The sequence below is a fragment of the Astatotilapia calliptera genome, chromosome 19, assembly GCF_964374335.1.
Source record: "Astatotilapia calliptera chromosome 19, fAstCal68.1, whole genome shotgun sequence".
Taxonomy (NCBI): domain Eukaryota; kingdom Metazoa; phylum Chordata; class Actinopteri; order Cichliformes; family Cichlidae; genus Astatotilapia; species Astatotilapia calliptera.
The window spans coordinates 22,151,415-22,216,260 of record NC_137440.1 but is presented as its reverse complement, the minus strand read 5'-3'; the positions used below and the strand labels follow the sequence as shown (position 1 = coordinate 22,216,260).

Genomic DNA, 64,846 nt, shown 5'->3' with positions numbered 1-64,846 from the left:
ACAATACACCCACTTCACTAAAAATGGCATTCAATGGAGTCTACACCCTTTTCAGTCCCTCTGGGAGTAAAATACTTTAAAAGGACTGTCCCTGGATTAAGACACAGACCAACTGTTGTTTTGTCTGTAAGAGTATATGTGTGTGTGTCTATGTGATGGTTCAGCAGGAAAAAGCTCACTCAGAATCATACATCAAACATTATTATTTGATAAATGTTTTCTAATGGTTTCCAAAAAATATTATCTAGTTGTATGTTTTGAGAATCACAAAGTTTTAATAGTTGCCCAAATAACTCCTTACCAAAACTACCCAAAAAGGCCCAAAGCAATTAATTAGGCATCACTTAAAACCTACAAATATGACAGGTCTAAGCATTAATATTAAGTTGTTCCATTGATATAAACATCCGAATGTTCCTGAATGAATTATTAAAATGCACCATATTAAGATAGGACTTTGTTAAAGTACCTTTATTAAGCCTAGTTCTACCATGTAGCATCACTTTTTGCACCTTAGGGACCTTAGGGGTGACAATGGGGACATGCACATATATAGACAGAGGGCGATTATTAGTATGTGCTCCTAATGGTGAAAAAGTGGCATTAGAATTGGGAAAACCTTTTTTATTATCTCAAGAAGAAGAATCCTTAAATTGTAAGAAAAGTTCCCTTTTCTAATTGTTAACATCTTTTTTTCCCTTTGTGTTGTGATTAGCAATATAAAAATATTTGACTCCAATATTTGAATGGAACCTTTTGTAGCATCACAAGAAGGTTTCTGGCTCAAACCTCCTTGTCATCTTAATCCTTCCTGTTGGTTTCCTCCCACAGTCAAAATATGTCTGGTTCTCTGTTTTACTCCTATGATGGATTATTGACTTGTCCAGGGTGTATTCTACTTTCACCCTATGTCAGCTTCTACCTATAGGCAAAAGCCCAGACCTTAAATTAGATAAATAGTTTTTTAAAAAAAAGGATGGTCCCTATGTCACCTTGTTTTTCAAGGTCAACCAATTTAAACTTGAAAATGTAATAATTATATTTATGTTTTTAGTAATTGAATAACTTGCAGTGGGAAATTTTGAAGGTGATTGCTATTGCTATGATCTTTTATTGTGGCTGAACAATGGGACAGGACAAAATGCTCATCACATTCCCAGACCCAAAAAAGGAACGAAGATAAGCCTTTCCCACTTGTCCTCTCAGTCTTATCAAGAAGATAAAGCATCTCTATTAAAACCTCACAGACCACTCAGTCTCTTCGAGCAACATAAAGCTTATCATCTACTGAGACTCTTCAGTCTTACCCCTGTCCCCTAGCAGAGCTAAACATAGGCTACTGTGTCTGAAATAATCACCACTCTGAAGCGTATGCTGTGGGAACGTTTCAATAATTAATTCAGGCTCAGGCTTTTTTTTCCTTCTTTCTTTACTCAAAGACGTGCACATGCACACCCGACAGATCACGTGCCGTCCCTAAGAACAGTCTGCACTCACATTTTCAGAAACTACACAGCTGTCTGACGTCCTTCAAATGATGTGCTTGTGTATTTAAAATAGCTTCAGAATGCCACGATCTAACCTAAAGGTCGTCTCTGTCACTTGTACTTGATGACAGAGATGGCCTATTGTGGTCTTTGGCTGTGCACGGTCTGGCTTTTCTGTGGGCTCCTTAGAGTAACAGATTCGGCACGTGTCTCGTGTGAAATTATGCGTGCAGTTGCATCTGTGGCGTTTTAATGTGTGAGTTTGTGTGGGGGCGTGGGACAGACAGGAAGGAAAAAGGAAGGATCTAAAGGCAGCACCTGCTATGTTGGGGCAAAGGGCTTGTATAATATGTCTTGGGGTGCGTAGTGTTTAGGACAGGTGTTCTGCTGGAATTCATAAACACCTTCCTGCTGGAGGCTGGGTCACTGCTCTGTGCCTGCTAGTCCTGCTAGGAGAGTTTGTTTCCCACTGACACCAATGTTATGTTTTCCACATCCATGAGCTGCACAGATCTGCTAGGGGGTGAGTTACATAAATGTTATCATCAGAGGGTGTATGAGGTGACCATTACAATACAAGGGCACCAACTTGAAATGCTTCCTGCAAGCAAATCGGAAAGCACTATAAGAACATCAAATACAGGTCTCTTGTGTTAGTAGGAAGTTAGTGCGCACAAGGAAATATAATCCAAGCCCGAGACTGTGAGGCAAGGGTTTCACACAGTTCCCAGTCAACTGGTGATTGTTCACGACTTTTAATTCCTTATTTTGTGACTGACTTCGAGTTTTTAGAGAAATGAATGTTCTGTAGTTTCTGTTTCACTCAAGATCTGAAACAAAAATGTGATGACAACTGTGAAGATTCTTGCATTGTCTTTCTACAGGGAGTGCAGAATTATTAGGCAAATGAGTATTTTGTCCACATCATCCTCTTCATGCATGTTGTCTTACTCCAAGCTGTATAGGCTCGAAAGCCTACTACCAATTAAGCATATTAGGTGATGTGCATCTCTGTAATGAGAAGGGGTGTGGTCTAATGACATCAACACCCTTTATTAGGTGTGCATAATTATTAGGCAACGTCCTTTCCTTTGGCAAAATGGGTCAAAAGAAGGACTTGACAGGCTCAGAAAAGTCAAAAATAGTGAGATATCTTGCAGAGGGATGCAGCAGTCTCAAAATTGCAAAGCTTCTGAAGCGTGATCATCGAACAATCAAGCGTTTCATTCAAAATAGTCAACAGGGTCGCAAGAAGTGTGTGGAAAAACCAAGGCGCAAAATAACTGCCCATGAACTGAGAAAAGTCAAGCGTGCAGCTGCCAAGATGCCACTTGCCACCAGTTTGGCCATATTTCAGAGCTGCAACATCACTGGAGTGCCCAAAAGCACAAGGTGTGCAATACTCAGAGACATGGCCAAGGTAAGAAAGGCTGAAAGACGACCATCACTGAACAAGACACACAAGCTGAAACGTCAAGACTGGGCCAAGAAATATCTCAAGACTGGTTTTTCTAAGGTTTTATGGACTGATGAAATGAGAGTGAGTCTTGATGGGCCAGATGGATGGGCCCGTGGCTGGATTGGTAAAGGGCAGAGAGCTCCAGTCCGACTCAGACGCCAGCAAGGTGGAGGTGGAGTACTGGTTTGGGCTGGTATCATCAAAGATGAGCTTGTGGAGCCTTTTCGGGTTGAGGATGGAGTCAAGCTCAACTCCCAGTCCTACTGCCAGTTTCTGGAAGACACCTTCTTCAAGCAGTGGTACAGGAAGAAGTCTGCATCCTTCAAGAAAAACGTGATTTTCATGCAGGACAATGCTCCATCACACGCGTCCAAGTACTCCACAGCGTGGCTGGCAAGAAAGGGTATAAAAGAAGAAAAACTAATGACATGGCCTCCTTGTTCACCTGATCTGAACCCCATTGAGAACCTGTGGTCCATCATCAAATGTGAGATTTACAAGGAGGGAAAACAGTACACCTCTCTGAACAGTGTCTGGGAGGCTGTGGTTGCTGCTGCACGCAATGTTGATGGTGAGCAGATCAAAACACTGACAGAATCCATGGATGGCAGGCTTTTGAGTGTCCTTGCAAAGAAAGGTGGCTATATTGGTCGCTGATTTGTTTTTGTTTTTGAATGTCAGAAATGTATATTTGTGAATGTGGAGATGTTATATTGGTGTCACTGGTAAAAATAAATGATTGAAATGGGTATATATTTGTTTTTTGTTAAGTTGCCTAATAATTATGCACAGTAATAGTCACCTGCACACACAGATATCCCCCTAAAATAGCTAAAACTAAAAACTACTTCCAAAAACATTCAGCTTTTTTTTTTTTTTTTGCCTGTCCCGTTTGGCTCTTTTACCATCAGAATTATTGTCTAAAGGCAAAGAAAGATGCCCAACGGATTTACTTTACCAAATTGACCATCCCAGCCTTGCCGTTATGGTCCATTTGATTCACCTTTTATTGTTTATTTTATTTTCATTTGCTGAATACGGGACAGACTTGACTGGAGGAAAGAAGGTGAGAAAGAAAGAAAAAAAAAACACAACAGAATAGGCAGAGAGAAAGAAGAAGAAAAAAATGCATATATCGATCACCTGGATCACCTGTTGAGAAAGAAAAAAAGAAAACAAGCAGAAGAAAACGAGAGCAATAGAATAAACAACATCACAATGATTTATGGGAATACGACAGTAAATACCAAATACTAAACATTACCGTTAAGCACGCAAGATCGACAGCACACAGTGCGCTTCGAAGTAGGAGCCAAAAAGGGTGTAGTTTGTGTGTGTGATCACCCGTGTGTACACCTGTGAGCATGGACGCGCTTGTTTTTAAAAGGTTCCTTCATGTAATGATCTGCTAGAGGGTGTGGGGGGGCCACAGCCCCGTCCTCCAGGGCATGAAGCAAGTATGGAGGAGATCAAAACTCCAGACATCCAGAGGCCCTCAGAACATAAGAGACCAAGAAAGACCATCAGAGGGGCAGCCGCGCCACTGTCCCAGAAAGAGCTGAGGAGAGTCCCCGATGAGGGGTCACTCAGCAGCCGCGGAGCAGAAACCAGGGGGGGTTGCAGTGACGCGCCCGTGAGCTCCGCCGGCAGCCAGCTGTGCCTGAGTGACCGAGCCCCAGGCCGAGAGACCGGGGGCGCTCCACCCCCGAAGTGGCCCGAGCGAGCCCCAGGTTCCAGGCCCTGATAAGCGGCTGCCAAGGAGTGAGCCGGTGTGTACCTGGACGCCCATCCCCGGACACAAAGAACCACCAACGCACCGATGTCTGAGGGAGTCCGCCACCGGCAGGGGAAGTGGTGGTGGGGGAAGATAGGCCTCCAGACCTTGGAGGGCTTGAGATGTCCCCAGGGAGGTGGCGTCTGATACCCAACCTGACATATAGACACAGACATACAGGCACACACAGATACAAACATCCATTCCCACCCTCATGCTCTCATATGCACTTACTCCACACTCAACCAACGTGGAGACAGACATAAAGAGACGCTGTACACACAATCACACTCCCCAAGCGTACTCTACGAACCGGGTCTAGGTACCCTTTCCCCTGGAGGGGGGAACTGCACCCAGACCCAGGTGGTGTTACCCTTTTCCCTGCGGTGGGGAGAAGCAGACCGCCCCGACTAAGCAGCAGCCGGGAGGCCCCACACTCCAGACCCCAGTCAGACGGCCAACTCTTCCTCCTAGCCCCCCGCTCCAGTAGGCCGCAGAGAATGGGGGTGGGAGAAGACTCCAAACCTCCCTCCACCCGCTCATTATAGTGTTGATGCATGTGTGTTCTAAGGTGCATTTAAAACCCAGGAGGGCATGGAGCTACCTGCCAGAGAGCAGCAGGTAAGCGCATAGGCCCTCCTGCTAGCCCTCAATGTCTACGTGTATTTAAAATTGAGAGGTGGGCAACGACGCCGGGGGTGAGGTGTACACCCTGATGGTAATTTGGATTCCGTGTAGCGTGCCCACCCCCAAGATCCTATATGTATGTGTAATGAGAGTGTGACTAATGTGAATGTCTAGGTTGTGGGATAAAATTGAGGCAGAGGCAGCCAGAAGGGGACAGAGGGGGGGTTGGCCTCCTCTGCACCCTGGTGACATACCCCTACTCCAAGGTCCTGCATGTGTGGGTGGTTGTGGTGGAGCGGGAAGAGGGAGGCAGCTGGAGATGGGGAGGGAAAGAAGGGAGGGGCAAGTGACCCCTCCCTGGGGCCAGCTCCCCCGCTGACCCCAGTAGGCACCCCCATACTCCGCGACCCGCCAGGGAAAGGGGGCCCAGGCCCATCCGGACCGGGGCCCAGTGCAGCAGCGCCGCCCGGCCTCACAGAGCCCGGGACAGTCCACCCAACCCCACCACAGAGAAAACTCCACCCACCCAGTCATCCACTCATCTTCCAGACTACACAAGACAATAGACGCCCAGGTTGAGATCTTCCTCCACCTCTCCTGTATCTCCCCCTCCTGCAGAGAGAGTTCCCGAAGAGAGGAGAGCTCCTGCAAGATGTGACGTCCGTCAGCACAGACCCTCCCCTAGCCCCGCTACACGCAGCCACGAGGAAACTGTCACATAAGAGCCCCTAATTGGCTACCCCGAGTTGAGCCCCCCGAGGAAGATGCCTCCGGGGAACCCCCCGACGCCCTAAGCCTGTCCCTACCCCCACACCAATCACAACAGTGAAGTGACATAAACCTTGATGATAAAACCTTACTCTAAAGTGCTGTACGGAAGTCTTCATTCACCCATTATTTCTTTATAATTAGATAAGAAGATAAATGGGAATTAGAGACATCTGCAAACACAAATTTCTCCAGGTTTTTTGAAGGACATTGAAGATTCATTGGATGTTGGCCTTCCTTTTATTACGCTCTCTGTCAACACACTACTGTATTGAAGTTTGTGGAGGCGAGTCCTTGACAGATAGTGTTCCATCGTGTGTTTTTACTGCATTTGTACTGTGTTTGGTTCATTGTTATGCTAAAAAACTGAATGCTAGTCAGCAATGATCGAGATGGTATTGCATGGTGGATCAAAATCATTCTGTGCTTTTTGTGTTCACAACTCCAACACCACCAACTAAATGCAGCCTCAACCATGTTTTACAGATGGCTGTAGACACTCACGTTTGTAGCTCTCTCCTGACCTCCACCATACATATTGATGGCAAAATTTCAACTTTAAGACTTGCTGCCACTGATTTTTCTTGCATGATGTGGCATGCCTCACCTTTTTCACCCTTTTTCCTCTTCCTTAAGATTGGCTTCTTCACACCCACCCTTCCACTGAGACCATTTCTGATGAGGCTGTTGATTTATCAACAGAAGGGCCAGATGGTTACTTAAGGACTTTACTTTTGGATAGTCTTCAATATTTTTAGTCTTGTTGTGCAGACACAACACTGGCTCATCCGTTTTAGAAGCTTTGATGATTCAGAAGTCAGTGGCAAGTGTTGATCTGAAAATAATCAGGTATGAGGACAGGAATGAAAATGAGTGAAAAAGCATCCAATTATCCAAAGAAAAACATTGACCTACCCTTTAAGACCACATTAAGTAAAAAACAACAAAATCTGGCGCTTTGAAAATAAACAAAGCAAAATAAAGCAAAAATAAATCAATAACGGGTGGCTCAAGACGTTTGCACAGTACTTATCATTGTGCGATTTTTACTGCTATGAAGACTAAGTTTTGACTTGAAATGGCTTAATACTTAGTAGCTCTGCTATAAAGCTATTGATGCATTCCCTTCCAAAGGGTGTTTTTTTAATAAAGACACTTTACTGTGTTCTTGTTCAGTCTATACTAACATGCTTTAAGACCCTTAGGACCACCTCACCCTTCCCTCTCTAACTGTTGCTTTCTATTTCTGGCTATCCCTGTGGGGCTAGACTCTTGATCTGCTCGGAAAGAGCATTGCGGGTTTGAACCAAACACCAGATCAGAATCATGTTAAAAGTAAAACTGGTGGCCTGAATACGTTCGCTCCGGTCTCTGTGGCATTACCCACTCCTCAAAATCATCAAATCACATCACACCACTGTCAGGGGCACCTGTTCCCTCACTTGTCATTCAGTTTTGGCTCCATATATTTTTTGACACTGAAATGAATAAAATCAAGTTCTCAAACTTTGGTTGTTTGTAGTGCATAGATGCAGGTAGTGGGGATAATACACCCCCTCTTTTATCTTTATCATGTGTTCAATGAGCCAAGGGTTTTGCAGAACACTGCCCTTCAGTTTCACTCTCTTAGTCCTCTTTGTCTCCAATTCACTCCATAGAAAACTTGACCTCTCCTCTCAGCAGCTTTGAGTGCATGCTGCAGCTGAACGGGCAGCAAACCTGCAACCACAGCACACAGCCGAAAGGTGAACTGTAACGAACTCATGTTCTCTGTGAAACCCCACCAGATGATCAACTGTTTAACTGCAGAGTGCACAATTTTGCTACCATTGAGAAGCCTTTCCAACCGTTAGTCTAAGGTCTTTTAAAAACAGTGAACTCATAGATAAGGAGGGACCGGTTACAGGCATGCTGACGGGTGCTAATCAGCTGGGACACAGATGTGGGAAATTTCAGTGTGTCTGTTCCTAGATCAGGACCTGTTCTGTGTCACTAAGCAGATAGACCAGGCAATAGCAATGTGTGAATGTGATGATCTCAGTTACTCCCAAGATTGGAAAGAGGCAGACACTCTGCCGGAGGAAGTGATAATCTCTTGAGTGTTTTAATAAGTCATCATAAGTGAGGGCAACAGCTACATGTCATCCTGGGCTGTGTGAACTTCTGCTACTGCTTTCCAGCTCAGCCTATCACTCTCAGTGGGCCTAATTTGTCATGAAGCCAGGAAGCCTTCTAAAGGGAAAGCTGATCCACCCAAGCCACGTTTCAGCAGCATCTTCCTTTGCCTAACAAATTCCTACGAGTCACTCACTCTGAAAGAAAGCATTGTGATTCATCCAACCACTGCCTACTCCTCCTGTGGAAATAGGGAAAAGGAAGTGGGAGTGCGTTTGCCCCAGTGGACTGGCCCACCACTTGCCCAAAAGCATTCCCGCCTGAACATGACTGACTATGGCAGACAGGCTGGCCCATAGAGAAGGCGGTTGCCTTTAAGGACAGCTCGTAAGACTTAAAACTCAAAATCAAGCTTGAAAGATTCTGAAGCTGAAGCATGTTTTAAAGAAAGCAGATTATACAGCATGTCATTTAGCCGTGTTTAAAGTTAAAGTGTGCATGAGAGACAACAACCCCCCTTATCTTAATTAAATACAAGTTAATTAAGATATGATAACTGGGTAAAAATGAGAAGAAACAGAAAGCATATGAAGGGAAGCAGCTGAAACAAATAAAAATATAAAAAAAATTAAGGGAGATTCAGCAAGGCTGATTTCCGCAGGCAGGTTCTTATAAGGGATCAGAGCTGTGATCCCTAAAGCATGCATCACCTTTTGTCTTTGCTTTGGCTACAGGGACGTCCAGGAGACCCAGAGGATTCCAGATTGTGCAAAGCTAGAAGCTGGGTTACTGCCTCTTTAGTAAGATAAAGGTAATCAAGAAAATAAAGCTCCTTAAAAGCATCCGCATAGTTTTTCAGTAAGCAACTAGGTAGCTAAACTCAATAGTTAAAGTAGGATTTTCAGATTTCTAAAGTAACAAAGCCTCATCCCAATCCTGACATCAGCAAGAGACAAACTTTTCAACACTCACACATTAAACAGACACATTGTTTGGAACACAATTTAAAATCAATGGATTTTACTTACCATGGGAAAAGCTTCCCCAGACATTCAATCCATATTCATGTGACTAAACAGGATAAAGATGTTGACTAGTTGCTGTTTTGTTTTGTTTTATGAAGAATTATGTTGCCAGAAATTGTAATACAAAAGCACACAAGCATCAAAGTGCACTTTCAGTGACGAACAAGTAACATTTGTCTAATTGTCTAAGCTCATATAGTGTAGGATGCAACGTATAAGTTCTGCAAATTACACAATCAATTTTCAGTAGAGCTTTTCGGAAAATTCACTGAAAACTTCGGCGTTTTTACCAGTCTGTCGTGAAATTGTGACATTTCCCACCATTCTTGAAGGGGGCATTAGGAGTGTTTTCATAGCGTGGGGGGCGGAGCTATGTAAATGACGAGCCGTTAGCTGAATAGATGCTCCAGCTTCTGTGAGCGGAGCGGGGCACTTGCTGTTGAGAGCAGAGCTAGAGGACGATTAGAGAGTAGAAACCGCTGCGGACAACCAAAACACATCACTTTCACTCGAACCACCACACTCAAAAATGGCCTCAAAGTGTCCTAAGTGTGAGAAGACGGTGTATTTCGGTAAGTGATTCCCGGTTTAAGGGATCCAGCGTGTTTAAATTACTTTTTGGCTCGTTAGCTAAATATACTCATCACAGCAATCAATGTAATTTTTATTTTTACATTAATCCTCTTAATTTAGAAATCCCATGAGCGGTGCTTTGAATGGGATATAAACTATTTTTGATATTTTTCAAAGTCCATTCATTGGAAATAAACAAACATTTGACCTAGCACTAGCATTTACACTCATTTGCTAAAAATGGCTGATTTTTAAATGAGGTTCTGAATGTAAACACGAACTGGGTGTATTTTGTTTGAAGAATTTGTGAAACTGTAGCTAACTGTATAACTTAATGTATAATGATGTGTAAAGGAATATCTCCTTCAGCTAAACCTCCTAACATGTCTTATTAGACTAAAGGTTGCTGACAAAGTAAATGATTCACAGAGAAATACTTTGATAAACCTAGAAGCTGACGTGAAAGTGGGGTTAGTGTAAACAAAAGACCCAATAAGTGCAAACAAAGTGCAAACATTTAATAGATTTTATTTTTGTACACTAAACGCTTCTAACTTATGTGAATGGAAACATGCCCTGTTTACACTTGTCTACACAAGACTGGATGAATGATTTATCTTATTTCAACACTGATCTGTGGCATTTTTAATTTGTTGTGTTTGGTAAACATCCAAGCCTGGCAGTTGGCTTTGGAGAGTTGGCTGATGCAGGCCGTTGCCAAGAGTGCAGAAATGCCATATGCTGAGATTGCCCACTCAAGAGAGGAGCGGAGCAACATCATGCTGCGTCAGTGGGATGAAAACCTGAAAAAATGCATCTTTCACATCTTTGTAAATAAAAATATGAAAACAAGACACCCACTTGAGCGGTGAGCTTCGACTCGGTCACAGTGAGAGTGATCGCACCTTATATTCATTGCAACAGATGTTTACAGTGCAAAGTAATCTACGCGCAGAGCGCTGGATTAAAGGAGAGCATTTACATCTGAAAGCTGCACTTGGCATGCTCACTCCTCAGTTTGTTTTTATTGCTGTTATGCAGTTGAACTTCTGAGTATTTCTGTGTTTGTGTTTGACTGCATGCTGGGGGAAAAAAAATCTTGGGTACCGATCTGTTGTACACTTCACAGCACACATCTGAGCTGTTACGGGGGTCAAAACCAATTATGTTAGTGGATGGAAGTCCTCTTATGTAACACGGGTGGCAGTGAATATCCCAGCTGCTGCTCATCCTATGGGTCCCGAGAGTCATCGGCATGGAATAATATCAGCACAAATAAGATTTATTTTCCTCCAATACAAATTTTATGCACCGTACCCGTAATGCGCTGCAGTGGGTGAGTCACAGCTCCTTAGTGATGTGTGATGTTTTTTTATGTAACATGTTGAGATCCAGGCTAGCGGAGTTATTTTTGGTTGGGGTGTGTTATTGGGTGGAGAGCAATGAAGATGACGGCGTAGGCCTACTGGAAGCCAGTGCGTACTAAATTAACTGCACTCATCCAGCGAAGGAGATCAGGGGAGGTGTGAATGGAGGTATTATTAAAGTTTTAGCCATTTCAAGGGAGGCTGTGAAAACTATGACGAGACAAGGGAGAGGTCAGGGAGGGAGAAGAGTTTAGCTGCCCACAGGCTGAGCGTCAACGTGTCAGTGATGAAGTTCAGATATTGTAGATGAGCTCAGTGGCTCCACCTACACACGCCCTCCTCTCAGCCATTTGGTTTTGCAGAGTGATGAAAAATGCAGAGCAGAGATCAATTTTCAGCTCTGCAAAACTGTTAAAGTCAGAGGGAAAGGCATGAATGGGGGTGTAAAGTGGAAAATAAAAACTCTGTGCTTTAGAAATGCACCGTGACATGTGTTGTTGATGGAGAAAATTGTCTATTTTCCATCTTATTTTGCTCTACCCCTTTTCTTCTTTTGGTGATGGTTTGTGGTGTGCTGTATAGATGGGCCCACCCTGCTGTTCCCCACCTGGTCTTCTTGCTGATTGGCTGAGTCCCACTGTAGGACTTTGGGGGTTGGGAACATTATTTCAAGTGGCCTCGGTGAGCCGCAGTCTGGGATGGAAATTCTTTCGGTTTGGGGAAAAGGAGATTTTTTTTATTATTATTTTCCTTTCAGTTTTAAAGGACAGCTGTCTTCCGGTGGTGACAGTTCAATTTCATTGCCACTCGATGCACATGTTGGAACGTTTTCTCTACTTTTAAAGCTTCTGCAGCCTAAAAGCGCAGGCTTATTTTTAAGAAACCCAAATAAGCAGTAGCAGAAAAAGGAAGCTGCTCTTGATGCTGGTATTAAAAGAATGCAAACATCTCAGAGATGGTCACTTCTTAATTGCAGGGCTTGCTTACTAAAATTCTCAGCGTCCACATTGCGGTGACGCGTCTGTTAGTTCCTGTGGTATGGAGATGCTCATAATACACGGGGCACTATTTGCTGACACTGTTGGCGTGTGAAGGAGGACAAAACGGCTCGCTGAGCTTGTTTCGAGCACCCAAGTTCAGCCGAGTGATGCAATTCTTGTTCATAACAAACGGGAGCAATGCATCTTTGTGCAGCTAACTGAACAAATGAGAGCTTAATGGGAACTAATGGTGTTCTGCTGCGAGTTTCCCTTTTCTCTCTTTCATTCAGTAGTCTTTCTCACTCTGGCTCTCTTTCCTCTTTTTTGGTCAGCAATGCCTCAGGCCCTGAATTCCTCTTCCCGGTTTATTTTTTTCTTTAAACTACAAGGACCGGGGGAAATGGGGTGAGATGGCTCGCCTTTATTTAAACTGAGACTCTCAAAGTGCTTCATGCATTATAATGAGAAAGGACATCTCTATTCACACAGGGCTCTTTCTGTCTCTCCGTACATTTGTCCTTCTAGTGAGACCGAATACTTTCGTCTCCTCAGTCTGACCACAGAGACCAGGGCACTGTTTCCCACACACCATCTTTTTTTTAAACCCCGCTTTTACCCCAAACAGCTACACAATACCCCTATTTTTTCCCCCTCACCTCTTCTCTGTCGACGCTAGAGTACCCTGTTTTCCACTTGGCTGCCCAGTGGGCTGTGTGAATGTGCCTTTTCAGTTATGTAACATCATTTCTTGAGTTGTTGCCTCTTGTTCAGTGCCATTGCATAACCTATCAGCTCCTGTGTGCCACTCAATGAGAGTCCCTTTTCTCTGCCTTTTTGAGGCACAAATATGATCCCCTAATGGAGATGGCATTAAGCTGGGTGCTGACAATTGAGCTCCCCACTACCCCACCTCCCCACACAGGTCAAGCCTTCCAGCAGTGCGACCTGTTACATAACGGCACAGAGGAAACAAAGGTGGATGTGTGCATTTCACCCAAATAGCTTGCTCATTACATTCGTTCTAGAGATTGCATTATTACAACACACCTTCTTTATATTTTTTTACAAATAGATTTTGTTCAGCAAGCACAATTTGTTGTATTTATGTTCTAAACGTATCGCTATGTTGAAGCCCTCTATACATAGAGAGTACATGTGCAGTCACGTGGCAGGTTTCCAGTAAAAACTGGAGGCTGATAAAACACAGAACACTAGGTGATAGATTGTAAATCATATAGATATGAGGTATAGTTGGATAACAGGTTTTGTTTGTGTGAGATGGAAAAACTGTTAGAAGTTCAGAAGCAAAATATGATAGAGTGCAAGAGAAACAGGCATGATGTACATGAACCATGTGACTTATTTGTCACTCAAGGTTAATATATCAGAAAATCCAAGTTTGTCTGAGAAATTCAACAGTTTTCAGTAGATTGAGTTTTATTTGGAGCTGTTTGAAAATAATCTTTTTGCCCTGTCTGCAACCAGCTACCAAAACACCCACTGTTTCTATGACAACAGTGGATCGAAACATGAAAGTTAGCTTTCGATAGCAAATCGGTAAGTAAGTGGGCTAGACTTGTAGCTGCTTAGTCTTACCTAGTTAGACCATCACTAACACACTAGACTGTATATAAAAGATGGCGATAACCCCATGATGTCACCCATTGTTTTAAGGCTCTTTTGAAGCCATTAGCATTTTGCTCGTTTTAGTGTTTTTGGTCATCTCAGGTTTATCTGGAGCCAAAAGTGATGATATTTACTAATTTATATGCTTGTTAGGTAACAGGATGTGTTCACACTGCCTATTGGTGCTAAATATAAAAGACCAAAGATATAAAACATTAGAATTTTAGCCTGTGTAACAGGAGTACAGATTTCTTGGATGGGCTGTTATTACAATTAACCATAGAGGAAGCCATATTTGCCATATTTGAAATGCTCTAAAAGCCTGGCACACAGCTAGCATCAACCTCCCAGACAAAGTGGCCGTGCCCCAATCATGCTTAAGTTTAGCCCTAATATAATTGAAAGAAGTCATTTTAACATGGGTTTATATGGATTGGCTTGATTTAAATCGCTGTAGGAACTGCACATTTTGCCAGTGGATATCAAATTTCTTTTTTTCTGTTCGTGTTAACCAAAAAGTAGCCACTACAGATACATTTGCTGCCCCAAATGGCTAATGCTGGTGTTATTGTGGATGTTACCACTGGGTCCTTGTTATTAAAAATCACATGTCAATTTAAAAGTGTTGTGCACTTTTAAATCGAGGCACTCCAGTACACCACACTCTTCTGTTTTAATACTCCACTTTACACAGCTCAGATGATTTCACTTAGCTGCTACATTTTCTGCCTCCGTCATATGATGTCTCTTTCCCTCAGGGCTTCATTATCAAAATTACCTCTGGCTGGAGCTAAAGAAATTTCAGTGATCCTGCCTACACTTCTGAATGCATTGCCCGCTACTCTAAGCTGTACATGCAGAATAGATCTTTTAGAAAACCCTGAAGCTGGGCTAAGTGTCCTGACTGGTTAGAGAAGAAATGTGGTGTAGGGGTAAGCATGCGTAGGGGTTTGGGGAGGGTGAGCATGTCACTGAGACGGACTGCGGTGAGGGTGCTTTGCCTGCGGCTCCTTTGACCAGCCCAGACAGGATGCGAGTCAACTGCAGTCCATTTACGTCAGTCAACAGGATTCACGCGGTCTGCCTTTTTTTATTCACAAAGGGAGGGGAGAAAGGGAGAAAGCCTGGGGAGGAAACCTCGCCTTGGCTGAGGCGACAGACGACCTCCAGAGTTAAGTTTTGCTATGGGGTTGCATCAGCCAACAGGAGACTCGTCCAAAAAAGTGTTTCCTACCCTCTCTTTAGCATGGCTCTCCACCCTGCGCTGTCACTGAGCACCACAGGGAACTGCAGACACACATTCATCCTGAACAGATCAATTATGATGTTCGACACAGCAGTGCCAGGGTCAGCTTAGTTTTAGTTTAAACAGATATAGCACTGGACAGTCTTAAAACTATTTTCTTGTCAAGTGGGGATGGATTTTTTTTTAACAAATTATCCCTCAGAGCTTCCTTCCTTAACATGATTGTAAATTTTAAAGAAAACTTGCTGATGGCCACAGCTCTATCAAGTTAATAGAACAATTTGATTCCACTTAGGCAGGATAAAGATGCCACAAATGAACACATTCCTTACTTTAAAACGCCCCCAAAGTCACTTGTGAGGCTTAATTCCCCTGTGGGTGCAAATGAATGGCCATTGTCTTTAAGTTGAGTAAAAGGTCACAAGTCCTTGAGGGTATTTGTACTTTAGAGAGCTGAACAGTAAGAGGATGCAGAGGAGGAAACACAGGCTGCTTATTTTTTTCCTTTCTTACATCCCTCTGTGTACCCTTCACGCTTGAGTCCAACGTTGCCTTTGGGGCCCTTTACTCTGCCAGTCAGGTGTGTGGTGCTTATTAGGACATGCAGTCATCGTGCTGCTGCGACAAAAGCCAAAAAAGCGAAACACCCGCGTGGACTCAGCTGTCACTGATGGATGAAAGGAATGAGAAAAAGGATGGAGAGGGAGTATGTGTGTCTGTGTGTGTCTCTGCGTGCACACGCGCACGTGTGTGTGTGTGTGTTTTGGTTTGTAAGTGTGTTTAATAGGGCTTTATTGTGGGAAAAGCTGAACAGATGGGTCCACATTACCAGAAGGTGCAACAGAACAGAAGCCAGGCAGCCATGAGTTCAAGATATTTACAATAACATCGGTTACATCATGACCATTACGAAAGACTTGATCGCTTAATCACTTGCAAAAATGTAAATAAGCTACTAATTTGATGTCTGCACGCTGCGTCAAGCTAATTCAGAGCACTTTCAAACCGCCGATTTTTATATACCTTTGGCTTTGATGCTGTAGAGTTCTCTTAAACATACAAACCAGGACCCGGTACAGTCATTTTTTTTTTTTTTTTTTTAAATCTCATTGCAGAAATGAGCTCTAGCTGCATGCAGAGCTGTGGCCCTGTTGTCTTCCTCTTTGTCAAACACATTAGATTTTCCCCCCACTGCACCCTGATTGAATTATTGAGTGATAAGAGAGCACCCATATGCGATTCCAGAGCCTGCCCTCCCCCCCGGCTGACATTCCTCCCGCACTGCATGGTGGGATCAGCTGGGTAAATGTTTTTCAGTACGTCGAGCCCCTTTATCTGTTATGACTCCGAGTTAGGCAGCAGACAAATTTCCTCCTGACCCGGGGTGAGTACATCAGGCTGTCGTCAGCTCTGGTGTCTCGATGCAGCTCCTTCATTACTGTTGACAATCAAGCAACTGTGATTAAGTCATTTGGAGAAATGGCCCCTTAATGCTTATTTCCTCTGAAGACCCCTTGTTAAAGTCCTGTTGCTTAATGTTCTGTGCAATTACCCGATGTTTGTAGACCATTTGCTGCAGGCCTTCTCCGGTGCCTCTCCCTTTATAGGCTGAGGAACTTTGTCTGAGCATAACAGCGTTCGGCCTTAATGCAGTCTGGTGCATAATGGCATCTTGTAGCTGAACAAACAAGGTAAATCAAGTTATAACCTGCTTAAAGTTCTCTGAGGTACTACTGTGTTTGCAAGTGGAGCAGATATTCTTACCAGCTGAAACTCAATCACACAAGTAATTTGTTTTCAGACATCCTGAATCTACTTGATGTTGAATTGCTGTTTTTATCCTCTGCATTAGACGTCTTATGATTTCAATTTCCCGGGGAAAAGTTAGACACAAAGTTAGAATAATGATGCTGTGACTCCTAATAAAACAATAAGACCAGATTATTGGGTTGGGGATCTACTGGAGAGGATGTTAGTGCTGTAATTTCTTTATAAATGGGTCATGGGTTGTGCAGTACTGTATCTCGAGTTTTGTCTCCTTTACTTTGACTAATGCATAAATCAGTGAGAAGAGGGATCAGCAGCAGGCTCACTCGGTGATTTAAACCATATTGACAATGCAATCAGGGCAACCGAGCACGGACTGAAGAGCTTAGACCAGGAATTTACAAATGAAGTTAAGCAGCTTACAGTGGTGCAGGTATCATATGGTTATAGTGATGACCTCCGTCCAGCACTTTTTCTCATTTAAAGCTCGGTGTTCCCGCAGTAGCATCATCTCTGTCAGGACTGCATCTGCATGGAGAAATTTATTTTCACTTCTAAGTTCAACAAATTAAGAGATTTTGTTTTTTATGCTTGAATGCAAATACTTTGCAGTAAATAACTGACGTCTGGGACACGAGGTCGTTGCCAAATACCGAGTTCCCACCCTTGAGATATTTTGCCAGGCTATTATTGCAGCTGTCTTTGGTTGATGCTTGTTTGTGGGCCTTTCTGTTTTTATTTTCCTTCTTCAACATAAAAGAGTAACCCAGTTCCACTGGCAGCCTTATGTTACAGTCGCACTGGGGAAAGCGACCAAATTATTGTGACCATGTGCAATGAACTTGTTGCCTTTGAACTGGTTGTTTCAAAGATGGAGACAAGGTCTGCGACCGTTCAGTCAGTTGGTGTCTTCAAAATGATGTTGGTGTGCCGAGATGGCAGTAAAATGGCAATAGCACGGAGCCAGTGTGCTATCAGTTTGGGTCACAATAACTACTTACAGAGTTCAGAGGTCATCCAGAACGTCAGTTAAAAAACAAATTCAGAAATTCAGGCTACGTCCACACTAGCCCGGATAGATTTGAAAATGGCGTTTTCGTCTGAAAACGCTCCGCGTCCACACTAGCGTTTTCAGTCGTTTTCACAGAGTTGCACGTCCACATTGAAATGGTCGAAAACGCTTACGTTCCAGTACTGCGCATGCGTGAAACGCAAGAAGATTCGACCTGCCTCATTTCTGTTTGCCGCTTATTTACTTTCCGGCTCTTTGAAACGTCGCGGCAGAATGTTGAAGAAAAGCACCGAGTTTTTTAAATGGACTAACAATGAGGTGGAGTTGTTGCTGCGAGTAACACAAAAGTACAAAGTTGCAAAAGCGAGTGAGAGTTAAAGAATTTGAAGAAAAGCTATCTGGAGCATGTACATACTGATATTAAGCTTTAATAGGGCTGTCAAAACTGAACGCAAACAAAACTGCTGTATGATGCCCTCCGCTATTATCTTAGTTTTATTGGTCACACGACTGGATCATATGACTAACACGTGTCATCGTTTTCAAAAGTCTGCATTTTCGCTGTCCACTCTGCAACGCGAAAGCTTCGTTTTTGAGAGCGTTTTCAAAATGGTGCGTTTTCCTTGTGCGAAAACGGCATCTCAGTGTGGACTGTCAGTGTGGAGGCCAAAACGGAGAGAAAACGATGCGTTTTCAAACGAAAACACATCAGTGGTCAGCATGTTGAATGCCATTGTTTAAAGACAGGTTGCCTTCCACCAGGCAGCATGTCCACTGTAATTAAAAGCGGTCGCCCAGTGGTTGAGGGTGTTGCTCAAGGTAAATCTCTTATATATGCATTCATAAAGCTGTTATTGAAGCCTGTTGGTGTCGGTGTTTAACTCGCCAATGAAATCTTTCTTGCACCAAAGGCTGATTTTTGGCACTCCTAAAGGTCTCTTGCCGATGGCCTCATTTCTTTGGACCACGTATTAAGTTTCTTAGATCAGCTATCAAATGCAAGCTCAAGACTTGGTGTCATGTCACTATATCTTATGTCACATTTAATTTAGTTGCTGTGTTTTGGGTTAGGCAGCAGTCACACTCATTAATATTTGCAATCTACTGTGTGACAGTGGTGTTTCTTCACCCCGCTGTTTTCAGCCCCCGGCTATTTCAACGCAGTTAGAAGCCATGAATTGTTGGCATTACTTCAGCTATAAAGCAAAAGCAGAAAGGAATGTCAGGTGAGGTGCTCCACCACTGTTCAGCAGTGATTTCCTTAAGGACTTCCATTGTTTACATCAAGTCATGGTGGAATCCTTTTTTTGTGTGTGCTTTTGAGTGAAGCAAATCGCATGTTGTCGTGAGAGAAGACAGTCTGGCTAAAAGGATTTGGCACATTCTCGTCGGTGTTGACAGTGTAAATGTGAGTATCCGGAGAGGAGCCTGCTTGTTTACACAAGTGGGTGCATTTACCCTAATGTTGTTGCCGTAACCAGGTAGAGGAAAATGCGATGGCATTTTATTTGCTTTATTTGCACCCACACTGTTACTATTTTGGGATACTGAGACCATCTATCGTCCCTTGGCGCAGTCATTATGTAACTTTTATTTATTTATTTTAAATGTGGGGTTTTTTTTCTCCTTTTCTTTTTGACATGCTTGTCAAATGACATACCCAAATCCAAATGATCTAGCTTTATTTTAGTGTTCGGGGGATGTAGATCCCCTCTACCTCCCCCCACTCTATAACTCCCCCACTCTATATTCCCCCATCACATAACAGAGAGAGACAAGCTCACTCCTCTTACAACAGCAGCCGGCTTTTAAATCAGGGAGCCTTCAAACAGTGGACAGTCACTCATAGAGGAACAAGGACATGCTGGCGAGGCTCTGACGTCCGTTTCCATTCATACACTGACTTCAGATCTGTCTGGAGGTGTGTCTGTATTCATGAATCTGCCCTGGCAGGCTACCTGTAGCCCATTTATGCAGCTTATTTTAACACTGAATTACGTGTCAAGAAGTAGATTCGTGTCCTCAGATTTATGATGAAACAAATCAAACGCTCATACAGACAAGGCAGAACCCTTATTGGTTGTATTTGCACTCTCTTCAAACATCATCTCAAGATACTGTAAAGATGTGAAAGAAACCTGAAAATGCATGCGCTAATCCTGCAAACAGGTTAAAACAGGTTAAAGGGTCTTTCCTGTGAAGTATTGCTAGAGTTAAAGCTGAAACATCAAAAGGAGCTACAGTGTCCATGCAAATCTTTCTGTCACATGTATGTGCAGCAGCTACACATGTATCATTCTGCATCCCCCTCTTTCCACTATTCTCCAGGGCCTTGTTGTTGCCCTTTTTGTCTCATTGTTGTAACGGCCAGTGAAACTGTTTGTAAGTGGAAACCTCAGCAGGGTGTAATCAGATCTCCCAAAGCGATCCTTTCCACACCAAAGTCCAAATCTAATTTTTGTCATTCGCATCAAATCAAATCAAATTTAACTTGGTTATCCAAAGAACAAAGTTGATTTAATCAGACGAGCCCAAAATATAAAGACGCTGTAGAAAAATTAACAGAAGACGGTCGGTTCAAACAGCATTTCCAGAAGAAAGGCAGTGCATCATGACCTGAGGTGTGCTATTGCTTCCAAAATGAGTAGGACACACAGATACACAAGGCTCAGAACTTACTCTTTTGTCATATGGAAGTTTGCAATCATTGCAAATACTAATAAATTTTAGTGATATAAAATTTGTGTGTGCTCACAGCTGCAGACTTTTTTAGAGAGTCAAAACATTTTTGAGGTATTTCAATCTGGTTTTAAAGCACTTCACAGCACAGAGACTGCACTTTTGAGAGTTTTTAATGATATCTTATTAACTGCTGACTCTGGGAAGTCTGTCTTACTTGTGCTTTTGGATCTCACAGCAGCTTTTGATACAGTAGATCACAATATTTTGATTTATCGTCTAGAACATCATGTTGGAATTAGAGGCACTGCCTTGGAGTGGTTTAAGTCATACCTCTCTGATAGAAGTTTTTCAGTCTCACTTGGTAAATTTCATTCATCTTCCATCCCCCTCCCATGTGGTGTACCTCAAGGATCCATCCTTGGGCCCCTTCTTTTTAGTATTTATTTACTTCCCCTTGGCCATATTATTAAAAAACATAAAGTCTCATTTCATTTTTATGCAGATGATTGTCAAATTTATCTACCGATGAAACACAATGACCTTAACCCCCTCAGGCCTATTTTAGAATGTCTTAAGGATATCAGAGCATGGTTGGCTCTGAATTTTTTAAACTTTAACGAAAAGAAGACTGAAGTCATTATATTTGGGCCGAATGGACCTGGTGTCCCTCCATCTGACTTGGGTCCTCTTACATCGTGTGTCAAATCAATTGTCACCAACCTTGGAGTAAAATTTGACACAGCTCTTAAAATGGACAAACAAGTAAATACAGTGGTGAGAAAAAGCTTTTTTCAGTTGAGGCAGCTCTCTAAAGTAAAACCTTTTATTTCTTTTTGTGACTTGGAGAGAGTTTTGCACGCATTTGTGACCACTCGCCTTGATTATTGTAATGGACTTTATATTGGTATTGATCAGGCTTCACTATCACGCTTGCAAATGGTCCAGAATGCTGCTGCTCGCCTGTTGACAGGGACACGCAAACGTGAGCACATTACCCCTGTTCTTGCCTCCTTACACTGGTTGCCTGTCCATTTTAGAATTCATTTTAAAATTTTATTGCTTGCTTTTAAAGTTTTAAATGGCCTGGCTCCGTCTTACCTGTCAGACCTTTTACACCAATACACTCCACAAAGGTCTCTCAGATCATCTGACCAGTCACTCCTTGCTGTCCCCATGTCGAGACTGAAACACCGAGGAGACCGAGCTTTCGCTGTTGTGGCCCCCAAACTATGGAACAAACTGCCCCTCCATATTAGGCAGGCCCCAACACTTGAAATGTTTAAATCACTTTTAAAAACACACTTTTTTTCAAAGGCCTTCTAGGAGTGTTATCAGAGCCAGTTTGTAGTCAGTTTTTAGTCAGCTGTTGGTCATTCTTAATCTTTTTACTTTCTTAATCTTATTCATTGTATATCTTATTGTTTATTCTACTCATGTTGATTTATTTTTATCTTCTTTTTCAATTATATATTTGTTTTGTTTATTGATTTCATTGTATGCTTAAAGTATGGTTTTAACTGCTATCTCTGTTTTATTATTGGAAAGCACTTTGGTCAACTTTGTTGTTTTTAAAAGTGCTATATAAATAAAGTTGGATTGGATTGGATATAAAAATAGACAAGTGCTTTCAGTACTTTCCTTGTTTTTTTTTTTCTCAAAGTCGAGAGTCTTCGTATCTTAAGTCTAGTTTTTATTATTGTTCAAATTGTTGCTGACACGTGACCACAGTGCTCTTCTGATTTCAATTAGATGTAATAAAGAAATGCCTTCATAAAGCAAAAACTTATAACTTTAATGAGGTTTGGTCAGAAGACAATCTGTTCCAGCCTGAGACAGTGCTGCTATTGTGATTGTCATTAAATGCACACAACCCGGTAAAATCATGCATTACACTAGTAAGCAGGGCTTCCATATCAAAGTATCCTAGTGGAAGTTTGCGAATTCAGACAGATGTTTTGTCAGTGAGCTTCACCTAGCTAGCCAAGCTAACTCCTGTAGTAGTTCATCATATGTAGCAAAAGGACTGTTTCACGACTCAACATCTCAAATTTCTTAAGTCCTAAAACAACTTGAATTCCTGGTTTTATAGCACAGGAAGAAAACAACATCAGAAGGAATGAATGCATGCCCGATGTGCATATGTTTGTGTTTTTTCCAGTCTTGGGTATGTAAGGAAGCAGATTCCCGTATCCGGCTATTTGTGCCCTGCCTTGATAAGGGAAGGTGTTTCCTCTGCTGCCTCTGTGACTCCTTAGGGCTCATTGTGTTGAAGCAGTGGTGATTTATTATTGGAAAGTGTATAATAAGGCTCCCTGGCTTGTCTACAGGGCCAGTTCGACTGGATGACTCGGGGGAGGGGGTGGGGGGGTAATGGAAATGCAGTTGGAGGACCGCATCCAGCAGGATGGGTATACTGTAAATTGGGGGATGGGTGTTTGTGTGTTTGTGGGTGTAACACAAAAGAATTGGGTTAGATGTTGGCAACCCCCTGCTGCTAACGCTGGTCTGGGACTAACACAGCTGTCCGTCTATCCTTCGGTGACATCATCACAGCATCCTGTGCGGTACACAGGCATTCCCACTCTCCCCACCTCCTATACCAACCCCCCACTCTCCCCTCATCCCCAGTTGGCATGTTGACAGGTTTTCAATCGGGCCACAGAGATACAGTACGAGGTTATTGTGGAGAGTGAAGCAATGAGGGACGTCATTCCTCCAGGCGATGACTGATTGAACAGCACGCACAAAGCCCAACACAGCTGATGGGGAAAATAAAAGGCTGTTGTTTCAAGTAATCTATATAAATGTTGTTTTATGCCCGTGGTTGCACTCATGCACTTCTTCTTTCTTTGTTTTTTGTCTTTCTTGTGCAGCTGAAAAGGTGTCATCACTGGGGAAGGACTGGCACAAACTGTGCCTCAAATGCGACCGCTGCAACAAGCTGCTGAACGCCGGGGGCCACGCTGAGGTCAGTAAGAGCTAACGGTGCTGCTGTGTGCTGCTGATCTACATGCGTGCAAATTCTTATCTGGTTCTTCAGCTAAGCATTTTCCCCCATCGTCTGTTAATCTCTTCTGTTTAGTTTTCCATTAAGTGTTTTGCTCTAATGGCTCACAGAAATTCATGAAGTGCCACAGTAAAGTGGCCAATTTTGGCATGTTAGAAGTTTAAATCAGAGGACTGTTTTTGCTTGATGAATAACAAACGTGGGGTTATTATTGCCAAACAGCTTACAGGAATAATCTGGTTTTCAAACTGATTAATATGGAAGAAAGATTATTTTGTAGTTTGCTTCACATTTGTGACACTTCTGCTTTTATTTTTATTTGTTGCTAAAATATAACTTTCTGCTGGCAATGTAATTGAATTGGGGGGGCTCTGTATCTGCAGGCGGGACAGTGATATGGCACTCAGCACTGATGTGAATTACTCTAATTAAAGTTGTCCTCTTAATAGCGACCGATAAGCTATTTATGAACTAGTTTTCTGTTAATGCAAGTTCCATTTCCAGTAGTTAAGCCTTTTTTTCTGCAAATAATAATGGCAGCACAGTACAGGTGGCCAGAAAGAATCAAGTCTGCAACATTACTAATTGACACAAGACGTTTGGCTTTTCCACAGGGAGTTTTTGCATTTTGAGGGAAACTTAAAAAAGGTGTCTTAACCTCAAATATTTCAAATCTCGTTAAACTTAAAGAATACAGTCTTTTCAAATAGAAGCTTTGTATTTGGGGGAGTTTATTTCACTGACCTTTTGTAATTTTTGCAGGAAACTGCTGAGGGGATGTCCCTTTTCCTTCCTTGTTTTATGTCTGGTTGCATCTGTCAATATGTTTTGTCCCCATGGGAATTTGACCCTCTTTAGTCCTGCAGGATGAGTCGCTTTCAGATCCTTCCTCTCAGTCTTGTGTAACCAAACCACTCTATCATGTCTCAGCATACTGTAGTTTCCCCTGACTATTCACGATCTGGCACCTTCACCCTGGGGGTTTTCTTATCTCGCCCTTTTTATTTGCCTTTCATAGGCCGGCCAACAATTCAATTTCACCTTCTTGGATGTCACTCAGACACCTTTTTGAGTCTCTCGCTTTGGTTAAGGAGGATATGATCTCAGCCTCTTTGTACACAAAACCAATTTCCCTGCAGACCGCAAAGGATGCAGCTCTGCTGTTTTAATCTCTTTGTGATTACAGTAATGTAGTAGTCACACAGTCTCTCTGAGGCCTGCACTCTCTCTGCCCACCATCCTCTCCGTCCTCCCTCTCTCTCCATGGACGGCATCCAAACCCGAACCAGTCCATGTGACAGTTCTTTTTTTTTTTTTTTAAATGTAAAGGGACTGTGGGATTGCCTGGGAGAGGGTTTGATGTCATCTAAAACCTGGTATGCAGAGGGTTGTGAACTTCTTCTTTAAAAGGAGTTAAAGGGACAGGATGAAGCCCAGTGCGGTCAGTTGTCTGTGGGCTAAAGGAAGGAAGCAGCTCTCTCTGGTTCATGCAGTGACCAGCAATCAAAGAGTTAATGGGAAAAGTCTCCACATTGGACCTTGAATGTGTGTAAATGTGGCAAATTTAGGCGCTGATGAAATGAATGAGGGTTAACCGAATGGAAATTAAGCAACTTGCAGTAAAGAAGGTGAAACTGTCTGGGGGAAAATGCTGGAAACCTGTCATCCTAAAACACCTACAGTGCAACATGTGCTGTGTATAAAATGAGGGGAAATAAAGGAATGTGAGAAGTCTGAAGTTAATCCACCTTCCTTTTACTGTTTCACATGGCACCTCCAGTCCAGCGCAACAGTGAGAAGTTGTTGAGGTACAGAGCATAACAGGAGGATTAAAAAAAAGGTCAGGAAAGAATAGAAATTTGAGAAGAATAGATGGAAAAGACAGATTTAAACTTCAGGATGTAGGAGTTGAACTGCTGGGAACAGAGTGGGTCGTTCTGCTATGGATAATCCAGTTTCAGGGTCTCTTTGGCTCTGGATGGGTAATGTCTGGTGCCATAGGAGGACTCTGTACATGAGGCTGTTAACAGTACACTCTTGACAGAGGAGCCCTTTGTTTTCTGAGAAAGTCACTTACTCATAGCCTGGCATCGGCACCCCTACCTTCATGGATCTCGTAAGTGTTTAACAGGAAGCGTGAAAGGAGTGTGTGGCTGCTTTAACAGTAGCTGATCCTGTCCCGGTTGATACATTATTAAAGCTGAAAGAGCAGGCTTTTTTTTTTTGCTCTTAGAAAAGGAGCTCATGTGGCCAAAGCAGAGGGGATTGTGGGTATGTGCGTTGTTTAACGGCAAATGCCTGTTTTTGTGGGGTCTTTTCTGTTTTTTTCACCTCTACCACTCTGAGCCTGGCACCTAGCCTGCTGAATTACTTGATTCTTCTCATCTATGGGCATTGAGCTCTGGACCAGTGGCCACCCTGGCTCTCAGCCCTGATCCCCTACCCAGGCTGGTCACATGCTCCTGCATTGACCGCCACATTCCCAGCATGCATCAGCAACAGGCCATTTTTGACTAGATTTTTTTTTTTTTTCTCCCCTTCCTCAAGTGGAAACTCACAGCGCTCCCACATATGCAGACACATGGCTCACTGTGAAGTGTGGCGTGAATTTATCAACACAGGCCTGTTGCTTGGATACGGCCACTGTCATCAAAGTAACCTGTGACAGTGACATCATCATTAGGAAGAAGTGAGGTGAAGGGGGGAAATGAACAGGAGTCAGCTCCATTTTTGGATATAGTCACTCCATCTTTTCATACACCTAAATAAAAGACCAAAATTAAAATGTGACATCAGAAAGGAGTGTCAGAAATATGACTTCTCAGAAATGTCACGCCCAGTTTTCCCTTTTGCGTCAGTATATATTTTTTTGTCCTTTATATGGATGTTGTATCAGTTTGTTTCATCCATAAGTCATGGTGTTTTTCTCTTTCTCCTGCAGCATGACGGAAGGCCCTACTGCCACAAACCATGCTATGCTGCCCTCTTTGGGCCAAAAGGTGAAGTGCAAGTCAACTTCACCTACTTGAGTTCCTGTCAGGTCTTTGTACACCATGTTATCACGTCTTAATAAGCACATAAATAAGCAAAAAAATGAAATAAATAAATAAGATATATGGAAAATTGGTTGATTTATCAGGAAAAATAAATCTGTTTTGTTTTTCCACATTTCTTTGCATTTCTGTGTTGCTGTTACTGACCTCGCCACCAAAGTCCACCCCTCACTTCACTCTTATACATTTGCAGGTGTGAACATTGGTGGAGCAGGTTCGTATGTGTATGATACCCCTGCCAACAACAACGGGTCTCCCACCAGCGTGGATTCAGCCTCCAAAGCTGAAGAGAAGCGTGCTTACGCACCCAAGGCACCATCAAAAGGTAAACAGGAAAGTGTATTCATGCTGCAAATTTGTGGCTCTTTCAGCTGGTAGGATTTTTGGGGTTTTTTCTCCCCACCCGATGAAGATTTGGGTGTTTGCAAGAAGCGGCTGACTCAGTGATAAGAAAGTCGGTGTGCAAAGTCTCTTGAGGCCTGAAGGGGATTTTTTTTTTTTTTTTAGATGTGTCAGACAAGAGCAGATGCAAAAGTATTTAAATAGTGTGGATTCAGTTGTTTGGCATTTCTGTAAACTTTCATTATGTGAGAGCTACGTTTGGGCAGTAGATGATATGAAGATGTGAACTCGTATCATTTCAAAATCAGGAAAGTTGAAAGAAGGTTTTAAAGTTTCTTGAAATATAAAGAGGAAAGTAGTTAAGGTCAGGTGTTGCATGTGGAACAAGGTGTTGCATGTTGTCTTTGCCTTTTGACTCCATCTGCTGTTTGCAGCAGACCAAATGATTGGCTCCTGCAGGAAGATGTTTAAAACTGGCAACCAGAGTATCTAAATCAGCAGCATTAGTGTCTTTACTCAATATTGTTCCCTTGAAGTGTGTAAAAGCTGCTTAGCACTTGGTCCATTTTTATTTTTATTACCCCATGTTATTAGTTGACTAAATTTTACACCTGGGAAAACAGGTGGTCATTTATTTAACCGTTCCCCTTTGCTTTGCCACTATTGTAATGTGCCTGTAATGTGTCAACAGCTGGCAGCATCACCACTTTTTCTGGGGAGGCCAACCTGTGCCCTCGGTGCAACAAGAAGGTGTATTTCGGTAAGTAGTTTCACGCTTCCAGGAAACGGGGTATTAAGAAACGTGTCTGAGCAAGAAGGTGTGAATCTGCGAAGTGGTTGCTACAGTGTGTCACCAGGGTTGTATACATTTGTGTGTGTTTTCCACCGTAGCCGAGAAGGTGACATCACTGGGCAAGGACTGGCATCGCCCCTGTCTGCGCTGCGAGAGGTGCAGCAAGACTCTTGCTGCTGGCAGCCACGCAGAGGTGAGAAAAACGGGTGTTTTGGCGGAAGGAATTCAGAACAGAAAAGTGGAAAAACTGAAGAGTTGAGAAAAGAAGTGTCGAAAAGAAAATGAGGCAAAACATCTTGAATATGACAAGAACGTACTCTTTGTATTCCTAACCTAAAATCTCTTAAATTAGCAGGTTTGCTACATATAATCTGAATTGTCAAGTTTGCCCTTAAAAAGCTTGTCTCACTGGTTTAAAAATATTAGACAGTCTTAACAGTATGGCAGTTAATGCTTTACACAAATAAAGAAGAAATGATTTGATATGGGGGCAGCACAGTGGTAGGCACCATCGCCTCACCGTGTGTGGTGCTTGCATGTGCCTGCGTGGGTTTTCCTCCCCCACTCCAAAGATGTGGGTGTCTGAACTGTCGGGTGTACCGACAACAAGTAGATCTGCTCATTTGCAGAAGTAAATTAACTAATCTTTCTAAAATAAAGCAGAAATGAGAGCTGTCACCCTTTTTCTTATTGCTATGGTCGTGTTAATCTTTCTTTTCTTTTCACATTACAGCATGATGGCCAGCCCTACTGCCACAAACCATGCTATGCTGTTCTCTTTGGGCCCAAAGGTAACCGCTAGGGGGTGCTGTCAACCCACCAGTTATCAGCTACACTTGAAGCAGAATGTCTGAGCTGCACATGTTACACATTTCAGTTGTTTCATCATAAGTTTGTATGCTTCACAGAAGCTTCCTCCACTCCGAGGTTAAAAATACAGGAAATGCGTCGCAACCTGTCCTGCTCATGTCGTAGCTTTGCCTCTCCCTCTTGATTAACCCCTGACTCCCGCTGCTGTGTCCCTGTGGTTTTTCCAGGTGTGAACACTGGTGGTGTGGGCAGCTACATCTATGACAAGGAGCCCAGTGCAGTGACCCAGCCTTGAGCCTTTTGTCCCCTCAGCCTCACCTCTTTTCTCCACTCGACACTGACCATCAACCACAGTATTATTTGTAGCCTCTTTTCTCTTCCCCACTTGTGTGTCCGTACCTGAGACAACCAGCCTTCTGCTCCAGATCTTCTCCTAAGTCTCTGCTTTTCCCCTTTGCGCTAGCTGGATCAGATTTAGCTACACAAGGAATGATTCATTGACTACAAATGCTGCCTAGACATGTGTTAAATGTATTTGCTGCAGGAGCACAAAACACATCAAGCATTCCCACATTAATGATATTGCACACCAGCAATGTTTACACATTTCTAAATGTATATGAACACGATAAATGTCAATAGATTAAAACATAAATGTCTTAAATTTTCTAATATTTTACCCACAAAACAGCCTGACCAACAAATGTTTTTGATCATGCATGCTCATTTTAAAGAAAAAAAAACAATCAGAATGGGATTCTCAGGTGTGCAAAAAAGTGCATTGTGGGTAAGGGAGGTGCAGGTCTTTACTGTGACGTGCTGACAGCCTTAGGAATTTCACCCCGTGGGTGCTGCAGACACAGGTGGTGCTCTGTAGCACGTTGCCAATAAATCTGTGTTTTACAAATGCCATATTTTTAGTTTGGCCACCTGACAACATTCCTCATGTGGAGGGAGAAAAATCTATTTTGTTTGGAGAAGAGGGGAAAAAAGTCCCGATATGATGTTTAGAAGGTGGGAATGTGGATGTCGGAGCCGATTGTTGATGATTTTTCAGAACTGAGCAAATAAACTGTATGTCAGAATCTGGATAATAATATATGATGTGCTAATACATAACAAATGTTCTGACCCAGTTATATACATGAAGTCTTAGTGAAGTTTAAGGAAGGTTGGGCTGCAGACAAACCTGTATTTATTCTTTTCATTCAAGTCCTTTGAGTTTCAAGCCACTGAAGCCCTCCTGGGGCTGATTTTGTGTTTTCTTTTTTGAAGGAGGTCAAATGAGGCTGCATAAGCTGTATAAATCTCTACGATCAAGATTTTTATTATTATTATTTTCAAAGAAGTAACCCTGCTGTTATTTTTCCGAGAGATGACGCATTATTTGAAGTATTATATTTCTTGCCATTAATGAACAAAGTAGCGTAGCTTGTAGAAAGAATAAGACTTCAGACAAGTCATTCTGTAAGAATGTGCATCCTAGTATTACTGTATGACTGTTACTGTGTTTGTTTATTACCTGTTGTACATCGTAGGGCTTAACAGACCCTGCAGGGCTCGCTGTTCGTAGAGCCGAATCGCCCTGCCGCATTCATCTTTTTAATCCCTTGGATAAATATTGCAGAAAGTCTTCATTTGCGCGTGACAGATTCTCAACTCCCTCTTTCTGTTCATGAATTGCAATAAACAAAACACTACACATGGTGTGAGTTTGTGGTATTTTCGTCTCGTTTGTTCTCCTAAGATGGATTATGTAAGTTTTTGTGCTTTTGCTTCAGGGGAGAGTTATGTGTCTGCTTTTAAATAAGAGCCAGGGAGCGTCAGTACAGGAAAATGAATGCAAAACATTATTAAAGTAAATGAATCTGTTGATAACCTTCTCGTAAGTAGTGTGTAGAGTTTACGTAGTGTGGTTAATGGCACAATAATTTAATGTGTTTTATATTAAGGAAAGACATATGAAGCACATCTGCTAGTTTAATTGGTGACATCTGTGTTACAGCTTAGTGTATGTATATGATACTGTCTGTATCACTTTACTTTCAAGTCTATTATTTAGCATGGATAAGCAGTATAAATGTGTACTGAATGGGTAAACCAGTGTAGCTGGAATTGATACAAAGCAATTTTAAGCATTATTAATGTACAGAAACAATTGTTTTTTACTGTTTTTACTGCACAGTCTGAAAGGCCTCGAGTATTATCATCACCGTGCATGGCAGGGGGCGTGACCGCCCATTTTTGTGCGTGTGATAACTTGAGAGAGATGTCACCTGGGCTTGCCCTCTAATAGGTCAAGTTCAGAGGGCAAGTCTTTTGAAAAGCTCGTGAATGAGATAACTCAAAAAGAAAGTCGGGAATTTCAAATTAATACCATAGGTGCAGCTACTGGGAGGCTGAGCAGTAGCACTGGTACGGGCCAGTATTTTTTCCATTTGTTTCAGTTTGGCCTTTAAGGCCATGACAAAAGGATTTTTGTCAGTTTAAGAACATAATTTATTAAACTAACGTAGACATATACAAAATTAATGAGCTGTGCAAATCAGTGAGATCAGTGGTGCAGGGTGTGTATGGGTGTAGATGAACATGAGGCAGAATGGAGTGCCAGCCACAGCTTTAATGTCCGGGAGCAGGGAGCAGGTGTTCCCAGTTCATACCGATGAGCTTTTGCTCAGGAGGAAGCTGGAACACGTGCAGTGCAGAAGATATTTCTATGCATCAGCATGCCTGCAGAGGGAACGAGTTAACAGCTTTTCACATTTGAATATGTAGTTTTCAGCATGTCGAAACACTGTAACTATTATTCTTCCCATATTTACTTGATATTGGAGTCATTGTCCATGATGCAAATCTCCTGTTTTGCTACATCCCACGGGTGCTCTACTGGACTGGGATCTGGCCCTTTGACATCATTTCAGCTTCGTGACATGATGTGTTATCCGGCTATAAGCTGTGCTAATGCAGGGACGGACATGGTCGGCAACGATGCTCAGGTAGGCTGGGGCATTTAAAGTACGCCTAACTAAGGGGCCCAAAGTATGTAACTACAATTCCTTTCGCCACCAGCTACCTGAACTTGAACCTGAATTCTAGCCTCAGTTTCCTGTTCTTAGACACGAGCGGCACCTCGTGTCTGCGCAATGTTTATTACAAGTGTGTTCAGAGATGCTCTTCTGCATACCTGGGTAAAAAGAGTCATCATTTTTTGAATTTGCATTTAACCAGACAATTTTCTGCAAATTGAAAAAATGGTTGTGTGGGATAATCCCAGAACCGCTGCCCTGATGAATGGCTACCCTGAGGGACGGACACCTGAGCAAGGTAGCGTACCCACCCACTGCTCCCCGGGCGCTGCACTGGTGGCTGCCCACTGCTTCACTGGGTGAATGGGTTAAATGCAGAGGAGTAATTTCCCTACGGGGACTAACACATACACATTATTATTACATTATTATTATTAGAAGATCAGCAGTTTCTCAAACTGTTCAAACCTTTCATGGTAACTTTGACTATGCTACAGTCAAAATTACTTAAATTACCTTTCTTGAACTTCAGCAAATCATCTTCACTGCGTCTGTGCCTAATTGCATTGAGTTGCCATGTGATTGGTTGATATGTTCTGCATTAGCAATCAGTTGCAGAGATATACTTAATAAACTGGCCACGAGAGTATGAAGAGGATTTGGTTTTCTTTATATTGTTAGGTATTGTAGTTAGTTTGCCCCTGTTCTGAAGGCTAGAAAGTGTGAACCCAGCACCATGCTGCAATTATGAATGAGTGAGCTATGAGATACGCTACATTGCTGGAGGCTAATACTGAAACTAGTCACAGTATCTAGATACCTTGCTGAAGAAAAACAACATGCTTGAAATGACTGGAAGATGTCAGTTATATCTATCACACACACACATTTCCAAACTTGGTGAGTGAAAGCAGCAGGAATGTCTTCACCCTGCTGCACGGTTTCAGCCTTACATCACTTTTTAACAAGTTTCACAGTATTATAGGTGTGGTTGCATTGCTGCTGCATGGACATGCATGGCAGCACAGTTGCAGCTTATGTCATCATCAAGTCAAAATACAAACTACCAGTTTCTTCCCAGCATTCAGTCACATCTACTAACACTGTGAAAACATCTTTGTATCGTTGGGCTGAACCGCACCCTGAAACCTGTGTGGTTTCCTGGATACCAAACACATTTCTGTATGTACAGAGTCACTGAGCCACCTACACTGTTTCACATCACTGACTACAAGGTCACATGCACCTCGGATGGACTGCCACCTTGTGATGGAGACTGCCAAATAAAACCATCTGCTGCAGGCAAAATTAGACACTCAGGAATTAGAGAGAATACAGTTGTCACCACTCATACAATATACTAGCTTCAGAAATACGGATTGTGATCTTCACCTCCGGTTTAGAACTCGCTAAATGTGAAAGATCCACCGTAGAGTGTCTCATTCAGTGCGCGTAAGTCGTGAGCCAGCACAAAGACTTGCCAAAAATCCACACCCATGTTTTTTTCTGATTTGATATTATCACCAGGATCACAAAAATGAAAGAGGAGCGCCCTATGAACATGTTTAGTTATAGAAAAGCCGACAAACCGGGCAGCGCTAAAATAGAGTCTAACCTTAAACCCTGAGAGAATTGGCAAGTAAAGAGATTTCTTGTGAGAGGTGTCAGATATGGGAGTATTATCTGTTAAAGTAATGTGTCTCATAACTGCTTTTCCAATAAGGTGATTTCAATTCCTCCTTCTCTCTTTTCCTTTTGGACCATTTCCTTTTCATTGAGGGGAGCGAGCTTTGTCTCACATCATAAAACAATATTTCCAGCAGTTATTCCCTAAATAGATATTGCATACTTCCACAGGCCTAACCCATCCACCAGATGTCCAAAGGTTCCAGTAAAGTGACCAAAGCAGCCATACTGTACAAGTATGTAGGCGTAGAGGTCACTCCAATGGATCAGGGACAAATCTGTGGAGACGTCTTTGTCACTTTCCGTGGACGCCCAGTCTTGCAAACGTAAAGCAACTGCTCTCCATGATCAAAATGTGTTTTTTAATTTAGCTTTGTTGCAAAAATACACAACCCTGAGAGTCATTTAAAACGGTAAATTGCTTCCTTTATAGCAGGTATTGTTTGTATTTTGACAGTGGCTCTATTTTTAGTGAACCCAAGCAAGACACATATAGACTGCATGTGAAAGATGCATGACATCTCCTGCTGGTTTAAGTATATTGGCTGCCTTTGCTATGAGGTGACAATTTTTAAATGAGAGGGTGGAGTGTTTAAGCACAGTTAACATGTAACACCCATATACTGTTTGGACACAACACACAGACACAGATACCTGCTACATGTGTCTAGTATCATTGACTGAGACTAATAAGGACTATTCCCAAAATGGGCCGCTCATAAAATACTTAAATTTAGCGCTCTGTCATTAAAGTACAAACTTCTTTGGATGGTCAGTACCTCACAGTCGAGTGGAGAATCTTATTCATGAGTGACAGGAAGATGGGACCAGTGGATTGGTGCAGTGATTTCCTGGTGTTTCTATGTCCCAACCCTTACCTGAGGTCATGAGATCTCTTTAGTGATCAAAAGAGTAAGGTAGTGAAAATAAGCTGCGAAAATGAGATAGGGTGAGGCCCATAGATATCTGAGGGATCTCAGAGTAGAGCATATGCTCCAAAAGAAGCCAGTTGAGGTAAGGATGCACAACTGGGACAAGACCCCAAGACACTGGAGAGCATTGCAGGGGAAAAGGCTGCTTGGAATAGCATGATGAGCCTGCTGATCTCACTTTAAATAAGCAAAGATAATACATGGCTGGATACTCTATTAACACCACAACCATAGCGGTTGAAGATGAGGCCAGGCAGAAAAAGGCTACAACTGTAACCACACCTGTCAACCACACCCTAACTTTAAACCTTTATGGTATCCTGATGGATATGTAATATAAAAAAATAAAACAAATCACCCTTGTACAGTAAGTATGGCAGAAACTATCCATGGAGACCAAAAATGTGTTTTGTATCCAGCTGTAAACATGCTGTTAAAGCTGTTAGGTTGGGCGTTTTAACATCAGAGTCTGTGGGGATTTGCCCTGTTTTGGAGCCAGCCTCAAGTGGTCGCTCCAGGAACTAAGTTTTTGGTTTTGGGCACTTTTCAGTTGTTCAGTGCAGCCCTGGAGATTTTTTGCTTTGCTGTGACCAAATCCAGAGCTAAGGATGGAAAACTCCAAATAAATAATAATCCTTTCAAGTCTGAATAAGTGTTTATTGAATCAAATATATATAATTTATATAGCAAGAAGCTGGTTAACAAAAGAGTTTTTCAGGATGTCTTCAGTGACTCTTAGGAGTCGTGTGTCAGTCTGACTCTGATGCCGTTAAACAGCTGTTCAGCGCTCCTCTGGCTCGCATCCACGTTAGATTAACTTCAGTCCCAGTGAAGTGGGTGACAGACTGCATGGGAGTCACAGCTTTGTTTCCCCTTCGGTCAGGCAGGCTGAATGAATTATTGAGGCGCCTTTTGGTAATTACATTTCAAGTTTTTAAATGCCCTCTGATCTGCTGTGATATTACAGGGAGCAGTTACAAGATAAGACATGTTTACTTCAGTTCTGGTGTTTTTACCAAAAGACTTTGCTCCAACCAAAGAACATCTGATGGGAGGTGCGCAAAATAAGCATAAAGTCATATTAGAGGCCCTGGCTTTGCACCATGGGTTTGGTTTAACTGTACAGCTACATCAGATCCTCTGTATTAGTAAAAGGCGTCAGAGGTTTAATTAGCATTGTCCTTTTCATTACAGTGACGGTGCTATCTGTACACGCTTCCACTGCCTGTGACGGTTTTCAAAAGACGCTGCGAAAGCTTTTGTTTCAGTTTTCATGTTTGGCATCAGCATCGAGTGTGTTTGTGTGATGCTAATGCAGAGGAGCAGATGTCAGAGTTTAATCACAGCACAGCCATTCGGCCTCTCCCTTCTTCTGCTCATAACATCCTCCCTGTGGCTGCCACAGCTCAGGCCAGCCAGATGGACCCACATTGAAAGTGAGATGACACGATTGCATTCGATGGATAAAAACGAACCCCAGAACCTCCCTGCTACCCCGATAGACCAAAATGATATGCTGTTTCTCCATTGCTGCCCCCAAGCTACCTCACAAGAACAATCAGCGAGCACAGGTGGGCCGTCTGCTGTTTCAAACAGACGAGTACAGCAGCGCAGAGACACGAAACCATGGCGAGCTGCCACTGTCTGGGCCTAGAGCCAAGGCCTTCCCTCTCTCCCTCTTCTGTATTGTTCTCCCACTGTTCCCCCAGGGCCTAGCCCAGCCTGCGATGAAGGGATTTTTATCATGCTTTTGGTAAAGAGAGCTCTATTTTTCACAGATATCAGTGACTCAAAAAGACCAGCTGCCTTTCTAGGTCATATTACAGTTCGTGGCAGGGGTAATTGAAGGCTGGTGGCAAAGAAAATGAGGATAACCTTGGTTTTGGCTCACCTTTTGTTTACGCCATCAAAACATGACACAGATTAGTTAACGAGGTATGCAAAGACCAAAGTCCCTTTGGTTGCAAATCCAAGAGCAACAGCAGAGCCTTTGCTGGCATTTATCTCATGTGTCAGGTCGGAGAACAGATAAAACAGAAAGTGAGATTGGAAAAACAGACTCGGTGCTGATATTGGAGGGATGCTTTTGAAGCCCTGGCTGAACTTCCATGTACCACTCCCACTTTGACCTTCCCATCAGTCCTTTCTGCAATATCTTAAGCAAATAGAAACCCAGTGAAAAGCGTGCTTTTGTGTGTTTACTGATGTCAGTAAATGGGTTACATAATGTTCAGCCACACCCTTCAGACAACCAGGAAGCAGCTGCTAAACCGCTCACATGAAACGGCCGGCTCCTCATCACCACATCTGTCCAGAGTCTTTTCCCTCTTTTGTCCCCTTTTCCTGTTTTTCTTCTCTTTTCAGTTTTCCATTGTGCACATTTAATTGAACGTACATACCTGCATGAGCTACAGCAGGGTTATTAAAAGGATCTAATGAGCGATGAAAAGAATAAAAAGGATCTCGAGATAAATAGGGAAAGTTGGGTAGCCTCCTGCCATTAAAAGCAAGGTTGACGCTCCCTTTGGCTTTTGGGTTTTTTGGCGTGGTTTTTTCATTGTTTTGTTTGTTTGTTTTTTTAAAATCCAGTTGGAAGCAGAAGTGAGATAAAACAGAAAGATCTGGTGGGTATAACAGGTTACAGGTGGACTTCTGAATTCAGACTCACTGAAAAGAAAGAAGAGCAATGGCTATAATTTCTATTTTAATAGCTGTACAGCTAACAAATGCAGTAGAATCAAACCAGATTCCCATAAAGTCTCTCAAGACATTTTGTCTTCGCTGGTTTTTTAGAAATGCATTAATTAACTGGAAACAACAGAGCTGCACTTTACAAAATTACTTTTATGCTTCTCAATTGAGAGTGGAGCGCTATTAAAGCTACACTAATCAACTCTTTTTTAAAAAATTTTAATTATGTGTATAGCAAAAAATGTTGCTGTCAGGGATGAAACCTCTTACGTCTCTGCCTCTTTTTATCTTATTGTTTGTTTTGAGGAGGTCCATCGGCCTTCATCTTCTTTATGATCTTGCCACAATTGTTTAAGCAAATACTTTGATAAAAAGCAGCCAGATGTAAGTCACAAAACTTCACAACACCATGATTGTTGGATCTGTAAATAAGTTTGTTGTATCCATCACAAAGAGAGCCACGGATGCGAAAAGTGTCTGAATCTTAAATATCTTGCTTTAGTCAATTAGTGCTGCATTCGCTGCATTAAATGGGAAGGCTGAACTTCCTGAAATGTGTGTGACTGAGTGTCTGTGAATGCATGAGCAGTCACATGTAATTCCCCTAATTCTTATCTCTAACCGAGCTCAGATAAAACAAAGTGCTGACAGTGGGCCCTGAGCCCCTCTGAGCACACTCACATGCTCATAAAAATCAGTAGCACATGTGGAACAAGAAGGCAAATATTTAACCGCCATGTTGATTTTGTTTTCATTCATCTTTCTGCACATGTTTACATTTTCATCATACGTGTCCTTAATAAATGTAAAATAAGCCACACTGTAAAGGCATCGGTCTGTGTCCAAGGCCGCGCCCGCTGACGTCACAGCGGCTTTCCTCATTGTTGAGTATATTGTAAATGGGGACAACCTCCTTGTGTACAATGGACTCAGTGTGCATGCTGCCAGACTGAGCTGGAAAACAAACGAGGAGGGGTGCTTAGCTAAAGCGCTGCAGAGTTTGTGTCGCTCGTGGAGGAGGACGAGCGATGACTGGAATGTGAATGAGGGGAGATGATAGGACAACAAAGACACTGAGGACAGGAAGAAACAGGAAGAAAGCTCCAAAACTAGAATAACTTCTCGAAGTAAAAACTGAATTTAAAAAATAAAATGCATAAAATAAACAGCTATCATTTTCTTTTTTTTAAAGCTTTTGTTCTTTGTTGCTAAAAAATTAATTACAAAGAAGTATTTTTCTGCTGTGAGGTTACTGCCACTATTTTTTTATTGATCGAGTAGCTGTGATGTTTGAACTATTGATTCAAAGTCTACACAGGAAGTGAGCCAGCTAATACGCCTTCAGGGTTAGTCATGAATCTTTAACATTATCTGTGATCTTATGACCTGCACCTTGTGTTGAACACACACACAGAGACCAAAAATCTGGGTGGGGAACCACGGCAGAAGCTAGCTGGTCTACTTTCTGAGCATAATTATTAGCATATAGAGCAACCCAATTATTAAAAGAGGAATTAAAAAATGTTATACACAAAAAACAGATTTTTAACATTTTATTATTGCTTTAGACACTCGCACGAACACCAACACTAGGCTGGACCCTCTTGTGCCTTTAGAACTAGCTGAATTCTTTGTTTTTGTACACAGATCCAACAAGGTGCTGGAAATATTCCAGATTTTCTGGTCAATGTTGACATGATAGCATCACAGATTTGCTGCTGCAGATTTGTCAACTACATTCCACGATGAGAATGTCTTCCACAACATCCCAAAAGTGTTCTAATAGTTTAAGATCTGTGGACCGTGGAGGTCATTGGACTACAGTGAACACAATTTCATGTTTAAGAAACCAGTTTGTGACGTTGTGGATTATCCTGCAGGACGCAGCCATCAGACTGTGGCACACTGTGGTCATAAATGCAACTCAGTTAAAGCGATGTGTTTGAACGATGCCCGGTTGGTATTAAAGGGCCCAGAGTGTGCAAAGAAAATATCTCCCCCCACCAATGATGATCCATGCTTTCATGTTGTTTACAGTACATTCTAGCCCTGCTATCAGAATGTAACTGCAAGAAATTGACACTCATCAAACCAGTCAATGGTTTTCCAGTCTTTGATTGAACATTTTAGTGGGAGTTCTTGCCTCAGTTTCCTGTTCTTAGCTGACAAGTGCAGCACCAAATATGGTCTTCTGCTGCTGTAGCTCACTGCTTTGAAGTTCAGCCATGCTCTTCTGTGTACCTTGGTTGACTTCCGCTATCTACATGGCATTTTCACCCAGACTAACTGCATCACACTGGATGTTTTCAACCATTCTCTGTTAACAGTGAGGTTTGTGGGAAAATCCCAGCAGATCGGTAAGTATTCAGACCAGCCCATGTGAAACCAACAACTATGCCACATTTAAAGTCACTTATGGCGCTATTCCCTACTTTAATGCTTGGGTTAAACTCGGGTTGTCTTCATCACGTCTATCTGCCTAAATGCATTGAGTTGCTGTTGATGGGCTGTACAAAGTCTACTAAAATGCCTTAAGTGGTGGAATTACAAAGAACTGAGCACACCACACCTCTGTAGCCTACGTCCAGGCTTTTAGCTCTTGCTTGTATAATACACCCACATCTGCATCCCGAGCTGTAGGCATAGACTTACACTGCGGGTAATGTAGGTGCCAGGTTTCAACAAGAAGGAAGAATGTAGGAAATAAAAATGACATCCATGATGCGTCTCACAGCTTCACCAGAGTGCAAAATCAGTGGAAAGATCTCAGTGTTATGAAGTGTTTTGAATCCTTGTACAAAGCACATAACAAAAAAAGTTATGTTTCCACACAAATGTGGAAGGAATTCATATTTCAGCATCCTAGCAGTTTCATGCTGTTTTAATTTAGAAGTCTGTTGTTTTCCATCCAACTGTACTCCCGTCTCGCTGAAAACAAAAGCGCAAGATGCCAGATGAAACAAAAACCAGAGCAAATAACGTGGGCACTGACAGGATATGAATTGTGCACGCTCAGCCTGCAAAAACCCCAGCTGTTGCTCTCATATTATCTCACAGACTTCTTCAGTGGTCACAAAGTGTTCCCACATAATCAAAGTCCACCACTGGGACCCTCCAGAGACCATCACTTGGGAAAACATTCTCTCCGCTTTCGCCCTTTATTTGCCTGGAGCAGGAATCGAGGTCTGTTTGTGTTATCGGGAGGCGGTTGCCAAGGAGACCTATGTTTCTCAGACGAGCAGCATTCCAAGTTATTTTGAACATCTCTTACTTTTGCACCGTATCCTTTCTGATAAAGCATGTCTTCATGCAAAAATATGCATTCAGAAATTGCTCCGTTTTCTCTTCGGTGGTGGACACCACTTAGGAAAACATAATCCAGATGCAAGCATGTCTGATGATTGATACGTATTTGGACTAACATGCTATTAGTGCTTGATTATTCACCAGTGTGTGGCTGCACAAGCTTCTTAGCACTGCCAGAAATGTGGCTTAAATATCCCCCGACCAAAGGAACCTTTATTTGATTTGGCCCAAGCAGAAATTGGTTAGGGAAAACCAACAGATTTTATTCTTCCCTCCAGGCAGCGAGAAAGCAGCTCGCCTTAAAAATAGTCTTTGTTTTGGAAAATGTCTTTTGGTTGAGCATGGCTAATCAGTTTTGCTATAAATGAATTTTGGTACACTGTATACTGTATATACTGCTGTACTGACAATAAAGCTCTAAATGCTCAGTTTCAAATGTTGTAATCATGTAATGTAATAATCTGTCTAATTAAATATGCAGATCCAGCTGAAATAAGATAGCTAGGTCATATGGCACACAGCTCTGGCTGACCACACAGAAGCCACACCCACCTGCTGTTCAAATGTTCTCCTTGTGAGGGGCAGCCAATTGGAAGGAAGCTGGCTTAAAAGGGAACTGCAGTGATTTAACTGGAAGGATGCATGAAGGCCCGTCACATAAATGAGGATTATTTTGAGAGTAATTGTAGCTATTCGAAGTTTAAAGTCCTACATTATCTGATATGACAATAAATCTGCCCTCAACCTAAAAGCCTTCTTCCTAAAAACAACACTATTTTTTTTTATTAAACTTAAGCCATAGCTTCCTAACCCCTGCATTAACATTTCCAGAAACCATTTTTCACATCGAGTGATTGAGTAATGCAGTTGTTTGGAGACCTCAAACTTCGAAATCCTCTGTTTTCATTATGGAAGCGATAAAGTGGTCCAATGTTTACCAGCCCTGCTTCAAAGCTAAACTCTAAACTCACGCTCAGATTTTCTCCTACAGCCCAACGAGATGCTTGCTATTAAGTCACTGCTTACTGTAGATGTGATTTTAAGCATGAATGACACTGCTGGTTGGAGATTTAAAGCAGAAGCTTGGATGCATTGATTACATTTTTTTTTATTTTCCTCTTTATCATATATAAAACCTTTCCAGCTCCTAGAAAAGGAAAACACACATGGAAATTTGAACAACTGAACAACAGATTTGAACATTTATAATGAGCTAGATAGTAAATATTTGGTAAGACCACCTTTATTCTTTAGCATAGCCTGAACTCTTTTTGACCAGCTTCTTGTCATTTCTTTAAGTATCTTGCAGGAATATTTCTCCAGGCTTCTTAAAGGACATTGAAAGCTCTTCTTTGGCTCTTGGCTGCTCAAAATAATCCCACACTGCTTCAATAATGTTGAGGTCTAGACTCTGGAGATGCCAATCCATGGCTGACACTGTTCCATTGTATGTTTTTTTGCACTGGTGGTGTGTTTTTGATTATTGTCAAGCATTTAAAAAAATGAAGCTGACGTTATTTTTCTGTAATCATAATTCTAACAATTTTGACGAGCTCTCCACTTTTAAAATGCAGTCCCAAATCATTACAGAGATTCCACCGTGTTTTACAGGTAGCTGTGGACATTCACTGTTCTACCTCTCTACTGAGCTCCTGCTTACATACTGATGACAGTTTGAATCAAAAGCTTTCTATTTGGATTCATTACTCTGTGAGACCTGTTTTTGGTGCCTGTATGATCCTTGAATGATTCATAGATTAGTGTTAAGTGGCTTAACAAACAAAAAAATACCTCTGAAATTCCAAAGTACAAGAACTGGACTAAAAATGGGTGAAATAGAAAGTCTGGCTCCTTGGAAACAAAACATAAATAAATGACGGGTTGAGATTTTTGCACAGTACTGTATCTGTGATATCTACACAAAGCTATGGGCCAAGTAGGACTCTGCAAGTGCAAGTTCCCCCATGTGACTGATGGGGTAAGGGGGGGGGACTGCCATTTACAGTACAATCTCTCAGTAAGAAAGTAATCCTTTGACTCTGTGTCATGCCCTCAAGCAATGCAAAGTAGTACCACCCTTCCAATACAGCAGTCAAAATACAAAACAGCAATGCGAGAGAGTTCCCAGATTCAAATGTGTGCGACAATGTCGCTGATGAACACACGCACAGTCAAACTTTCCTGAATGCAAACCATCATGAATCTATTTGCATGTTAAGCTTCTTCAGAATCCATTTACATCTACATCCACTTCAAAAAAACACCTCATTATCTGGTGCTCTGTTCAATGCAACATCCAGATCTCTCCCCAAAAGAGGCCCCTTCCTAAAGTGGACCACATCACACAGGGGAATTGCAAAGTCCGCAGCACAACTTTGTAAACGGGGTTATCTTTATCCCGATGGAGCCGAATGAAAGGAACGGTTCGCTGGAGGTGAGCTATACTGCTCCGTGTGCGGTCAGCCTAAAAGCTGAAAATCGAGGCCTTAATGGCAAACACACTGAGAAAAAGGTATTTGCCAGGAGCATATGAGGATTTCTGCTTTAAATCACATAGTTCAGACCCGCCCTTGATTTACAGCCATGTGCAATGGGCTGAAGACAACAACAGCAGTTATAAACAGAAGACCGCAAAGATGGCCGCCCGCCTTACTCGTGGAAATAAATCTTGCAGCAGGGAGAGCAAACAGTATACACAGAGTCAAGTTTCACGTTTCTATAAATTCTGTCACATTGAGTACATTTCTAAGGATTGCAGCCACACAGAATCACTGTGTTTGGAGATGGTTGTGCTCAGGATAAAAAAAAAGAAAAGAAACAAAAAGAAACAAAATGTCATATTAAAATAATCCCAATGTTTCCATTATTGCTCTGCAGCCTGTTTTTGATACACTCAAATCTTTACCTTCCACTGAGTTGCACATAAACTCCGTAGTATAACATTTCACAGTTGCTGAACCAGATTTATGAGAGTTTATGGAAACACAGACAAAGACATGAGCGCTGGATGATTAATGGCTTTCTGACTACAAGTCGACGTCCGCTGGCATTCACGGATTCTTTCTCGAGGAAAGCCTGATTAGTTTTCCGGTGCAGAGGTATAAATATCATGAGATCTTGTTGTTTTAGTTTTCCACTGGCTTGGTGAACTCTCCAGTCACACGGAGCATACTGTACAGTGGTTGTAATACCAGCATTCAGTCATTTTTGGCCTACTGCTATTCTAAAAACGGCACATGGGAAAGTGTTGCCTACTGGTGGTGGTCAGAGGGCCCGGTGGCGCCAGTGTCCGGCAGCCTCGCCTCTGTCAGTGCGACCCAGTGTGTGAATGGGTGGATGACTGGATGTGTAAAACGCTTTGGGGTCCTTAGGGACTAGTAAAGCACTATACAAATACAGACCATTTAATAGGTTTAATCTTTCCTCCAGGGTGACAATTGATTACTTTAAGTACCACTTATGGCCTTAATGATGGCGATCGCTGATTGCACAGCTGGTTCATTGGGTCATAAATACATTAACGTTGCTTCATTATTGTTCGCAGACTTTTAAATATCTAAATACGCTTCGTACTATTACAGCTCTGATGCACTATGAGCTTAATAAAGTATCGCACTAACTTTTTCATCATCCAAACCTCGGTTATTGATTGTCCGTGAAGTGAGATGTGTAAAATTTATAGCTTGTCACCAGTCACGACAGCCTCTCCTTAACATGAAGTGCAGATAGATGGACAGACATATAAGCACAGACATATAATTTAGTCCGCTTTGTGAATTATTAGTCCCATGATTGATCTGAAGTGGGATTTAAGTGGCATTTACGGGATGAAAGTGAAACCATTCAAAGTAGTTTGGTTGATGATTGCTTACAGTGTTCAGGGTTTAAGAGTACTTTCAGCCTGGGCCGAAACCAACCGTGAAGCTTTAAAAAGAATCAAAGGAAAACAGCTGTGTGAAGAAAACTCCGTGTTAGGAACGGTGGATGAGTGGCGCGACTTGGATTGAGCAAAACCTGCTAACCTTGCGTGGCATTATTCCTCCTTATTGAGGAAGCTTTGATGATTGATTGCTTTCTCTGTTAGTTCGCTGCCCTTGAATAAGATTTAGGGAACCACGCACTTTCACATTTGTGCAAATAGTTAAGACTGGGATCAAACTGAAGGCTAAAGAAAACCTAGACAAAGAAAGAAAGGTTTCAACTAATTGTGCTGACTGTTGGAAGGGAGAACAACCCCTATGATGAGTAAAACACACTAGAAAACACAGCACAACACAGCTCGACAAACTAGCAGCAAGTGTGTAGCAAAGTTCATTCTGAAATGGCAAAAAAGGAAAAAGATGCAGGACCAAGTCACTGACTTGACAGATATATTACTTAATTGCGGATATTTAATAATTTCCCACAAAATTAAGCACAGACATATCATATGCATTGTTACTGATGGTGTTCTGTTTTTAGCTGGGCTCTTGCTGTTGTTCACCTCACCTCTCTTTAAGGAGTCATGCTGCAAAATAGAAATCAGGAGTGTTTTTTGATCATCGTGGCAGAGGCAAGAGACAATGAAGTCTTCACTAGCCTTGAACGCATTTTTGGCACTTTTACAGAATTTGGGCATTTTTGCAGTGTGCTGCACAAAACAGGATTATTGAGCTGTCTTTTGTCCAAGTCAAAGCCCGGTGATGCAATGCACCACGGGTCCACCTACTGTAAACTTTAAAAAGGCCAAGAAACAGAAAAGAAAGGGAGCTGGTCAGCTGGAAATGCTTTCAGACTTGTGAATGTTTTGACTGCTTGCCAAGTCTACAATGAGGTGAGAGTAGATCCACTGACTTCCTACAGACTGACAAATGATTCCCGATCAAGAAAACACAATCCCCGTGTTTGCATTAATGCTTGCCATTTATATTCCAAATGATATAAAAGTCTCCCTCTTGGCCTTCTCTTACCTTTAATATGCCCTGAGCTGCTGATATAAAACTGCACGGCTTGGCAGCACAGCTAAGCGTAGGCTCTAATGAGCAGGAATCTTAACATATTTCGGTGGTACCAGAAGGGAAGTTATGAACAACTGCGAAGCTGTCAACAGGTGCTAAATTATACAGCAATGATCAAGAGTTATTTGGCATTTTGAGGTGAAAAGTGGTTTGATCTACAGTGAAGATGGAAGCTGCTCGGCTTTTTTCAGTGGGAAATGCCTTCTGGGCAGAGACTTCATGTGCAGACTGCAGACAGTAGAGGTTACGGAGGCCAGTGAACAAAGAGGGGATTGTATTGTTTTGACCGCGTATTGAGATGGATGGAGAAACCAATTCCAAGCCAAATAGAGAGTAAATATTTAACCAACACTCACTTCTAATCAGCTGGGGAAAGTAGGAAACCACTGGCCTGAAATCCTAAAAGTAAGCAACTGCTGTATAAGTGATGAAAAAAAAGACCAAACTTCCTTTATTTATGATATTATTACTTAATTCGAACCACACGTGGGTGGGGGATAGCTGTGTCACCCGGTTTGGTCATCCATCACTTGTACAGTACGTCAACAATGGATGGCTTGCAATGAAAAGTGGTTCCCCACAGGATAATAATTTAGCATCCAATCTAAGGGCATCATCAGTTCAAAAAGTAACAAGCAAATATCAGCATGGAAACACAGACTAGATGTAAGCATTATCTTATAAACCAAATCATCTAGTTATAGGACAGCGGGCCTTTTAGTTTATACGTTTATTGTGGGGATAATTGAAATTGCCCTTTATCACATGCAACATACAACAGGAGATAGCACAGTAAAGCTTGCAGAAGGGGCTCGAGCTCTGGATGGAAAGTGGGTCATTTTAGAGTGCTCTTGGATAAGTTACTGTGCGCAGGATAAAAGTTTGTATCGATGAGCAAATGCTTGTGATTTATAGTCTAAAAATGCGCATGATGTACTCATACTATATGAGTACAACTAGTTTTTTACAATTTAGCAATGCAAGCATCCGCTTGTTCACAGTGAGTTCCCAAGATAATTACAGGGCATTACACTGACCTTTTGTGCATGATCGATCTGCAGGGGACATTTGCGTTCCCGCTTGCACCTCTGTTGTGCATGCCTGCACTGCATGAGTGAGATAGCCATAGTAATGCACAGCCTCAAAACTTTCTGCCACGCCTACAAATCACAGCAAATCAAGAATGTGAGAGGGGAGACGCAGTGTTTCAGGCACTTATTACTAGTAGACAACATTCATAGTGTATTTGAATGTCTGATGATCGGTTCGGTGAGTTCAGAAACCAAACTGTCCTCAGACCAGCACTCAGCAGATGTGGCTTGACAAGTATTCGTTCATCTGGCAAGAAGCATACTTGTTACATATTTCTATCACCAACAAGCTACCTCTTAAGTATTATATGAAGGGCTGTGAGGAGAACTGAAACACAATATAAAGGCATGAGATGAGTGAGTGCTGCTAAAGCAAGAACTCCATAGAAACCCATTTAAAACATGTGGTATTGTTCCACATTCTCACCGCTGCTCCATCTTTCCTCTGCTGTGCTTTCATTCAGAATAATATCCCACCTTGAGCTGTTTTATATAAGCAATGGTGGAAAACTGGAGTTACACTTTTTTAGAACAAAATGCTCCCTAATTTGATTCGACATACCTTCCTGCTAGTGATCGTACAGCTAATGAGTTCCAGGAACAGTAAATCTGAGGCGTTACTGTAAAAGTGAGGTTTTAAAACTGTTACTGCTATCATCAAACTAATCGTAACCCCTTTACTGGTTGATGAATATGATAGGCTATTAGTGTCGGTGAATGGTCTTTACAATCCTCAAAACAGGTTTTTACAATTAAGAATGAAATATATTTTTGCTCCTGGTCAGTGAGCAAATCATGTGAAGCAGGTTACTGTAAAATGAACAGGCAAGTATGCGCAACAAATCTTAAGACTCTCGGGAAATCCGTGAGGCTATAGTCTACTGTAGTTTCAAAAACAGATGTTGATGATTTACAGACACTCCCTGGGTAAAATATATTCTGTGATGTTACTAAGCAGCAAGCTACTTCTTTTATTGGCACATACATCCTGAATTTATTTATAGATGTATAATTAATAGTTCCCAAGTTTAACTACTTGATTTTTTTTCCTTTATTTTTGCCTGTTGTTTCCCGTTTCTACTACACATGCAGTCCAGCGCTGGAGCACATTTGACAAAAAGGCAGTACACCATAGAGACTTAGAGAGAAAACCCCAACAATCAGATGATCCCCTTTTGTTAGCATTTGGCGATGGTGGAAAGGAAGAAGTCCCTTTTAACAGGAAGAGAGGATTGTTTTGAGTCTAATTTTAGAAGCAGAGAGGATGTCTGTCTCCTGAATCCAAACTGGGAGCTGGCTCTATGGTAGACGGGCCTCATAGCGTCCAATTCTACTTTTAGGAGGATCATTTAGGATAATATGATGCTACAGAGTCTTTAAGATTGGATGGGGCTGCATTATTAAAGACTTCATATGTGAGAAGGATTTTAAATTTAATTTGAATTTATGATTTTGCTTTCTCTTCCCTGTCAGTACTCTCTCTGCATCTCTTCTGGATATAACTAGAGACATTTCGCAACAACTTGATAACAATAAATTACAGTAGTCCAGCCTAGAAGTAATAAATGCATAAAACTTGCTTTTAAACATCACTCTGAGACTGAATGAGTTCTGGAAACCTGCCAGTCAGAAAAGAGAGGAAAAAGTTTACCTCATAAGCCCTTGTAGATGGTCTTATTTTCAACTATGTTACATTTTTAAAGTTAAGCAATCCTTATGAAGAACAGAGTTGACTAATTCACTCTCTATGAACTAAACCTATTCCAGTATTTTTGCATCTGAACCTAATAATAAAATAGTTGTATTCCCTTAATTTAACCAACAACTGAACACCAAATTCAAAAAATTATCGCAGATGAGACGGTTTATTTTGAGGCTGAGGTTTTAGGTTTGTTTGTGCCTCCTTCTCTGGCTCGCAAAGAGGAAACCTTGGGAACAAAATTTGGCTGGTGCAACATCGTGATGATCTCCTGCAAAACAGTTCACCTTACATAACACTAGCATTAAAACATGAGAAAAATAAGCAATGTCGCAACAATGTTACTTTTACATTCTAAAAAGTTACAAAGTTACAAAACATAAGATTAACTCGACACCAGTCAGTAAAATATTTTGTATCTTCTTTATGTTGTTCTATGATGTAACTGCAGCATTGTAGAAATGCCTGAGTGTCATCTGGTTATTTTGAAACTATTTTGTCACCCACTAGTGATGTTGCAACCTGTAAAATTATGACCACAGGCAGCACTAGGATTGAGTAATGTGTTTTTAGGGAACACTCCTGTAACTTCTTGAGCTGTGTAGAGCTAGTTAGTAGTGGTTGTAATGTATTTGATCCAATTTCTGGCTAATCTAAGGTCACACTCAGTGTTTATTTCACCACAACCAGCCAAAACATTGAACTAACTGTTTTGGCTGGTTGCTGTTTGTCTGTTTAAGCGCTTGCTCAGACACAAAAAAGGCAAATGTACGTGATACTTTCACACTGTGTAACACTGTACTCTCTTTCATGTCTTTAAAAGGAAACGATCTTTTAGCAGGCTCAGAAACTTGCTTCTTCACTTCCTGTTATTGAGGAACTCACAGTTGCCATGGCAGCGAACACAACCATCCTAACAAACAATTACGGTTGCTAAGGAAATTGCAGCTTACCACAGTGTTTATTTGTTTGACCTTTCTTTTCCTACTAAATTGTTGAACTGGTGCCCGGTCCCAGCCTTAATGACAGCGGTTTACTGTAGCACACTGAGTTGAAATGACTGTTTTAAATTCATTCAGTCTGAATAGTCTTTACTGGAACCTTTTTTTTTTCTTCTTTATCAAATATCGCCTGCATGTTTCATCTTGATGATGTCCGTTTTGGACTTTCCGCCCTTGACATTTCCCACGATGGACCAAATGCTTGATCTGTAGCATTCCTCAAAAAGCAGGCTTTGCACACACATACATATGTGTTTGTGTGTGTGTGTGTGTGTGTGTGTGTGTGTGTGTGTGTGTGTGTGTGTGTGTGTGTGTGTGTGCGCGCGCACATGAGTGTATTTGTTTTGACTGAGGGACCACAACTGAAAGACGCCCAAGATAAACATGGTTTATGGAACTTATCTGCCATCAGTGACTTCTTGCACAGCGTACCGAATATTTAACTGGCACTTTGCAACCATGGGAAGAAAATGACGTAAATTCCAGGACTGGAGGGTGCAGGCTCAAATGTATTTGCAATTTTAATATATTTTGACACAACGAGGCAGACAGAAATACGTGCAAGGCCAATTAGATTGATTTACAAGTGAAAAAAGATCATGCAAATTTTAAGTCTTACAAGCCTCCCCAACCCCTACTAACATTCCATTGGCAGCATGTTCCCAAGGTTTAATTGCTAATTGTATACCTAACAAAGATGGGGAAAAGGAATGCCTGAGGCAAACTCTGGGGAGGGACTACTTCTTGCCTTCATACTCTCTGGACTGCATCTTTAGCTGCATTATGAAGTTAAAAAAAACAACAATGTTTTTTCAAACTCTTGATATCAGCTTTCACTTTATATCACAGCTTGTGAGCCATATTAGCAGGCTGAAAAGAAGCATTTAGAAACACAAACCATCATATATGATACATAAAAAGTTTTTAACTCTGTAAGAAAAGGCAGACCTATCCCAGAGGATTTGGAAGGGTCTGTATTGATCGGGTTTGGCTTGAAGAGCCCTGACGATTTGAAGTTCAATGCAAAGACTTGCCTGTAGTGACATGGTGGGGGATCTGAATTAGCAGTAACTTGTAAGGAGGCAACCTTATCTTAGATTTAACTGCACAATTTATTGAGATAAAATCAGAAAGCGGTGTTTGTGCATACTTCATAAGAAAATCGTCTTGCTGGCACAACATCAGGATTCATCAGTCCGCAAGTCACCTCGACAAGAAGATTACTGGGTGTACATGTTCGAACCAGAAAAGTGAAGCTTGACATGATGAAAGAGAAAAAAAAATGCCTCGGAGATAGTATGATGCAAGACAAAAGACAACACAAGCTGAGTGACGATGATCTTTAGGGCGTTTGAGGGTAAATGAAGGAGAACAGTGTTATATGGTATGACATCACTGGTACCACATGCAGTTTGTAATGCATATATCAAAAGGGAGTTTCCCTGGGAAAAGATCCCCTTATTACAAGTAATTATGTCAAATTTGCAGTATTTCATTTTGGCATGCAGTTATGTTCCTGCCATCAAGACAGGAGGAGTTTTCTTGTTATGGTAAGACAGGTGTGGTTACAGTACTGAGTGGGAATACAGTTCACCTACAGCAAAGAGTGAGTCGAGTGTTATGGTTCAGATGCGAGGATAAAACCAGAGAGCACTAGTCCTTCCAGAAACTTCGACAAAGCACAGACAGTCCAAGGTTTCTGTTTGTTTCAGTTCACAGGAAACTGACGTGGAAGCTGAGGTAATTGGCTCATCAAAGGAGAGCAGAGATAAAGACCTAATGTGAGACACTGCAAATGTGATAAAACTGGGAGCTGATAGCAACCCTGGAAAAACCTGGAGTGTGTCTTTGTGTGTGTGCGAGCGAGGGGGGAAAAAATAGAGTTTGGACCTTTGTCGCTGATTAAAGTTGTGAAATCTGTGAAAGTGGGTCTAAACAATCATGTGGGGGCCCCACAAAACTAAAGCAGTGAGTTAAACGCTGATGAAATGCTCCACAAGCTGGGTGAAAAACTAATTAAAGTCTCTTTGAATAGTATGTAAATAGGTGTATGTGCAGAACGTTTTGCGTACTGAATCCACGTACAGTAAATCAGAAAGGACTTGCTTCCATTGCTCAGCCACAGCTGACACAGTTTGGCTTTCATGATTCATCTTCTCCCCTGCTCCACCTCCATCCCCTGGGCACCCATCTGACAGATCTGCAGGAGTGATGGCCAACACCTTGCCATGATTCTTTTTTTCCCTTTACTCCGCGTTTCCCTAAAAGCAGATTTAGTTTACTTGTGTTGCTCCTTATGCAGAAACTGATCCATCACTGTGCATAATTACAATGCGCTAACATAAATTCAACAAAACCCAGAAAAAAAAATCAAACAACCAGGGCAGAGGTTATTTTGAGACCCGTGACATTAAATTTATTGGGCTCATTTTGCTGCTCTGTAAGTAATTTTGGACTTTTTCCATGGGCCATTAATCTTCCTGCAAATTAAGGGGCCTCTCTAATTTTCCTCTTAATTTTCTGATTAATGCACATGCAATTGAAATGTCAGATTTTACTGCATCAAATGCACCAAGCAGTGATGTCATGCACCCTAAGAATAACACAGTATTTAGCTGACAGTAGCTTGCAGTAGCTGCTCCGTGCACAGGGCGCTTGAGCCAGAACCTCACATGGATCGCATGAATTCTCTGGTTTAAAGGTCACGAGCCGTATCAGAGTGTTTGAATGATGTGACCAGAATATAAAACAGCATTGTGACTACATTCGAGGAAAACATGACGTATTTTCAGCAGAAATACTGAATAGGCTTTTTCTGTCATAAAATATAAACCTATATAAAGAATTTGCCTGGGCTGCGATCAGAGAGGCTATATCACCATGACAACACCCACTGGTCTGTCAGCTCCATTTTCACAGTGTCATGTTAGGCATTTTTGTCACTCTGAATCTTCTTTCATCTGCTCCTTTATTTGCAGGGGGTTTCCACAGCAGGTAGCCCTGCAGGTCTGTTTTGATAGATTTTTACCACCAATGAATCATTTTTATTTAGTTAGTTTTTGCTGTCTAAAAATCCAAATCGGGGCTTTTATCTCAACACTAAACATTAAACTAAACCCAGAATTCTGACTTATGTATGGCAAAAAAGTTTCAGAAAAACAAACAAATAAATAAATCTTTCAGCGGCAGAATCAAGCCTCCATACCTTCTACTTTTATGATACAATCCCTGGTAACACTTTATAACACGACCCACAAATAAGGCGCAAGTACCCTGTACTTACGTGCATTTTGAGGGCAACAAGTCGGTTTTTTGCAAGAAACAATGAAACAGGTGCACTGTAAGTACCCTGTACTAGTTGCCTGCAAAACACATGTAAGTATGCAGTACTTGCACCTTAGTCACTCCATAACACGACCCGCGCCCCAGAAAGTTTAGGGTACTTACAGTGTACTTGTTTCATTGTTTCTTGCAAAAACCTGACTTCTTACCTGCAAAAACACAGGTTGTGTTATGAAGTGTTACCTAATCCCCAGAGGATTGGTGTAACCTCGCAGAAATTTGCTGGGGATCCTTCACTTCTTAGTCAAATGTGTAACCTGCTACACTGTTGAACCTCATGTGTGTTTAACACTCTCATCCTATATTTCTTGGAGCCAGGAAGCTAGAGGTCTAGCTGGCACTTGACAATCCATAACTTTAGGCATAAAAATAATTTCGATATAATTTGAAGGACGAAAAGAACTCAGTCCCCTTGCTTTTGTCACGAAAGGGGAAAATAGCTTTGTTTGTATTTGTATTGGGCTGTAAGCACATTAATTCCTGCTGTACACTTCACCATTTTATCATGGGGACTGGCTCAGTTTTGGAGCCAGCCTCACGTGGCCATCTGCAGCTTTTAATCCTTTTTGGCTCCGAAGACTTTTGAATTTCGTGACTACACCAAGCTGAAAATGGAGTCCATTATTCCTGATTCAGCAGAGTTCCATCAAAGGTATAACCTCAAACCAACTAAAACCAGTTTGTCCAAACAATTCTGCCACCCTAAACAGCTTTAACTCTTAAAAAGCTGCAAACTGAAGCTCACATCTGCCTACAAAGCTCAACCCGGCTGATGTGCATGTGTGCACTGTTGTCTTCATGTGGTTCTTGAGTTATTACTGTGCTTGATTAGTGATGTAGAACATAAAACCTTCACCTTAATCTTGCCTATTTAAGGGAGTTGAACTAATCTCTTTTTTTGGTGTAATTACAAGGCAGCAACTCATCAACCTCAATGGCTGGACGAAGCCCAAGCAGACTCTGGAGCAGATCTCAGGCCACTGAGCCATAACACCGCTCCCTTGCAGCTACCTGGGTGGCAGGGAGATTAGTTCACCAATTAATCATTGAAGATTAGGCTTCAGCCTTACATCTCTAATTTAATGGAAACCATCCCATGAAGAAAATTACATGGTGATCTTCTCACACCAACGATTTAGCCAAACCTGCAGGTTAAACCTTCGCCGTGAACCACAGCTAACAAGATTTCAACCATACTGCACTGGATCTTCTTTTTTTTCAGCATTGTTTAATTTTCCCCCGGTGCACAGAAATTTGCAGTGCCGAGGACCTGATTAGTCACACCGCTAGCACTGATGGAAGCATGTTAGGTTGGATTTCTCTTTTCTCCCTCTTCGTTTTGGTATGTTTCCCGCCGCTGTTAAGTAACACTGCTGCCTGCAGATGAAGAAGAAAATAATTTAATGCCTGACACCTAACATTAGAGGGATATGGGTTGGATCTTGTGTTTAGGGCAATTTCAAATGATCTTAGTGAAACTGTCGTCTTGATTAGCTCTGCTATCCTCGTGAACGCTAAAGATAGCTAAAGGTAACATCATAACTGATTTTTTTGCTTTGTTTTTGTTTTGTTTTGGTTGTCATAGTGATCTAATTTCCATAAGCTCCTCAGAGGGTTTGAGAAGTCCTTCAGCTGTGGCAGACAACAGGCGTGTCTGTATGCGCAACATGCTAAGGTCCTCACTCATACACATATGGATTGTTATGCAACAATGGCTTTTCTGATCAGGTCAAAAGTCGCCCTCGGTTGGGTGTGATCGGCCTCTGCTGAGGTGATTACGGCAAAGAACAAGCATGAGAGTCAACTGACATTAACATTGTCATGAATGTGGTGCAATCTCACGCCAACAGTGACTTCTTAAAAGAATAAAAACCAACAATAAAAACAAGAGAGCAGGTGCCGTGCAGCTACCTCCGCACGCAGGTGCACAAACCTTTTGCAACATGTTAAACTGATCACTTAAACTCACTTAAAGTCATTTTTTACTTTATTAATTTTACAAAAGTGAATATTGCTACTTATCTTTACATCCATGTGTGTTTGGATTACTTCAGATAAGCTTGCAGCTTGAGTGGAAAACGTTTCAATTTCACCAATTAATTAAATTCTTTTAAGCCATTTTCTGTTTATGTTTACATGTTCTTTTCACAGAGATTTAACCCCTTGATTATAATTGTTTTTGGTTAATTTGGAGATTTGTCTGCCTTTGAGTCTTACCATAGTCAAAGGAAAGGTTTTTTTGAGGTATCATATGGGTCAGGGTGTCAAACTTAAGGCCCAGATGCCAGAATCAGTCCAGCAGAGACTCTAATCCGGCACATTGCATGATTTTGGAAAACGTGACGGAGCGCATAAATTTTGGACATTTCGGACAGCATCTGAAGCTGGGTAGAAGTTTTGCGATGGAGTAGGGCACTGAAGTAGCTGCCTTTTGGAGCAGCCTAGTCAGAGCCCAAAGCTTAGTCTGAAAGGGGCTAACCTCAAAAGAACCAGACATCAGATCTGCAGATAAGAGCTGATCTTTAGTGTCTAGAAATTGTTTTTTTCACTGTGACCAAGCATTCGCTTCCTTTTTCTAATGTTTTTCAAAGTTTAATCACTGTCTACATTTAAAGCATGTAATTATTTTTTGTGTTGTTAGCTTAAACACATTGTGTTTGACTCTACTTGGCACTTATTTGCACAGAGTAATTCCAAAGAGTACATACATACGTTTTATAATGGCTACAGAAAACCTGCACTCCTGAATACACAAAGCTCTTCGTGCACAGGTGTGTGCACCTCGACTTGGATTATTCATCATGTGGATTAACTTGCCAGCCAGCAGTGAATAGCCATGTGTCAAACAGATCGATGATGATGACAATGAGGAGGCCCCTTTTACCCTCCTTTTAGAGAAGGAGCTCAGGTGTGGGAGATTCCTCAGGATAACATTTTGTTGATACTTTCTTATAGGAGTTACAAGTCACACAATCATTGTTTTTAAAGTTTTAAAATGAGGGAGATGAGAGATTAAGTGGACATGAAGATTTAAATATGAACAGAAGATTTTCTGGGGATGAATAATTCAGTGTGTTTTTAAAATAATTCATCGTATGCAATGCTACACTCTAATTAACTGATCGCTCATTAGTTTAAGGAGAAGATAACAGCAATTTAACATGATTATATTTATTTAATTATACAACATTAAAACAGAGCAACTTTTGATCGATTTCATCATGTGACCTTGAAAAGAAGAAATGCTCAATTTGCAGCTCACAATCAGGGACAAAGCAAAACCGTGTTTTATAATAGTGCAAAAAGAAATGCACTTTATGTGTAGCAAGCTCATTCTTTAATTTCGGTTCCTCGTGTCATGTGCTCTGCACGTACACGTCTCTTCAACACAACGTGGTTGAGGCCTCTCCCACTGCAGGAAAAAAAACACAGTCGAACTATTTCCTCTGCGCTATAAATGCAGCACGGAGCGCGGCAACATCTGCACTTTAGAGCAGGCGTGGTCAGTCAGAGCGAACAGGTGGGCCGGTGACAGCTGCAGGAAACTTTATCAAGACTTTGCTCTCTTCTCCAGACTATCACTCACAGCTGCAACAAAAATGCCGAAGTGCCCAAAGTGCGAGAAGGAAGTTTACTTCGGTAAGATCTGAGTTCTCTATTACAATTTTACTCGTGTACTAACACTGTGAGAAGCATCCGGGATTTTCTAGTTTTTAAAAACCGGTGGCTTTTTTGTACAAAGGACGAAACAGGAAACCAAGAGTCTGACAGACTGACTGAGACGCATGCCTTTCACTTGCATATTAGACGGGGGGGAAAATAGTAAACCTGTATATAATGCTTTCCTGGTGTATATTAATAACCTGCTAATGTTTAGAAAATAAGCAATAGTGCATGTTTTGTATTTTTGGAAGAGTTTAGCGTTAAAAAAGCAGTTAAATTGCTTTTTTAACGCTGTACGCAATTTACAGGAAGTCAAAGTATGCACGAAGTAGGATGAATTATTAGATTATTGCTTACACCTGTGATACATAATATTATCTATACTGAATACACTTAAGTTTTGACAATCACTAATAATAAATTAAGTGTAATCAGATAGTTACACAGATAAATAGCAGTTTTAACAGGTCACTGCACTCTGGAAGCTTTCTTGCTGTCAGACTACTTTAGAGTTTGAGGTCTTTGCTCCTGGTGGAAGTGGTTTGTCCTCCTTAATGAGGGATGAGTTCCGTGAATAATGACTAGACCAAGGAAACAGGTTTCTCCTCTGCTTAAATACACCTCCGTCTATCTTGTGAGAATGCTCTCAAAGCAGGGACCAGTTACAGCATCCGGGGAGGAAAAAGGGGGGCTCGCTCAGGTTTATTTGTGTCTTAATCCATTTACCACATTGTCTCCTGCTCAGTAGCGCAACAGATAAATCTTCTCTTGGGGAAGATGTATAGAAGCTGAGGCCAATGCAAAATACAAAGACGAGTCTTTGGACTGTCAGTCAGATGGATGGTCCGTGTGACTTTCCATTCTCCCTGCTCATGGATAAACTCTTCCCTCTTGGCCAATACAAGCAAACCAATTTGTTTTGGTCAGAACAAGCTAGTCAGACATGGCTTGTTTTTTTTCCTCTTTTTTTCCCCAGTGTAGGAAAAGAAAAAGTTTATATCCAGCCGAAGGAGAAGAAAGCTAGAACAAAGCTTTGCCTTCTTTGTGTGTGCTCACAATCTTCTCGTTGTCTTGAATTGTCTGCACAACCGTCTCACTCCTTTCCACATCAGTGTGCGATTGTCTTTATTGCACTTCACTCCCCTCGCATCTTTTTCCATCTCTTTTGCTGCTCTTCTATCTTAACGTCAGCAAGCTCTCAGATGGAAACGATCAGGCTACCGCTGCCTGCCTGAATGATGGAGGTCCAAGTCAAAAGAAAAAAGAAGCAAATACTTTGCTGTTGATGGAAACTTTTCAGACACTCGTGCTTTGTGCTGCAGGACCGCTGTTGGGAGCAGGGCAGTGTGTTGATTAGGATGTGTAGAGATTGTGCGTGCATCTTTAAAGTTTAACATTGAGTCTTGTGTGTTTAATTTACCCACATATAACGGATATTTTTAATCAGCCAGAGCCTCGGCTAAGCAGCTAGTTATTTTTTTCTGGACAGAAATAAATGCGGGCTGTTATCTGCTTTCTCATCTAACTCGCTAAATAAGTGTACTTTTATAAACACGTGCAGAAAAAAGTTCTCATAACTTTAAGTGCTTAAAACTCCCTGTTTATTTCTCCTTTTTTAGCATAGCAGCCTGTCCTTGATAATTTGGGAAATTATTTGAAAGTAAAAGTGGGTGAGTCTCCCCTCCCATGGTACGTTTCTCCATTCAGATTTGCATGTTTGTGTATGCTGGACCTGCTCCAACGAGCTGCAGATTCAAAGCTGAGAGCGAACTTCGTTATTCTTCTGTCTGGCTCGCCTAATTTCACGTCATATTATGAGGTAAAATAAATACTGCAGCTGTCGCACAAAACAATGAGACTATCAGATTTATACGCGATCAAGGGAGCGTGAATGTGCATCATTATATTCTCCTACATCACTGTCAAGCCACTGTTTGCTCAGCGCATTGGTTTGTTATTTGAAGTTAAGCACGGTCATTGTTTCAGGGTCGGACTTTTTTGTCCACCGCATTCAGCTGAAAAATTTTCAATGAGTTGGCCTGAGAGAGAGGCTGACCCCACCCTGCATCCACCATCTGTTGCATAACCCCGTGCCACATCGGGCTATTCTTGGGAACTAAATAGGTCATTTCCTGACATTTTGACAGTTTCATTCTTTCGTGCATCCGCTGTCCTTTCTCACTTTTTAATTTTTAGAAAATCTGCAGAGGCTAATCTTGTCTTCAGTTACCCCTCTATGGCTCGGAGGTCTGCCTCGCTGAACCTGAGCAGTTTCTTGGCTGCAATTCGACCACATGTTAGCATGTGACTTGTCTTCTCCATACATGAAACATAGGTCTCTGCTGAGTACGGTTCCCTCCCACGTTTACAGTCCTTATGATGGATCTTTGTGCAGAACAGCCCTGACAATCTGATTAAAAACTGGCTATATCAGGGTTTATGAGGGACGCTTCTCAGGGACACTTCGGGCTTCGAGTACCACACCCAACTTTTAAACAGACACTGAATTAATATGTATACCTATTATTAATATACCCCATATGCGCCTCAGATTGTGACTGGCCCAGTAAGTTATCGTGGAAAGCTTCCGTGTCCTCTCCAGATGATACTATGTGTGTTTGTGGGGATAAGTTAGAGTCCGCTGTGATTACATTTGATTTTTTTTGTGCTTTGCAGCCGAGAAGGTGACATCACTGGGAAAGGACTGGCACAGGCCCTGCCTAAGATGTGAGAAGTGCAGCAAGACTCTTTCACCAGGCTCACACGCAGAGGTGAGATAGTCAAATCACATGAAAATATCCTGTAGTTTCACCTCCTGTGTGCACGGTTTTATCACATCTGCATAACGTTGAAGTGTTTTACTTTACTAAAACCACCTTCTAAATACACTCACAATGCAGACATGCACAGTAACAGCTTTACTGTTTCCAGATGGTTTGACACATGTTTGCCTCTTACAGCATGAAGGCAAGCCTTACTGTAACAAACCCTGCTACGCTGCTCTGTTCGGACCTAAAGGTAAGCGCATTCAGCTCGAATAATCCAGATTACACAATAACTGAACTCGCTCTGACCCCTCTCGAACAGCACAATCAAAAAACTATAAAAGACAGACGCAATCACCTTTGGTACTGAGACTCAGGAGCTGCGCCCTGATTGGGGATGATGTTTTGCATCTGTGTTGTGTAGACTAGAAATGGTCCTATCAGAGCACACTTATCAGCTGATCGCACATGCAGTAAAACATTTAAACGTCTCTTTAAACTCTCAAACCAAATGAAAGGATTTGCTCTGTCTTAGATTCCTGCAATGTTTAACAATTTAACCAATGTTTAATCACTTTTTTCTAAAAATCACTGTCTTTCTTCCTTCCAGGATTTGGACGCGGTGGAGCTGAGAGCCACACATATAAATAAATAGGTATTCACGTCCATCGTCCTTTCATTCATTTGCTTACATTTGCTCGTCTCCTATAGTTTCCATGCCATTTTCATACACAAAGATAGTAAGCAAATCCCTTCTTGTACTTTGCTCCTTCTGACGTGTGTTTTTCTTGGCGTCTCTGTCAGGTTCAGGGGCCCTGCAGTGAAAATGTTGCCTGGAAACTACATGGAAGAAGCCAGCATGCTCAGAAGTCACAATCAAAACCAGCAAACAAACCGTGCTCTCATTCAGACACATTTTGTGTGCGTGTTCTTTTATTTTATGAATTTGAACTCTGTCGTCTGATTTTTGCATTCCCATTATATGTTATGAAGTGACTGTCCTCTGGTCTCATCTTTTTATTAGGGCGGTCAGTCTGATTAAACACTTTTTAAAATTTGTGTCGCTTCTTTTGCTAGTTTTTTGCTCATTGACTCTCTGCAAACTTTAATTGATCCTATGCATGGAGATCTAACTAGCTGTTGGAAAATAAGGAGAACATATTGGAATAAAAGCCAGTAACAGCCAGATACAATACACAGCAGTAGTTATTGCACGATGATAAACTTTTGTTTGGATTAGATGATCTTCATCAGCAGGCGGAGCTCAATTGTGATGAGCTTGTGTATTTTTCTTCGCACTTCTCACTCTAAATGATATCATTTTAAAAATGTGTGACAGAAAACACAACACGTGTGGGAACTCGATGCCATGAAAGGTCTATTTCTGGACCCACAAAACTTGCTAATCCACAGGATGACACATTAAAGAGAGATTTATTATCAACATTGTCCCAACCTATGAAGTAAAGCCTTACCCACAGCTAAAAATAAATGCCCAGTGCAGATGCACTGATTACCAGGTCAAGCCAAGAAGAATAACCCATCAGCCTCCTGTTTTTGTTCCGTTTTATGATAATGGAAGATAATGTGAGTTATGACTTCATCCCAGCAGCATTAATGTTTCCATTTTAGTAGCTGGCTTTTGAAAGGAATCGACACCTGAACCTTGACCAGGCCGCTGGTTAGATGGGCGGTTTGAGTCTTTGCAGCTCGCCGCAAATTTCCGTTTGGTTTCCAGAGTTTTGCCCTTGAAAAGCAGAGCAGCCACCATCGTCTCTCTCCCTCTGCCATCACAGCAGGACGGTTGCCGTGGCAACAGACACAAATAAGCCACAACAGATGAGCAGTGTGTCCGTCAGTCTGGCTGTCACCCTTTTTGTCTTAAACAAAGAGGCTCGCTGTCAGGGGAAAATCTCGAGCAAGGCCTCAGACACTCAGGCAGCTGATGAAGGCATGCAGAGGATGTTTGGCAATCAAGTCATTTATTTCTGCTTCTCCTCCAAACTGGCTGCGACATACGGTGTAAAAAAAAGCCTGTTCATACATGCTGAAGGTTCTGTCTAAGCACTTGTTATTTTCCGGTTAAACTGCATGATAATGCCGGTGAGACATTATCAGGGATTGATTGCAATCTAGTATGATATAAACATCTGTATTTCTATGAAGAAGACCAGCTGATAAATTCCCAGAAGTGCCACAATAAAATTTTTAGTTTTCAGAGTTGCCCCCTTCAGGGCATTAAAAGAAAATATGTTTTATGGAATTCGCTTTTCAAACCCAGAAGCTACAGTAGGCCGGTCTTTTATTTACGGCCTTGTACTGCACTTAGCAAGCTTGACCATGCTGACAAACTACAAGTTGAGACGATGTGTGACGATACAGACACCATTTAAAGAAAAAAGTTACATATTTTTGAATTTGATGGCAGCAGCATGTCTTGTAACAGTTGGTACAGAGCCATGTTTACCACTGTGTAGGATCTCCTCTTCTTTTAAAAACATGATGTAAACATTTGGGACCTGAGGAGTCCAGCTGCTGGACGTCTGGGAGAGGAATGTGTTCCTATATTTGTCTTGTCTAGGATTCTAGTTGCTCAACACTCCTGCGTCTTCTTTTGTCGCAATTTTTGTATCATGATGCAACAAATCTTTGCAACATTTAAAGACTACAGGGAGGTCGGTTTAGCACCTGTATCCCTCTACTATGAAGCCATGCTGTTGTAATAGATGATAAATGCAGTTTATCATTGTTGTGCTGAAATATGCAAAACCTTCCCTGAAAAAGATTTATCTGGATTCGAACATATGTTGCTCTAAAACCTGTGTATACCTTTTAGCACTGATGATGCCTTTCCAGATGTGCACAATTTGCTAGGCACCAATGCACCCTCATAACATGCATTACATCAGAGATGAAGAAGGCTGTTAAACAGGTGGACAATGATCTACAAAGAATTTCAAATGTCAATTCATCAGACCACAAAAAAATGGGTCTGTTTTTGGATCATGTTTATATTTGTCTTTCTCTCTTCATGATGGAGCTTTAACCTGCATTAGTGGACAGCAGAGTGAATTGTTTTCACAGACAGTGATTTCTGGAAGTGTTCCTGAGCCCATGCGGTGATTTCCATCACACTGTTATGGAATGCAGTGCCGCCTGAGGACTGGAAGCGTGCAGACATCCATTTTTCCCCACTACTGATTTGCAGCCCTGTACCTTGCGCACAGAGATTTCTCCAGACTCTCTCAATTTGTTGATGATATTATGCACCGTAGAGGATGAGACACTCAAAGTCTTCACAATTTTATGTTCAAGAACATGATTTTCCAGCCTTTTATTGATGGCACCCAACTTCTTTGAGACACGTAGCTGTCATCAACTTCAAAAGAAGCCAACATTTTTCTTAAAATATGGTTAATTTTCGCTGATTAAACATCTGATATGTTTTCTATGTTCTATTGTGAATAACATATGAGTTTATGAGATATGCAAATCGCAGGTAGCATTCTGTTTTTGATTACATTTTTCACCAAACTCGAATTAACAGATGTAAATTTGTTCTGAACTAGATGCCCGTATCAGTACCGGTTAAGAATTTCCCCCCAGTGCATCCGTTGTGCATACAGCAGTAAACATCCGCTATTACACAGTCAACATCCAGATCAAGGTCTTACACAAACAGATTGGCCAGTATTTCTAAAAGAAAATGGAACAGCTTTAAATCCATCAAAGATATCAATCAGTCAAGTAAAATAACATCTAGAAAAAAGGAAATCAGACATTATTAGAAACAATATTTAAACAAATCAATAAAAATATGAAGCACTTACAAGCCAGATATGCATCAGTAAAGTCCAATAATGATAATGAAGGTACAGTAGAAAAGAATTGATCAAAAGCTTAGGCAGAAACTTTTTATATTAATCAAGCAAATCTATTTAACACTTATGGATGTTTACAAATATAAAGCAGTGAAAAAGTGCTTAATTTCTGCATTGGAAAACTAAATGATCTGAATGGGGGGAAAAGAAAGTCAAAGCAGGTTCCCTGCTTTTGAATAACTTTATTTGGAAGTTACGAATAAGTAGGGTTACTTTTCTTTGAATTGGTATAGTGGGGTGCTGTGCATCTAAATGCCTCCTGTGATGATAATAATAGCTACCACTGTGGCTTCAAACATTTCCCTCTCAGCTTTCTGCACAGGAAATACCACATCTTTGTGGTTGTGATGCCCTCAGATGTTTGTGTGAAATCTGCAGCTTTAGTTAAGTTCATAGCTTCATGGTAAACAGCCTTTAGTGCCTGAAATGTGACCATAAGCATTGTCAAAAACAAAAGTACATGCATCAAACGCAGTCAGTGATGAGCACACTTATTCCTGGCTCCCAGCGGCACATACATGATTCATGTGGTTGAGGCCTAATTTATTAAAGTGCGAATAATTTTGCTGATCATAAAGAAAGCATAGTGCAGGCAGTACACATTCACTAATGATGACTTACACAGCACTTAAGGTGAAGGGCTTCCAGGGTTTTTTTTTCCCGTCACGGTGGAAACCAGGGTAATTTGCCAACACAGACCCGCTGTGTCAGCATGAAAAAGAAAATTAGACCCATGAACCTTTTAAAGACTGGAAAATAATTGTCTCACAGCTGTAATAACTCATGCACACACAGACCTGGGAATGCCGCTAGAAAGATGGACTAATTCTTGGAAAAGATCCAGTTGTTGTGAACGGGATCCGCAGCAGTTGACAGCATGAAAAGGAAGGATAAATAAAACATGTAAATAAAAATAAAACACATAAGTGCCATTCTTATAGTTTAATTTAAATTATCACTAAACATGAACAGCACATAAAATTAATTACAAGCTCCACAGCAGGTTCTAACTTCTAAATGTTTATTAAAATCTTCTTGAAATTTTATTGACTTTGGCGACCCCTGGTGGCAGTGCAAAACGCTGCACGCTGACCTTGTCCCTGTTTAAAAAGCTGGAGGCGGTTTGAAGGTCATTTTTTTATGATTGGTGGAGCACAAAATCAGCAGGTGAGGTCATGGCAAGGATCTGTAGCATCCTATCATCCACCTGAAAAAGCAGGAACAGATGACTGACAGCAAAAAGTGTAGCAACACTTTAATTGTGGTTGAAATCAAAGTGCAGAGGCAACAACATTAAAACAAGACATGACCAGAGATGTTTGTGCTAGAAATATCTGGAAACCTTAAAAATCATGATTCTTGTCATATCTGTAATAAACTTCATGTCTTTCTTCGTAATGTGTTGTTGAACTATGTTATTCTGGAGTTTGGCTCGGTTGTCTGAGTGTAATGTAAATAAAAACGGAAAAGCAGTGTCTTGCAGATCTCACAAACCCAGCATATCAAATGTTTAAACTGAAAAAATGTTGAATTTTAAGAAACATATAAGGTCATTATGAAACTGATGGAACAGGGCCATGTTTACCACAGCGTAGCATCCCCCTCTTCCCAACAGTCTGCAAACATCTGGGAACTGAAGAGACCAGCTGCTGGACTTTGGGGAGAGAAATATTGTCCTATTTTTGTTTTGATATAAGATTCTAGCTGCTCAACAGTCCTGGGTGTTCTTTGTTGTATTTTTCAGTTTGTGATGCTGTGACTGACAGGTCTGGACTGCAGGCAGTGCGGTTAAGCTTTCAGATTCTACTATGAAGCCATCCTGCTGCACAGGACAGTTTCCACTTTGCCTCAGTCCTTTTTAAATAAGATTTGGCCAAGAGAAGATGGCAGTGTTTCTGGGTCTTATTTACATATGGCTTCTTCTTTGCATGATAGAGCTTTTTTGGAATTTTGTACATTGGTTGACTAAATCCAGCCTCCGATTTCTAGAAGGGGGTTTAAAAAGGACAATGCGTGAGAGCACCGAGGGACAGGAGGGATATTTTACATCCTTCAGTTTAACAGTGAATCTGTATCAGATGTGTGAAGCTATGGAAGTCCTAATCTGGAGCGCACCAGTTTATACATTAGGCCTATGCCTCTGGCAGCACGCTAATATTCCTCCAACATTACATCAGTTTTTCCTACAGGACTGGTCTGCTAAGAAATTAGAAGGTGTGTTTGTGAAAATGTTCCTTACACCCGCACCGGCCT

The 64,846-nt window shown here is 41.7% G+C and overlaps 2 protein-coding genes across 2 annotated transcripts; both read left to right on the top strand.

The window, feature by feature from the left end:
- The first annotated feature begins 9,659 nt into the window (after positions 1-9,659).
- crip2 (cysteine-rich protein 2) lies at positions 9,660-30,220 on the top strand. The gene is made up of 8 exons (XM_026151788.2): positions 9,660-9,827; positions 23,382-23,476; positions 26,457-26,514; positions 26,762-26,893; positions 27,602-27,670; positions 27,802-27,896; positions 28,437-28,494; positions 28,741-30,220. The coding sequence occupies exons 1-8, from the start codon at positions 9,785-9,787 to the stop codon at positions 28,806-28,808; spliced, it is 618 nt and encodes a 205-aa protein (XP_026007573.1). The 5' UTR covers positions 9,660-9,784; the 3' UTR covers positions 28,809-30,220.
- Positions 30,221-55,496: 25,276 nt separating this feature from the next.
- crip1 (cysteine-rich protein 1) lies at positions 55,497-59,771 on the top strand. The gene is made up of 5 exons (XM_026152713.2): positions 55,497-55,923; positions 58,624-58,718; positions 58,908-58,965; positions 59,323-59,367; positions 59,517-59,771. Exons 1-4 carry the CDS (start codon positions 55,884-55,886, stop codon positions 59,361-59,363), a joined length of 234 nt encoding a protein of 77 aa, XP_026008498.1. The 5' UTR covers positions 55,497-55,883; the 3' UTR covers positions 59,364-59,367; positions 59,517-59,771.
- The last annotated feature ends 5,075 nt before the right edge of the window (positions 59,772-64,846 follow it).

Excerpts from the sequence above, each read along its gene's own strand:
- crip1 (XM_026152713.2), top strand. The coding sequence starts at position 55,884 with ATGCCGAAGTGCCCAAAGTGCGAGAAGGAAGTTTACTTCG. Across the intron at positions 55,924-58,623 it reads CGAGAAGGAAGTTTACTTCG|CCGAGAAGGTGACATCACTG; the intron begins GTAAGATCTGAG and ends TGTGCTTTGCAG. Across the intron at positions 58,966-59,322 it reads TGCTCTGTTCGGACCTAAAG|GATTTGGACGCGGTGGAGCT; the intron begins GTAAGCGCATTC and ends TCTTCCTTCCAG.
- crip2 (XM_026151788.2), top strand. The coding sequence starts at position 9,785 with ATGGCCTCAAAGTGTCCTAAGTGTGAGAAGACGGTGTATTTCG. Across the intron at positions 26,515-26,761 it reads TGCCCTCTTTGGGCCAAAAG|GTGTGAACATTGGTGGAGCA; the intron begins GTGAAGTGCAAG and ends ATACATTTGCAG. Across the intron at positions 27,671-27,801 it reads CAACAAGAAGGTGTATTTCG|CCGAGAAGGTGACATCACTG; the intron begins GTAAGTAGTTTC and ends TTTCCACCGTAG.